This window comes from Aegilops tauschii, chromosome 5 (genome assembly GCF_002575655.3).
Source record: "Aegilops tauschii subsp. strangulata cultivar AL8/78 chromosome 5, Aet v6.0, whole genome shotgun sequence".
Classification (NCBI taxonomy): Eukaryota; Viridiplantae; Streptophyta; class Magnoliopsida; order Poales; family Poaceae; genus Aegilops; species Aegilops tauschii.
This window is the reverse complement of record NC_053039.3, coordinates 236,324,731-236,396,819: the sequence shown is the minus strand read 5'-3', so window position 1 is coordinate 236,396,819 and position 72,089 is coordinate 236,324,731. Positions and strand designations below refer to the sequence as shown.

General features: G+C 45.7%; 2 protein-coding genes across 2 annotated transcripts; one reads left to right on the top strand and one right to left on the bottom strand.

The window, feature by feature from the left end:
• Nucleotides 1-32,383: 32,383 nt before the first annotated feature.
• LOC109737984 (scarecrow-like protein 3) lies at nt 32,384-34,796 on the top strand. Its single transcript, XM_040389446.3, has one exon. The coding sequence runs from the start codon at nt 33,074-33,076 to the stop codon at nt 34,619-34,621; it is 1,548 nt and encodes a 515-aa protein (XP_040245380.1). The 5' UTR covers nt 32,384-33,073; the 3' UTR covers nt 34,622-34,796.
• Nucleotides 34,797-39,039: 4,243 nt separating this feature from the next.
• LOC109737983 (uncharacterized) lies at nt 39,040-49,249 on the bottom strand. Its single transcript, XM_020297090.3, has 9 exons — nt 48,954-49,249; nt 48,133-48,176; nt 46,755-48,005; nt 46,575-46,663; nt 41,165-41,267; nt 40,990-41,094; nt 39,924-40,047; nt 39,407-39,565; nt 39,040-39,322 (listed from the first exon to the last, which is right to left on the bottom strand). The coding sequence occupies exons 1-9, from the start codon at nt 49,120-49,122 to the stop codon at nt 39,162-39,164; spliced, it is 2,205 nt and encodes a 734-aa protein (XP_020152679.1). The 5' UTR covers nt 49,123-49,249; the 3' UTR covers nt 39,040-39,161.
• Between the last annotated feature and the right edge of the window lie 22,840 nt (nt 49,250-72,089).

Here is a 72,089-nt window from a genome sequence, read left to right as displayed (position 1 = left end):
GGGCCTTCCCCCTGCGCCTAGGGTTGGAAACCCTAGGGTGGGGGGGCGCCCCACTTGACTTGGGGGGTAAGTTACCCCCCTTGGCCGTCGCCCCCCCCCCCCCCCCGTCTAGATGGGTCTTGGCCCCCCCCCCCTCCCAAGGGCCTATATGAAGGGGGGAGGGTAGTAGTATTACAGCCTTGGGCGCCTCCCTCCTCCCCTGCTACACCTCTCCCTCTCGCAGAAGCTCGGCGAAGCCCTGCCGAGATCCCGCTACATCCACCACCACGCCGTCGTGCTGTTGGATCTCCATCAACCTCTCCTTCCCCCTTGCTGGATCAAGAAGGAGGAGACGTCGCTGCACCGTACGTGTGTTGAACGCGGAGGTGCCGTCCGTTCGGCACTCGGTCATCGGTGATTTGGATCACGGCGAGTACGACTCCATCAACCACGTTCATTGGAACGCTTCCGCTCGCGATCTACAAGGGTATGTAGATGCACTCCTTTCCCCTCGTTGCTAGTATACTCCATAGATGGATCTTGGTGAGCGTAGGAAAATTTTAAAATTCTGCTACGATCCCCAACAGTGGCATCATGAGCCAGGCCTATGCGTAGTTACTATGCACGAGTAGAATACAAAGCAGTTGTGGGCGTTGATGTTGCCAATTCTTCTTGCCACTACTAGTCTTATCTTGTTTCGGCGGTATTGTGGGATGAAGCGGCCCGGACCGACCTTACACGTACGCTTACGTGAGACAGGTTCCACCGACTGACATGCACTAGTTGCATAAGGTGGCTAGCGGGTGTCTGTCTCTCCTACTTTAGTCGGAACGGATTCGATGAAAAGGGTCCTTATGAAGGGTAAATAGAAATTGGCAAATCACGTTGTGGTTTTACGTAGGTAAGAAACGTTCTTTCTAGAAACCTATACAAGCCACGTAAAAACTTGCAACAACAATTAGAGGACGTCTAACTTGTTTTTGCAGCAAGTGCTTTGTGATGTGATATGGCCAGAAGATGTGATGAATGATATATGTGATGTATGAGATTGATCATATTCTTGTAATAGGAATCACGACTTGCATGTCGATGAGTATGACAACCAGCAGGAGCCATAGGAGTTGTCTTTATTATTTTGTATGACCTGCGTGTCATTGAATAACGCCATGTAAATTACTTTACTTTGTTGCTAAACGCGTTAGCCATAGAAGTAGAAGTAATCATTGGCGTGACGACTTCATGAAGACACAGTGATGGAGATCATGATGATGGAGATCATGGTGCTCCGAAGATGGAGATCAAAGGAGCATAATGATATTGGCCATATCATGTCACTATTTGATTGCATGTGATGTTTATCATGTTTTGCATCTTATTTGCTTAGAACGATGGTAGTAAGTAAGATGATCCCTTATAATAATTTCAAGAAAGTGTTCCCCCTAACTGTGCACCGTTGCGAAGCTTCGTTGTTTCGAAGCACCACGTGATGATCGGGTGTGATAGATTCTAACGTTCGCATACAACGGGTGTTGACGAGCCTAGCATGTACAGACATGGCCTCGGAACACACGCAATACACTTAGGTCGACTTGACGAGCCTAGCATGTACAGACATGGCCTTGGAACACGGAGGACCGAAAGGTCGAGCATGAGTCGTATAGAAGATACGATCAACATGGAGATGTTCACCGATCTTGACTAGTCCGTCTCACGTGATGATCGGACACGGCCTAGTTAACTCGGATCATGTTTCACTTAGATGACTAGAGGGATGTCTATCTGAGTGGGAGTTCATTAAATAATTTGATTATATGAACTTAATGATCATGAACTTAGTCTAAAATCTTTACACTATGTCTTGTAGATCAAATGGCCCACGTTGTCCTCAACTTCAACGCATTCCTAGAGAAAACCAAGCTGAAAGATGATGGCAGTAACTATACGGACTGGGTCCGGAACCTGAGGATCATCCTCATAGCTGCCAAGAAAGATTATGTCCTAGAAGCACCGCTAGGTGAAGCACCAATCCCAGAGAACCAAGACGTTATGAACGCATGGCAGCAGTGTGCTGATGATTACTCCCTCGTTCAGTGCGGCATGCTTTACAGCTTAGAACCGGGTCTCCAAAAGCGTTTTGAGAAACATGGAGCATATGAGATGTTCGAGGAGCTGAAAATGGTTTTCCAAGCTCATGCCCGGGTCGAGAGATATGAAGTCTCCGACAAGTTCTTCAGCTGTAAAATGGAGGAGAATAGTTCTGTTAGTGAGCACATACTCAGAATGTCTGGGTTGCACAACCGCTTGTCTCAGCTGGGAGTTAATCTCCCGGATGACGCGGTCATTGACAGAATCCTTCAGTCGCTTCCACCAAGCTACAAGAGCTTTGTGATGAACTTCAATATGCAAGGGATGGAAAAGACCATTCCCGAGGTATATTCAATGCTGAAATCAGCAGAGGTGGAGATTAGAAAAGAACATCAAGTGTTGATGGTGAATAAAACCACTAAGTTCAAGAAGGGCAAGGGTAAGAAGAACTTCAAGAAGGACGGCAAGGGAGTTGCCGCGCCCGGTAAGCCAGTTGCCGGGAAGAAGCCAAGGAATGGACCCAAGCCTGAGACTGAGTGCTTTTATTGCAAGGGAAGTGGTCACTGGAAGCGGAACTGCCCCAAATACTTAGCGGACAAGAAGGCCGGCAACACCAAAGGTATATGTGATATACATGTAATTGATGTGTACCTTACCAGTACTCGTAGTAGCTCCTGGGTATTTGATACCGATGCCGTTGCTCATATTTGTAACTCAAAACAGGAACTGCGGAATAAACGGAGACTGGCAAAGGACGAGGTGACGATGCGCGTCGGGAATGGTTCCAAGGTCGATGTGATCGCCGTCGGCACGCTACCTCTGCATCTACCTACGGGATTAGTTTTAAACCTCAATAATTGTTATTTAGTGCCAGCTTTGAGCATGAACATTGTATCTGGATCTCGTTTAATTCGAGATGGCTACTCATTTAAATCCGAGAATAATGGTTGTTCTATTTATATGAGAGATATGTTTTATGGTCATGCCCCGCTGGTCAATGGTTTATTCTTGATGAATCTCGAACGTGATGTTACACATATTCATAGTGTGAATACCAAAAGATGTAAAGTTGATAACGATAGTCCCACATATTTGTGGCACTGCCGCCTTGGTCACATTGGTGTCAAGCGCATGAAGAAGCTCCATGCAGATGGACTTTTGGAGTCTCTTGATTACGAATCATTTGACACGTGCGAACCATGCCTCATGGGTAAGATGACCAAGACTCCGTTCTCCGGAACAATGGAGCGAGCAACCAACTTATTGGAAATCATACATACCGATGTGTGCGGTCCAATGAGTGTTGAGGCTCGCGGAGGATATCGTTATGTTCTCACTCTCACTGATGACTTAAGTAGATATGGGTATGTCTACTTAATGAAACACAAGTCTGAAACCTTTGAAAAGTTCAAGGAATTTCAGAGTGAGGTTGAGAATCAACGTGACAGAAAATAAAATTCTTACGATCAGATCGTGGTGGAGAATATTTAAGTCACGAATTTGGTACGCACTTAAGGAAATGTGGAATCGTTTCACAAATCACGCCGCCTGGAACACCTCAGCGAAACGGTGTGTCCGAACGTCGTAATCGCACTCTATTGGATATGGTGCGATCTATGATGTCTCTTACCGATTTACCGCTCTCATTTTGGGGCTATGCTTTAGAGACTGCCGCATTCACTTTAAATAGGGCTCCGTCGAGATCCGTTGAGACGACACCGTATGAATTATGGTTTGGGAAGAAACCTAAGCTGTCGTTTCTAAAAGTTTGGGGATGCGATGCTTATGTCAAGAAACTTCAACCTAAAAAGCTCGAACCCAAGTCGGAGAAATGCGTCTTCATAGGATACCCTAAGGAAACCATTGGGTATACCTTCTACCTAAGATCCGAAGGCAAGATCTTTGTTGCCAAGAACGGGTCCTTTCTGGAGAAAGAGTTTCTCTCGAAAGAATTGAGTGGGAGGAAAGTGGAACTTGATGAGGTGATAGTCACCCCTTCCGAACCGGAAAGTAGCGCAGCGCGGGAAGATGTTCCTGCGGTGCCTACACCGACTGGGGAGGAAGTTAATGATGATGATCATGAAGCTTCGGATCAAGTTACTACTGAACTTCGTAGGTCCACAAGGACATGTTCCACACCAGAGTGGTACGGCAACCCTGTCCTGGAAATCATGTTGTTAGACAACGGTGAACCTTCGAACTATGAAGAAGCGACGGCGGGCCCGGATTCTGACAAATGGCTAGAAGCCATGAAATCCGAGATAGGATCCATGTATGAAAACGAAGTATGGACTTTGGCTGACTTGCCCGATGATCGGCGAGCCATAGAAAATAAATGGATCTTTAAGAAGAAGACAGACGCGGATGGTAATGTGACCATCTACAAAGCTCGACTTGTCGCTAAGGGTTATCGACAAGTTCAAGGGGTTGACTACGATGAGACTTTCTCACCCGTAGCAAAGCTGAAGTCCGTCCGAATCATGTTAGCAATTGCCGCATACTATGATTATGAGATATGGCAGATGGACGTCAAAACGGCATTCCTTAACGGCTTCCTTAAGGAAGAGTTGTATATGATGCAGCCGGAAGGTTTTGTCGATCCTAAGAATGCTAACAAAGTATGCAAGCTCCAGCGCTCAATCTATGGGCTGGTGCAAGCATCTCGGAGTTGGAACATTCGCTTTGATGAGATGATCAAAGCGTTTGGGTTTACACAGACTTATGGAGAAGCCTGTGTTTACAAGAAAGTGAGTGGGAGCTCTGTAGCATTTCTCTTATTATATGTGGATGACATATTATTGATGGGAAATGATATAGAATTCTTGGAAAGTATAAAGGCCTATTTGAATAAGTGTTTTTCAATGAAGGACCTTGGAGAAGCTGCTTATATATTAGGCATCAAGATCTATAGAGATAGATCAAGACGCCTCATTGGTCTTTCACAGAGTACATACCTTGACAAGATATTGAAGAAGTTCAATATGGATCAGTCCAAGAAGGGGTTCTTGCCTGTATTGCAAGGTGTGCAATTGAGCACGACTCAATGCCCGACCACGGCAGAAGATAGAGAAAAGATGAGTGTCATCCCCTATGCCTCGGCCATAGGGTCTATTATGTATGCCATGTTGTGTACCAGACCTGATGTAAACCTTGTCGTAAGTTTGGTAGGAAGGTACCAAAGTAATCCCGGCATGGAACACTGGACAGCGGTCAAGAATATCCTGAAGTACCTGAAGAGGACTAAGGATATGTTTCCCGTTTATGGAGGTGACGAAGAGCTCGTCGTAAAGGGTTACGTCGACGCTAGCTTCGACACAGATCTGGATGAGTCGAAGTCACAAACCGGATACGTGTATATTTTGAATGGAGGAGCAGTAAGCTGGTGCAGTTGCAAGCAAAGCGTCGTGGCGGGATCTACATGTGAAGCGGAGTACATGGCGGCCTCGGAGGCAGCACAGGAAGCAGTCTGGATGAAGGAGTTCATTACCGACCTAGGGGTGTTTCCCAATGCGTCGGGCCCAATGACTCTCTTCTGTGACAACACTGGAGCTATTGCCCTTGCGAAGGAGCCCAGGTTTCACAGGAAGACCAGGCATATCAAGCGTCGCTTCAACTCCATTCGTGAAAGTGTTCAAAATGGAGACATAGATATTTGTAAAGTACATACGGACCGGAATGTAGCAGATCCGTTGACTAAACCTCTCCCTAGAGCAAAACATGATCAACACCAGGACGCAATGGGTGTTCGATTCATCACAATGTAACTAGATTATTGACTCTAGTGCAAGTGGGAGACTGTTGGAAATATGCCCTAGAGGCAATAATAAATGGTTATTATTATATTTCTTTGTTCATGGTAATTGTCTATTGTTCATGCTGTAATTGTGTTATCCGGAAATCGTAATACATGTGTGAATACATAGACCACAACGTGTCCCTAGTAAGCCTCTAGTTGACTAGCTCGTTGATCAATAGATAGTCATGGTTTCCTGACTATGGACATTGGATGTCATTGATAACGGGATCACATCATTAGGAGAATGATGTGATGGACAAGACCCAATCCTAAGCATAGCATAAAAGATCGTGTAGTTTCGTTTGCTAGAGCTTTTTCAATGTCAAGTATATTTTCCTTAGACCATGAGATCGTGCAACTCCCGGATACCGTAGGAGTGCTTTGGGTGCACCAAACGTCACAACGTAACTGGGTGACTATAAAGGTACACTAAGGGTATCTCTGAAAGTGTCTGTTGGGTTGGCACGGATCGAGACTGGGATTTGTCACTCCGTGTGACGGAGAGGTATCTCTGGGCCCACTCGGTAGTGCATCATCATAATGAGCTCAATGTGACTAAGGAGTTAGTCACGGGATCATGCATTACGGTACGAGTAAAGAGACTTGCCAGTAACGAGATTGAACAAGGTATTGGGATACCGACGATCGAATCTCGGGCAAGTAACATACCGATTTACAAAGGGAATTGTATACGGGATTGATTGAATCCTCGACATCGTGGTTCATCCGATGAGATCATCGTGGAACATGTGGGAGCCAACATGGGTATCCATATCCCGCTGTTGGTTATTGACCGGAGAGGCGTCTCGGTCATGTCTGCATGTCTCCCGAACCCGTAGGGTCTACACACTTAAGGTTCGGTGACGCTAGGGTTGTAGAGATATGAGTATGCGGAAACCCGAAAGTTGTTCGGAGTCCCGGATGAGATCCCGGACGTCACGAGGAGTTCCGGAATGGTCCGGAGGTGAAGAATTATATATAGGAAGTCAAGTTTCGGCCACCGGGAAAGTTTCGGGGGTTATCGGTATTGTACCGGGACCACCGAAAGGGTCCCGGGGGTCCACCGGGTGGGGCCACCTATCCCGGAGGGCCCCATGGGCTGAAGTGGGAAGGGAACCAGCCCTTAGTGGGCTGGGTCGCCCCCCATGGGCCTTCCCCCTGCGCCTAGGGTTGGAAACCCTAGGGTGGGGGGCGCCCCACTTGACTTGGGGGGTAAGTTACCCCCCTTGGCCGCCCCCCCCCCATCTAGATGGGTCTTGGCTGCCCCCCCCCCTCCCAGGGGCCTATATAAAGGGGGGAGGGCAGTAGTATTACAGCCTTGGGCACCTCCCTCCTCCCCTGCTACACCTCTCCCTCTCGCAGAAGCTCGGCGAAGCCCTGCCGAGATCCCGCTACATCCACCACCACACCGTCGTGCTGTTGGATCTCCATCAACCTCTCCTTCCCCCTTGCTGGATCAAGAAGGAGGAGACGTCGCTGCACCGTACGTGTGTTGAACGCGGAGGTGCCGTCCGTTCGGCACTCGGTCATCGGTGATTTGGATCACGGCGAGTACGACTCCATCAACCACGTTCATTGGAACGCTTCCGCTCGCGATCTACAAGGGTATGTAGATGCACTCCTTTCCCCTCGTTGCTAGTATACTCCATAGATGGATCTTGGTGAGCGTAGGAAAATTTTAAAATTCTGCTACGATCCCCAACACACACCTCTACAAGAGAGGGCGGTGGCCGAGGCCACCTATGTTTGAGTCAATTGGTATGGCACCGCGAAGAATTATCCTTGGACCCATGACCAAAACTCGTCTTTGAAGCACAAGTACCATCAAAAATGGCTAATGTGAAAGAGTTGATCAATTTATGCATAATAAGGGGAGGGAGAGTTCATTAAGAGAACAACACTTCCCCTATGTCTATGCCTACACCTAAACAAGATAACAAGTCGAGTATGGTGGGGAGTGCAAGTGCTCAAGCAACATTGCTCGAATCAATGATATTTAGCTCATGCCTTAACTCGCGAAATCTTGCTTCATCCAATGGCTTCGTGAAAATATCTGCAAGGTTATCATGAGTGTTGACATAGTTGAGCTCGATCTCCCCTCGCCTAATATGATCCCGGATGAAGTGATACCGAATCTCAATATGCTTCGTCTTGAAGTGTTGCACCGGGTTGAGAGAAATCTTGATGGCACTTTCATTGTCACACCAAAGAGGCACTTTGTCACAAATGACACCGTAGTCCTTTAAAGTTTGCCTCATCCATAAGAGTTGTGCACAACAACTCCCGGCCGCCACATACTCCGCTTCGGTGGACGAGAGAGACACACAACTTTGCTTTTTAGAAGACCAACTTACCAAAGAGCAACCAAGGAATTGGCACCCTCCGGAAGTGGACTTCCTATCCACTTTGTCTCCCACCCAATCGGAGTCCGAATACCCTACAAGCTTGAAGTTTGCTCCTCTTGGGTACCATAAGCCAAAGTTTGGGGTATGAGCCAAATATCGAAAGATTCGTTTGACCGCCACAAAGTGGCTTTCCTTAGGTGCGGCTTGAAAACGTGCACAAATTCCCACACTCAACATGATATCCGGTCTAGATGCACAGAGGTAAAGTAATGAACCAATCATGGAGCAATATACCTTTTGATCCACCGCTTTACCATTGGGATCGATGTCAAGTTGGCACTTGGTGGGCATTGGAGTGGACGCCGGCTTGACATCACTTAGCTTAAATCTCTTGAGCATGTCTTGAGTGTATTTGGCTTGGTTGATGAAGGTTCCTTCTCTTCTTTGCTTTACTTCGAAACCGAGAAAAAACTTCAACTCTCCCATGGAAGACATCTTGAACTTTGAGGTCATGAGTGCGGCAAATTCCTCATTGAAAGCTTTGTTAGGGGAACCAAAGATAATGTCATCAACATATAGTTGGCACACAAACAACTCCCCTTTGACCTTCTTAGTAAAAAGAGTGGGGTCGATTAGCCCAACTTCAAACCCACGATCTTGTAACAACTCGGTAAGGTGGTCATACCACGCACGTGGGGCTTGTTTAAGGCCATAGAGTGCCTTATCGAGTTGATACACATGATCGGGAAAGTTGGGATCCTCGAACCCGGGGGGTTGTTTGACATACACCAACTCATTAATAGGTCCATTAAGAAAAGCACTCTTCACATCCATTTGTTGCAACTTAAAGTTGTGATGAGAAGCATAAGCAATCAACAAACGAATAGATTCAAAGCGAGCAACGGGAGCAAAGGTTTCACCGTAGTCGATACCCTCGACTTGGGAGTAGCCTTGTGCCACCAATCGTGCCTTGTTGCGGATGATGTTCCCATGAGCATCTTGCTTGTTCTTGAATATCCACTTCGTTCCAACGACATTATGGTTCCCCGTTGGCCTTGGAACTAATCTCCACACCTTGTTGTACTCGAAGTTGTTGAGTTCTTCATGCATGGCATTGAGACAATCCGGATCTTCGAGAGCTTCATATACCTTTTGGGGTTCCACACAAGAGACAAACGCATGATGTTCACAATAGTTTGCCAATTGTCTACGAGTGCTTACCCCCTTTTGAATGCTTCCAAGTACATTCTTCATGAGATGACCCTTGTTGGAGAGCTTGGAAGCAATCTTGGCGGCATGACGCTCCAATTCCTCCTCGGAGGTGAGTTGAGGAGCGGTCACTTGATCATCTTGAGCGCCGTCTTGAGCTTGTTCTTGATCTTGAACTTGCTCGGAGGAGAGAACTTGACCTTGATCATCACTTGGTGTGTCTCCACCGTCTTGATCATGATTTCGCCCTTGGTCTTGTTCATGAGGTTGAGGGCCTTCACTTTGTTCTTCGGAAGCGTGTGGGCCTTGGGTTGGTGATGGCTCCACTTGAGTGGAGCATTGTCCTTCTCCTTCGGCCACAAGGGGTTCCTCAATGGGTAGGATAAAACCAATACCCATTCTTCTCATGGCTTGAGGAGGAATTTCATCACCTACATCACAAGTGCCACTTTGCTCCACTTGGGAGCCGTTATTCTCATCAAACTCCACGTTACACGTCTCCTCAATAAGTCCCGTGGATTTATTGAGGACACGGTAAGCATGAGAGTTTGTAGCATAACCAACAAATATGCCCTCATATGCTCTAGCCTCAAATTTAGACAATCGAACACCTTTCTTGAGAATGAAACACTTACACCCGAACACCCGAAAGTACTTGAGGTTGGGCTTGTTACCGGTGAGTATCTCATATGGAGTCTTGTTCAAGCCCTTGCGGAGGTAGAGCCGATTGGATGCATGACACGTGGTGTTGATGGCTTCGGCCCAAAAGTTGTATGGAGACTTGAACTCCGCCATCATGGTCCTTGCAGCATCCATCAATGTCCGATTCTTCCTCTCCGCAACACCGTTTTGTTGAGTGGTGTAAGGTGCGGAATATTGATGCTTGATCCCCTCATCACTAAGAAACTCATCCAAGGTGTAGTTCTTGAACTCGGTGCCGTTGTCACTTCTTATTGTCAAGATCTTTGCATTGTGTTGACGTTGGGCTTCATTTGCAAAGTCAATGACGGTTTGTTGGGTCTCACTCTTCCTCTTGAAGAAATACACCCAAGTGTATCTTGAATAGTCATCCACAAATACCAAGCAATACTTTCTACCCCCAAGACTATCAAAGGATGGAGGCCCAAAGAGATCCAAATGAAGGAGCTCCAAAGGCCTCTTCGAGTAAATGAGAGTCGTGGGAGGGTGAGCCTTCTCATGAAGCTTTCCTTCGATACAAGCATTGCAAGCACGATCTTTAGCAAAACTAACGTTCGTTAGTCCACGGACATGGTCCCCCTTGAGAAGACTTTGCAAAGATCTCATATTGACATGGGCTAAACGGCGATGCCAACGCCATCCCACATCAACTTTAGCCATTAGGCATGTCGCGTTCTTAGTGGGCCGCTCCGAAAAGTTAATCACATAGAGACCGTTCTCGACATGCCCAACAAAGACTACTTTAAGAGTCTTGCTCCACAAGAGGGCCACAGTATCAATATCAAAGAAAGTGGCAAAGCCCATGATAGAAAGTTGACGAACGGAAAGTAAATTATATGCAAGGGACTCAACTAGCATGACCTTCTCGATCGTGAGATCATGAGAAATGACAACTTTGCCGAGTCCCAATACCTTAGAAGACGAGGCATCACCCCACTCGACATTGGTGGGCATAGATGGAATCTTGTGCACGTCCACCACCAAGTTCTTGCTTCCGGTCATATGATTTGTAGCTCCACTATCGAGCAACCATGATCCCCCACCGGAAGCAAACACCTACAAGAGATCAATGCTTGGTTTTAGGTACCCATTTTGTAATGGGTCCTTTGATGTTAGTAACAAGGGTCTTAGGAACCCAAATGGACCATTCAATATACTCATGAGGAGAACCAACAAATTTGGCATAAACATGCCCATCACTAGCACGGCATAACACATAAGAAGGATTAAAGTCGTCGGCTTTGTTGGATGGGGTGGTATTGCCCTTCTTGACACCGTCACCCTTCGCATTGTTCTTCTTCTCCTTGGAAGCACCCTCTCCCTCCTTCACAAAAGTTTGCTTGAGAGGAGGAGGTCGTTTGGTCTTGTCATTCTTCTTCTTGTTCTTGGGCTTGGGTGCGAACCCAATCCCCTCCTTGGCCACAACTTCCTTTTGGTTTCTCAAAAGGTCATTGAGGTTCTTCTCACCTTGTATGCATGACACAAGGCCTTTCTCAAGCTGCTCCTTCAACTTAGCATTCTCCTCAACAAGGTGCACATGCTCACAACAAGGGTTAGTAGCATTTGCATTATCAATTAACACCATATGAGGAAAGGTGGCTTTCTCCTTAGTTAGCTTTACTTGGAGTTGATCATGAGACTCCTTGAGGCTAGCATGAACACCCTTCAAGACTTTGTGAGCCTTGTCGAGAATGTCAAACTCCTCTTTAAGTCTAGCAAGATCAACCCCAAGTTTTGCCTTCTTGGAGTTTAGCACACGAGACACAACAAGAGCATGATCAAGATCTTTCTTTAACTTAGCATGATCATCGTTGTATGACTCCTCAAGAGCCAAACGAAGACCACGCTCTTCATCGAGAGCATTGGAAAGATCCGAAATCTCATCGGCATAGTCACGACTATGCCCCTCCATCTTAGAGATGGTATCTTCGTGAGCCTCGATCATGTCATTGGCTTCACCAAGTTGTTCCAAGAGAGCAACGAAGTGCTTCTTGGATTTACCCTTGAGTTTACCCATAAAGGTCTCAAACTCATTTTCCTCCACATTTGTCCCCTCATGTTCATCAATGCTATCCGTCGAAGAAGGATGATTAATGATGGTAGTTTTGATGTTGGGGGTTACCTTGTTGGTGGCTTTAGCCATGAGACACTTGGCGGTGATGTTCTCATTGGGTGAGTCAAAGAGAGACATCCGTGGAGTCTTCGCAATGGCAACGGAGGCCATGGCAACCGACTCACCATCTTCATCATCGTCATCATCCTCATTGTACTCTTCTTGTACCACCAATGCCTTGGGAGGAGTCTTCTTGGTGAAGTTGCTCTTGTTGGGGAACGACTTGGCCTTGTCCTTTCTAATGAGCTTGCCACCATTGTCTTCCCTCTTCTCGTAAGGGCACTCCGCAACAAAGTGGCTCACATTGCCACAATTGAAGCAAGTCCTCACTCGTTGCTTGCCCTTTGCGCCACTTGAATTGCTCTTGTTGAAGTTTGGCCTTGTGTTCTTCTTGCTCCAAAATTGCCTTGAAGCAAGAGCCATGTGTTCATGATAGGCATACTTCGTATCTTCGAGGTTGCCCTCCTCTTCTTCCTCTTCATCCTCTTCCTCCATACTAACCTTGGCCTTTAGAGCAAGGTTGGGCTTCTTTACTCTTTGAGAGCGAAGAACCGCATTGTCGGCGGTCTTGTCCAAGATGCTCATAGCAACAAACTCATCCAACACTTCACTTGAGGACAAGGTGTGAAAGTCCGGCCTTTGACGAATTACGGAGGACATGGCTTTGTGGTAGGGCATCATTGCCTTGAGGAATTTGCGCTTGATCCAATTGTCATCCGTGTCCTTACTTCCATGATCTCGGAGAGAGACCGCGAGTTTGGTTACTCTCTGAAAAAGCTCACGAGGTTCTTCATCTTCTTTCATTGCAAACTCGTCGGCTTCATCTTGCACTACTTCATAGTTGGAGCGTTGAATGCTTGTGCTTCCCCGATAGAGGGAAACAACTTGGAGCCAAGCATCTTTGGCCACGGTGTAAGGCCGGAGATGAGGAAGATCTTCGGGTGGGATTGCTTCTTGGATGATGAAGAGAGCATTCTCATTGAATTGATGATCCACAACTTCTCTAGGAGTGAAGTTACTTCGGTCATGCGGATAAAAACCTTCTTCAATGATTCTCCAAAGGTTAGTGTTCACATGATTTAAATGACGCTTAAAACGATAGACCCAAGAATCAAAATCTACATTCTTCTCAATCTTAGGAGCCGGGCCGGCATGATTTAAATGAGTGGAAGGGAGCGGTCCACCATAAACAAGTGGAGGTTCCACATGGGCAAAGATGCCGGTGCCCTTTTTACCACTAGAAGAAGGAGCTTTCTCGCTAGTAGCTTCCCCTTTGTTGGAGGTAGCATCCGTCACCTTGTTGGCAGGATCACCCACTTTCAACGGTGCGGTGGAAAGCTTAAGCCCTTCTAAGTATTTATTAAACATTCTTTCGACCTCGGTAGTCATGGAGGTTTTCAATGTGTCCAACGCCACATTTAATTCCTCACGAGAGACCGCGGTTCCCCCATCTCCCGTAGACGAGACCGGATTCACACTGGAGTGCTCCTCCACACCGTCTACGACATCAACCATACTCTTCGGACGGTAAAGTCCTTAAAAAGAGATGAGGCTCTGATACCAATTGAAAGGATCGATATAGTTGACTAGAGGGGGGTGAATAGGCAACTAACAATTTTTAGCTTTTCTTTACCAAATTAAACTTTGCATCAAAATAGGTTGTCTAGATATGCAACTAAGTGAGCAACCTATATGATGCAATGACAACAAGCACGCAAGCAAATAAGAGATATAACACGAGTAAACTTGCGAAAGTAAAGGGACGAGATAACCAAGAGTGGAGCCGGTGAAGACGAGGATGTGTTACCGAAGTTCCTTCCTTTTGAGGGGAAGTACGTCTCCGTTGGAGCGGTGTGGAGGCACAATGCTCCCCAAGAAGCCACTAGGGCCACCATATTCTCCTCACGCCCTCACACAATGCGAGATGCCGTGATTCCACTATTGGTGCCCTTGAAGGCAGCGACCAGACCTTTACAAACAAGGTTGGGGCAATCTCCACAACTTAATTGGAGGCTCTCAACGACACCACAAAGCTTCACCACAATGGACTATGGCTCCGCGGTGACCTCAACCGTCTAGGGTGCTCAAACACCCAAGAGTAACAAGATCCGCTAGGGATAAGTGGGGGGGATCAAATTTCTCTTGGTGGAAGTGTAGATCGGGGCCTTCTCAACCAATCCCGAGCAAATCAACAAGTTTGATTGGCTAGGGAGAGAGATCGGGCGAAAATGGAGCTTGGAGCAACAATGGAGCTTTTGGGGGAAGAGGTGAGTCAACTTTGGGGAAGAAGACCCCCTTTTATAGTGGGGGAAGCAATCCAACCGTTACCCCCCACTTCAGCCCCGCAGAGAGCGGTACTACCGCTTGGCCAGTGGTACTGCCGCTGGGCCCAGAGCGGTACTACCGCGGTGGTCAGGGCGGTACTACCGCACTCGAGCGGCACTACCCCCCCCCCCCACTGCCGCAGCAAGTACCGTAAAACCCGACACGGAAAAAGACCCCTCGAATCGAGGCGGTACTAGCACGAAGCCGTAGCGGTAGTACGGCTGGGGGCTACAGCGGTACTACCGCTGTGCAGCGGTACTGCCGCTTGTAGCACCCAAGCGGTACTACCGCTCCGGCCCGCGGTACTACCGCTGGGACCAGAGAGGGCACACTGAGAGAGGGGAACGAGCTCATCAACGAAGCGGAAAGGCTCGGAGGGTGTGCAAAGGAAGTGTACGTGATGATTCCACCCTAGCCTTTCCAAAGCGGACCTCCTCTTGATAGTACGGTGATCCCTACGAAACTAGTCCACCAAACTAATTCGAAAGTACTACACCGTCTTCGCTTCAAACTCCGAGGGGAGGGAATCGTCTCGTGCCAAAGGATGAATCTCTGAAAAACTCAATGCACACGATTAGTCCGCAAAAGCATTGTCATCAATCACCAAAATATCTTAGGGATAAATATGCCCTTACACCTGTCGAGTTCTTCGAAACTAGATCCCATGTTAACAGGTTTCGACGAATTTTTTTCACAAAAAATCAAGAAAAAACAAAAATAGAAAAAATGAGCTAGAAGCTCGTTTTTCAACATTTTTCTCTTTCCGAGAAGCACAAACCAGAAGCAAATTTGTGCTTCTTGCGGAAGAAAGAAAAATGTCTTTTCCCTTTTCGAGAGGCACAATTGTGCCTCCCGTGAAAGCAACGAAAAAGAGAAAAGAATTTTTTTTTACTTTTCCTAGAGGCATAGCTCTCACGGAAGCAAATTTATGCCGCCACGAGAAGGAAATCGGTGCTTCCCTTCGAAGTAAAAAAAAACATGTTTTTTAGAGACACTCGTGGAAGCAAATTTCTGACTCCCGTGGTAGCAAAAAACGTGTTTTTTTTTATTTTTCGAGAGACACAACTGTGAAAGCAAATCTGTTCCTTCACGAGAAGAAAATGTGTGCCTCCCATGAAAGAAAAAAAATGTGTTTTTTTGGGCCAAAAAAATTTCTTCAAAAAAGTTTCACCAAAACCTAGGGAAAACCAAAAAAAAACTCGAAAAAACATCTAAAAGCCCAAAACGCATACCGAAAAATAAAAAACAATATCCAACGCACAACAGGTGAGACATGGCAGTGGCTAAGAGTGTACAAGTGGCGTGCTCTCAGGCCACCAAGGTGACCCTTGCAGGGCTCCCGCAAGGGGTTACCCCTTGATTGGTTATATTTTGTGCCTTAAGCACCGGCTATAGGATATTTCGCCAACCGGTGCACACCCCCTCCACCCTGGACCAGTTCATTTATACGTTTTATTTCTTTCCTACAAACATTTAAAAATTGTGCGCCCGACGAACTTCAAACTCCACAAACCTTGACTTAGTATAAACTGCGATAACCAACTAGGATACTATCCTGCTGTGACTAGTTTTCGTACTTCTTTTCTTCTTCAAATATAACGCTAAAAACGCAACATTTTTCTCTTTGGTTTTCTTTTTTCGGTTTTGTTTCTCCGGTTTTCTTCTTTTTCGTTTTTACCTTTCTTTTTATCTTTTTTTCATTTTATAAAATTCATGTAATTTTCTTAAATTCATGAATACTTTCTTAAATTCGTGAACTTTTTCTGAGTCCTTGATTCTTTTCAAATGCATGAATGTTTTTCAAATCCACCAACTCTTTTCAACTTTTACAAAATTTATTTCAAAACACATGAACTTTTTCATATTCATGATTTTTTAAAAATAAAACAACTTCTTTCAAATCCATTAACTTTTACCCAAAACCCATGATTTTTTTCCAAATCGTAAAGTTTCTATTGAAAATCGATGAACTTTTTTCAAATCATGAACTTTCTATTGAAAATTGATGAAATTTTTTCAAAATCATGAACTTTCTATTGAATCGCCATAATCTTTTTCGAATTTTTGAACTTTTTATAAATCATGAACTTTTATGAAATTCATGAACTATTTTTTTATTTTCCATTTTTTCAAATCCATGATCTTCTTTGAATTCACAAACTTTTTCCATTTATTGATATTTTTAATTGGTTTTTCCTTTATTTTTCAGAAGTCAATAGTTGAAGGATAAACCGTCGACCGGTCAAAAGTGATCAAGCGAACAAAGACCACCCTTTGAAGAGCGATAACCTAGCGATGTTACTGGGCCAGCCCAGAATGCAGGTGCGCGAGCGCCAATTATCCTAGCCCGCGCTTAATGCACCAATTAGGAGGTCTCCTAGCCACCAGTAGTAGCAAGTTGTATAACCTATTGTACGTTGTATGTCCTTAAGAAATTCCCCTATAAAAGACATTCTAAAAAAACAGCAGCTTCTACTAGAAAACTGAAGCAAGAAGATCGCTTTGTACCATTCAACGATTAAGTTCATTGTACAAATTCCAAAACTACAAAAATACTTATGAATTTGAAATAATATTCATGTATTTATAAAATTGCTCGCGAAATCAATAATCTTCGTGAATTTGAAAACTAATACACCAGATAATTTCAAAAATATTTGCAAATTTCAAAAATATATTGGAATTTTATAAAATGTTCATGAATTTGAAAAAATATACTTGAATTGAAAGAATGTTCACCACTCAAAACAATCACGAATTTGGAGAATGTTGGTGATTTTAGAAAATATTCAAGAATTTGAAAAATATTCACAAAATTGAAAAATGTACAGACATTTAGGGAAAATATTTTCTAATTTTAAAAATATGTAAAATTGAGAAATTCTTTGCGAAAACAAAATTGAAGAAGGGACCCGGCGACTGCCTCCGGCAACGGCGAGGAAGGGAGATTCGAGGGGGGTGGCGGCAGACGGAGGAAGGGAGCCCTCGAGTCGCCCTCGGGAGGGCGACGCGAGGGGAGGGGGACTGGGGGTCAACTCAGGCCTACTACCTGGTGAACGATTTTCCTGCCTATTATTTTACCAGAAGGTGATAATTCAGATGATAAATGAGAAAGGAAGGAGTTCGGCAAGACGACTTCGGTTCACACGTGAAAGTTAGGGGCGCAAATCAAAGTAAAGATGAACTTATTTTTGCTCAAGTGTAGAGTGTGAAGAAGAAAATAAGGGATTACGGTTGATGGTGGAGTCACTTGGAGCCTCAGAGTAGCTGTGGCACTCACGGTATAATCTCGAAGTCCAATGTACATGGAAGTTCGACTCATGGACAAATTTAAGGTGGCGGAAAATATTCGCCAAGATGGAGTTTGTTGAAGTTGTATCAAATGTTGTATACAAGGTATGTTACAGTTGAGATTGGAGTCATACTTTGGCAGGCAGGGTATGATGTCGTGTCCTAATAGGACACTTGTATTTTAGGTTTCATATATAGTGTGAGGCTAGACAAACGATGTAACATATGCTAACATAATAGCACATGCACACAACGCCCAAGTGATTGGTGTGGTATTGCAGTGTCATGGGAGGAGCGTCAGTACCCATGCCCCTGGGATTAGCATATGATCGCCGAACCTTCTTGGAGGATTGCTTGTTTCTCAGTAGATTGATCGTGTACCTTGAATTATTTTAACAAGATGGGAACCAGCTCCGATCCATATGAATACGCAAGGCGGACGATGATTGTTGATTCTCGAACTGATGACATCTTTTTAGCCCGGCAGTTTGATGCTTTCAGCAAGGCAATGCCAAGCAAAATTGATAAATTTGACCTTAGAGCGAAAGTATTTCACAAACTAAACTGTTTATGAAAAAAAATCACACCGCTGACCCTTTTGTGCAGAGCCTGACAGGTAGGCGCTGCACTCTACTGTGCAGCTCCTTACAGCTAGGCGTTACACAGTGTAGTGCAGCGCCTAGCTGTCGGGCGCTGCACAGGTGTGGCGCCTGAGTGTTAGGCGTTGCACGGTAGAGTGCAGCGCCCTGCTGTCAGGCGCTGCATATTAGGGGTCAACTGGGTGAAATACTTTCAAATACAGTTTAGTATGTGAAATAGTTTCGTTCTAAAGTCAAATTTATGCCTTTTGCCACCGGAGAACGTGTTCCATGGACAGTCGTAGTCAACTGCTGAAGTTTGCTTAGGCATTTAAGCCGGATGTTGCTGGTGTGAGAAATGTTCAGATTCTGGAGAACAAAGCAACAAGATCATTTAAGGTCGTGTATCATCTCCAGGCCATGCATTTTGGCTTTCAACCTGGTGCATGCTGATGGGAGCGACTGGTCTATATCCCATACAAGCAAGGTATTGCTATCCTGGTGCTCTACTGGTAACACTAATAGATGAAACTACTCTTTGGTGCTAATTTCAATAACAACCCATTTTAGAGTTGTGTGTGTCTCCGATTTGGACGCCTGATGTTTGATAAACTAACATGGATGCCCCAAAATACTATGTTGTTAATACCTTATTATCTAATATTTTTACTTGAAGAGTATGTAACATAGAGCTCATTTAAAAAAACATAGAGCTCATATTCCTATTTGTAAAGCTTAATCAGACTTTTATTCTGCTGATGCACTAAATATATGTAGTGTGCACCAAATATGTTCCAAAATACTTGAGTCAAACTTCTTTTAAGTTTGACAATGTATATAAAAAATATGTTATATACAATATAACCATATACTTTGTGGTTAATCTAATGAAACTAATTTGGTGTTGTAGATGTTGGTAATTTTTCAATATATTTGGTCAAACTTAAAGATTTTTTACTTATAAAAAATCTAAAACTTCAAGTACTTTGAAACTGAGGGAGTATAGTTTCTCTTCTTCTTATATATACATAACAGCCCCAACGAGCTATTTATTTCTGAAGATACTTACATCGTTAGCTTGTGCTTGAAAACTATCAATAATGCATGATTAGGATTATTACGAAATGCAACCGATGATCATAGATGATGTACTGAATACGTCTCTCTTTGCCTGTCGCCGAGTTGCACCCAACAGATTGCATGTCTTGTTAAAATACGCTTATAGTCAATTTTCGGTAACAACAAAAGGACCTTGTAATCTTCTCCCATGTCCGTTCCTGTCTGGAGAAACAAAAGTCAGCATTGTTGGGTACAAAAGAACAAATGGCAAAAGGTAAAAGCCAAATTGCAATATCCTATCTTTTGCAAATTCAGAGAAATCTCAAGTATCTGAAAGTGACGTTGTTTGTGCTGTGAAGTGTGAAGTGGTTGAAAAATGGAATAAGAGGGCACTCAAAGCATATACAGAGTTTCCACATGCCATAAAATTACTGGTTTGTTCGAAAGAAAACTAATTTACTGATTACACATGACATTTTCAATGATTGTGCTTATCTATTTATGGATATAACCTTTTTTAAATGCATTTACAATGTGAGAACTTATGTCTATCTTTATTCAAGTATTTATTGCCCCTTTTTTACTGTACTTGTTGCCCTCTTTGTCCAATAGGCTACTGGAAACCTGGTAAACATTTTCATGCTATGTGGTGATGGTTGGTATCACACCTCTCCCCAAACCCCCACTAATTTTTCATCAATGAACTCTTAACTGGCTGATCGAGCTCATCTTCAACTCGATTGCAACAAATGTTATTTAAATAAGTGTCTATAAAAACCCATCCATTTCTTTAGCAACCCACCCCCCCCCCCCCCATAAAGGACCAAAGAGGTCTCGGATAGAGGGGGTGAATAGGAGACTACGGGTTTTAAAGATTCTCTTAACAAACTTTGGATGGCAGATAAATAAATTTTTTAGATATGCAATCTACAGTGAGACAAGCAAGCTAACAATAAGGTAAGAAAGAGCAACAAGCTAAGAGGCAAGGACGGCATAAAGTAAACAGTGTGGAAAGAATGAACCACAAGTTGGACAAGAGGATGTATCCCGAAGTTCACACTCTTTGAGAGTGTTAATCTTCACTGAAGGGGTGCAAGTGCCAAGGCCTCCCGAACACAACATATACCACACCATATTCTCCTTTTGAGCCACCCCTGGCGGATGAGGCTCAAATTGTTGGGAAATGTAGTATAAAACATAAACAAAAACGGGATACGGATCAAGATCCCAGGGACTTATGAAGATGCATAAAAGGTTAGATCCGATCGTTACCAACTTCAAGTTGCAACGGAAGAAGAGTTGGTGTAGCTCGTTCTTCAAGTCCCTCAAACCGTCCCACGAACGCTCCCTCGAATGAAGATCGAAAACACAATCTCTCTACGGATTGCACACGTACGAGATCGGCGATACAGTAGCGCTTCGCCGTCTAGAGCTAGGCGTCACCGGAGAACTAGGGGAGGGAGGAGCAGCCTCACGGCGTCCCACAATTTTCCTGGAGAACTAGAGAGAGAAGGGGCGCCCAAGATTGCGGGAGAATTTCTGTCTCGATAGGGGTGCCCCTTGGGTATATATAGGTGGAGGGAAGGGAGGCAACTTGGAGTAGGGGCCTCCCTCCCCTTTGGCGGAGGCCAAGGGGTGGGCCCCACACCTCCAACCCTAGCCGCACCAAGTTGGATTGGTGCCCAAGGATAAAGGAGGGTGCCACCTATATGGGCCTTAAAGCCCATCTGGTTGCCCCCTACTAGGCCTAGCCTATTTCGGGATGCCCAGATACCTATAGTAATTCCAGGGGGCTCCTGTAAATCCCGGAGCCCCTCTACATAATTATTTACCCTCTCGAAACTTTTTCCACCTATACGGTTTTATCTGAAACACTTCCGGTTCTCTGAAGAAACAATTCATGTTATATCCAAAACTTTTCCGGTGATATTCTCTCAAACTCCTAACTCCAATAGCACTCAACAGTGTTGGGGAACGTAGTAATTTCAAAATTTTCCTACGCACACGCAAGATCATGGTGATGCATAGCAACAAGAGGGGAGAGTGTTGTCCACGTACCCTCGTAGACCGAAAGCGGAAGCGTTAGCACAACGCGGTTGATGTAGTCGTACGTCTTCACGATCCGACCGATCAAGTACCGAACGCACGGCACCTCCGAGTTCAGCACACGTTCAGCCCGATGACGTCCCTCGAACTCCGATCCAGCCGAGTGTTGAGGGAGAGTTTCGTCAGCACGACGGCGTGGTGACGATGATGATGTTCTACCGACGCAGGGCTTCGCCTAAGCACCGCTACAGTATTATCGAGGTGGACTATGGTGGAGGGGGCACCGCACACGGCTAAAAGATCAAAAGATCAATTGTTGTGTCTCTAGGGTGCCCTCCTGCCCCCGTATATAAAGGAGCAAGGGGGGAGGTGCAGCCGGCCAGGAGGGGGCGCGCCAGGAGGATTCCTACTCCCACCGGGAGTAGGACTCCCTCCCTTTTCCTTGTTGGATTAGGAGTGGAGGGGGAAAGAGGTGGAGGAGAAGAAGGAAAGGGGGGGCGCCGCCCCCCTCTCCTTGTCCTATTCAGACTAGAGGGGAGGGGCGCGCGGCCCTTGCCCTGGCCGCCTCTCCTCTTCTCCACTAAGGCCCACTATGGCCCATTAACCCCCGGGGGGTTCCGGTAACCCCTCCGGTACTCCGGTAAAATCCCGATTTCACCCGGAACACTTCCGATATCCAAATATAGGCTTCCAATATATCAATCTTCATGTCTCGACCATTTCGAGACTCCTCGTCATGTCCGTGATCACATCCGGGACTCCGAACAACCTTCGGTACATCAAAACATATAAACTCATAATATAACTGTCATCGAAACGTTAAGCGTGCGGACCCTACGGGTTCGAGAACTATGTAGACATGACCGAGACACGTCTTCGGTCAATAACCAATAGCGGAACCTGGATGCTCATATTGGCTCCCACATATTCTACGAAGATCTTTATCGGTCAGACCGCATAACAACATACGTTGTTCCCTTTGTCATCGGTATGTTACTTGCCTGAGATTCGATCGTCGGTATCTCAATACCTAGTTCAATCTCGTTACCGGCAAGTCTCTTTACTCGTTCCGTAATACATCATCCCGCAACTAACTCATTAGTTGCAATGCTTGCAAGGCTTAAGTGATGTGCATTACCGAGTGGGCCCAGAGATACCTCTCCGACAATCGAAGTGACAAATCCTAATCTCGAAATACGCCAACCCAACAAGTACCTTCGCAGACACCTGTAGAGCACCTTTATAATCACCCAGTTACGTTGTGACGTTTGGTAGCACACTAAGTGTTCCTCCGGTAAACGGGAGTTGCATAATCTCATAGTCATAGGAACATGTATAAGTCATGAAGAAAGCAATAGCAACATACTATACGATCGAGTGCTAAGCTGACGGAATGGGTCAAGTCAATCACATCATTCTCCTAATGATGTGATCCCATTAATCAAATCACAACCCATGTTAATGGCTAGGAAACATAACCATCTTTGATCAACGAGCTAGTCAAGTAGAGGCATACTAGTGACACTCTGTTTGTCTATGTATTCACACTAGTATTACGTTTCCGGTTAATACAATTCTAGCATGAATAATAAACATTTATCATGATATAAGGAAATAAATAATAACTTTATTATTGCCTCTAGGGCATATTTCCTTCAGTCTCCCACTTGCACTAGAGTCAATAATCTAGATTACACAGTAATGATTCTAACACCCATGGAGCCTTGGTGTTGATCATGTTTTGCTCGTGGAAGAGGCTTAGTCAATGGGTCTGCAACATTCAGATCCGTATGTATCTTGCAAATTTCTATGTCTCCCACCTGGACTAAATCCCGGATGGAATTGAAGCGTCTCTTGATGTGCTTGGTTCTCTTGTGAAATCTGGATTCCTTCGCCAAGGCAATTGCACCAGTATTGTCACAAAAGATTTTCATTGTACCCGATGCACTAGGTATGACACCTAGGTCGGATATGAACTCCTTCATCCAGACTCCTTCATTTGCTACTTCCGAAGCAGCTATGTACTCCGCTTCACACGTAGATCCCGCCACGACGCTTTGTTTAGAACTGCACCAACTGACAGCTCCACCGTTCAATGTAAACACGTATCCGGTTTGCGATTTAGAATCGTCTGGATCAGTGTCAAAGCTTGCATCAACGTAACCATTTACGATGAGCTCTTTGTCACCTCCATAAACGAGAAACATATCCTTAGTCCTTTTCAGGTATTTCAGGATGTTCTTGACCGTTGTCCAGTGATCCACTCCTGGATTACTTTGGTACCTCCCTGCTAGACTTATAGCAAGGCACACATCAGGTCTGGTACACAGCATTGCATACATGATAGAGCCTATGGCTGAAGCATAGGGAACATCTTTCATTTTCTCTCTATCTTCTGAAGTGGTCGGGCATTGAGTCTTACTCAACTTCACACCTTGTAACACAGTCAAGAACCCTTTCTTTGCTTGATCCATTTTGAACTTCTTCAAAACTTTGTCAAGGTATGTGCTTTGTGAAAGTCCAATTAAGCGTCTTGATCTATCTCTATAGATCTTGATGCCCAATATATAAGCAGCTTCACCGAGGTCTTTCATTGAAAAACTCTTATTCAAGTATCCCTTTATGCTATCCAGAAATTCTATATCATTTCCAATCAGCAATATGTCATCCACATATAATATCAGAAATGCTACAGAGCTCCCACTCACTTTCTTGTAAATACAGGCTTCTCCAAAAGTCTGTACAAAACCAAATGCTTTGATCACACTATCAAAGCGTTTATTCCAACTCCGAGAGGCTTGCACCAGTCCATAAATGGATCGCTGGAGCTTGCACACTTTGTTAGCTCCCTTTGGATCGACAAAACCTTCCGGTTGCATCATATACAACTCTTCTTCCAGAAATCCATTCAGGAATGCAGTTTTGACATCCATTTGCCAAATTTCATAATCATAAAATGCGGCAATTGCTAACATGATTCGGACAGACTTAAGCATCGCTACGGGTGAGAAGGTCTCATCGTAGTCAATCCCTTGAACTTGTCGAAAACCTTTCGCAACAAGTCGAGCTTTATAGACAGTAACGTTAACGTCAGCGTCAGTCTTCTTCTTGAAGATCCATTTATTTTCAATGGCTTGCCGATCATCGGGCAAGTCAACCAAAGTCCACACTTTGTTCTCATACATGGATCCCATCTCAGATTTCATGGCCTCAAGCCATTTTGCGGAATCTGGGCTCACCATCGCTTCTTCATAGTTCGTAGGTTCGTCATGGTCTAGTAACATAACCTCCAGAACAGGATTACCGTACCACTCTGGTGCGGATCTTACTCTGGTTGACCTACGAGGTTCAGTAGCAACTTGATCTGAAGTTCCATGATCATCATCATTAACTTCCTCACTAATTGGTGTAGGCGTCACAGGAACCGGTTTCTGTGATGAACTACTTTCCAATAAGGGAGCAGGTACAGTTACCTCATCAAGTTCTACTTTCCTCCCACTCACTTCTTTCGAGAGAAACTCCTTCTCTAGAAAGGATCCATTCTTAGCAACGAATGCCTTGCCTTCGGATCTGTGATAGAAGGTGTACCCAACAGTCTCCTTTGGGTATCCTATGAAGACACATTTCTCCGATTTGGGTTCGAGCTTATCAGGTTGAAGCTTTTTCACATAAGCATCGCAGCCCCAAACTTTAAGAAACGACAACTTTGGTTTCTTGCCAAACCACAGTTCATAAGGCGTCGTCTCAACGGATTTCGATGGTGCCCTATTTAATGTGAATGCAGCCGTCTCTAAAGCATAACCCCAAAACGATAGCGGTAAATCAGTAAGAGACATCATATATTGCACCATATCTAGTAAAGTACGATTACGATGTTCGGACACACCATTTCGCTGTGGTGTTCCGGGTGGCGTGAGTTGCGAAACTATTCCGCATTGTTTCAAATGTAGACCAAACTCGTAACTCAAATATTCTCCTCCACGATCAGATCGTAGAAACTTTATTTTCTTGTTACGATGATTTTCAACTTCACTTTGAAATTCTTTGAACTTTTCAAATGTTTCAGACTTATGTTTCATTAAGTAGATATACCCATATCTGCTCAAATCATCTGTGAAGGTGAGAAAATAACGATATCCGCCAGGAGCCTCAACATTCATCAGACCACATACATCTGTATGTATGATTTTCAACAAATCTGTTGCTCTCTCCATAGTACCGGAGAACGGCGTTTTAGTCATCTTGCCCATGAGGCACGGTTCGCAAGTACCAAGTGATTCATAATCAAGTGGTTCCAAAAGTCCATCAGTATGGAGTTTCTTCATGCGCTTTACACCGATATGACCTAAACGGCAGTGCCACAAATAAGTTGCACCATCATTATCAACTCTGCATCTTTTGGCTTCAACATTATGAATATGTGTATTACTACTATCGAGATTCGTCAAAAATAGACCACTCTTTAAGGGTGCATGACCATAAAAGATATTACTCATATAAATAGAACAACCATTATTCTCTGATTTAAATGAATAACCGTCTCGCATCAAACAAGATCCAGATATAATGTTCATGCTTAACGCTGGCACCAAATAACAATTATTTAGGTCTAGTACTAATCCCGAAGGTAGATGTAGAGGTAGCGTGCCGACGGCGATCACATCAACTTTGGAACCATTTCCCACGCGCATCGTCACCTCATCCTTAGCCAGTGTCCGCTTAATCTGTAGTCCCTGTTTCGAGTTGCAAATATTAGCAACAGAACCAGTATCAAATACCCAGGTGCTACTGCGAGCTCTGGTAAGGTACACATCAATAACATGTATATCACATATACCTTTGTTCACCTTGCCATCCTTCTTATCCGCCAAATACTTGCGGCAGTTCCGCTTCCAGTGACCAGTCTGCTTGCAGTAGAAGCACTCAGCCTCAGGCTTAGGTCCAGACTTGGGTTTCTTCTCTTGAACAGCAACTTGCTTGCTGTTCTTCTTGAAGTTCCCCTTCTTCTTCTCTTTGCCCTTTTTCTTGAAACTGGTGGTCTTATTGACCATCAACACTTGATGCTCCTTCTTGATTTCTACCTCCGCAGCCTTTAGCATTGCGAAGAGCTCGGGAATCGTCTTATCCATCCCTTGCATGTTATAGTTCATCACGAAGCTCTTGTAGCTTGGTGGCAGTGATTGAAGAATTCTGTCAATGACGCTATCATCCGGAAGATTAACTCCCAGTTGAATCAAGTGATTGTTATACCCAGACATTTTGAGTATATGCTCACTGACAGAACTATTCTCTTCCATCTTGCAGCTGTAGAACTTATTGGAGACTTCATATCTCTCAATCCGGGCATTTGCTTGAAATATTAACTTCAACTCCTGGAACATCTCATATGCTCCATGACGTTCAAAACGTCGTTGAAGTCCCGGTTCTAAGTCGTAAAGCATGGCACATTGAACTATCGAGTAGTCATCAGCTTTGCTCTGCCAAATGTTCTTAACGTCGTCAGTTGCATCAGCAGCAGGCCTGGCACCCAACGGTGCTTCCAGGACGTAATTCTTCTGTGCAGCAATGAGGATAATCCTCAAGTTACGGACCCAGTCCGTGTAATTGCTACCATCATCTTTCAACTTTGCTTTCACAAGGAACGCATTAAAATTCAACGGAACAACATCACGGGCCATCTATCTACAATCAACATAGACAAGCAAGATACTATCAGGTACTAAGTTCATGATAAATTTAAGTTCAATTAATCATATTACTTAAGAACTCCCACTTAGATAGACATCTCTCTAATCCTCTAAGTGATCACGTGATCCAAATCAACTAAACCATAACCGATCATCACGTGAAATGGAGTGGTTTTCAATGGTGAATATCACTATGTTGATCATATCTACTATATGATTCACGTTCGGCCTTTCGGTCTCAGTGTTCCGAGGCCATATCTGCATATGCTAGGCTCGTCAAGTTTAACCTGAGTATTCTGCGTGTGCAAAAACTGGCTTGCACCCGTTGTAGATGGACGTAGAGCTTATCACACCCGATCATCACGTGGTGTCTGGGCACGACGAACTTTGGCAACGGTGCATACTCAGGGAGAACACTTTTATCTTGAAATTTAGTGAGAGATCATCTTATAATGCTACCGTCAATCAAAGCAAGATAAGATGCATAAAAGATAAACATCACATGTAATCAATATAAGTGATATGATATGGCCATCATCATCTTGTGCTTGTGATCTCCATCTCCGAAGCACCGTCATGATCACCATCGTCACCAGCGCGACACCTTGATCTCCATCGTAGCATCGTTGTCGTCTCGCCAATCTTATGCTTCTACGACTATCGCTGCCGCTTAGTGATAAAGTAAAGCATTACAGGGCGATTGCATTGCATACAATAAAGCGACAACCATATGGCTCCTGCCAGTTGCCGATAACTCGGTTACAAAACATGATCATCTCATACAATAAAATTTAGCATCATGTCTTGACAATATCACATCACAACATGCCCTGCAAAAACAAGTTAGACGTCCTCTACTTTGTTGTTGCAAGTTTTACGTGGCTGCTACGGGCTTAGCAAGAACCGTTCTTACCTCGCATCAAAACCACAACGATAGTTTGTCAAGTTGGTGTTGTTTTAACCTTCGCAAGGACCGGCGTAGCCACACTCGGTTCAACTAAAGTTGGAGAAACTGACACCCGCCAGCCACCTGTGTGCAAAGCACGTCGGTAGAACCAGTCTCGCGTAATGTCGGTCCGGGCCGCTTCATCCAACAATACCGCCAAACCAAAGTGTGACATGCTGGTAAGCAGTATGACTTGTATCGCCCACAACTCACTTGTGTTCTACTCGTGCATATAACATCAACGCATAAAACTAGGCTCTGATACCACTGTTGGCGAACGTAGTAATTTCAAAATTTTCCTACGCACACGCAAGATCATGGTGATGCATAGCAACGAGAGGGGAGAGTGTTGTCCACGTACCCTCGTAGACCGAAAGCGGAAGTGTTAGCACAACGCGGTTGATGTAGTCGTACGTCTTCACGATCCGACCGATCAAGTACCGAACGCACGACACCTCCGAGTTCAGCACACGTTCAGCCCGATGACGTCCCTCGAACTCCGATCCAGTCGAGTGTTGAGGGAGAGTTTCGTCAGCACGACGGCGTGGTGACGATGATGATGTTCTACCGACGCAGGGCTTCGCCTAAGCACCGCTACAGTATTATCGAGGTGGACTATGGTGGAGGGGGAACCGCACACGGCTAAAAGATCAAACGATCAATTGTTGTGTCTCTAGGTTGCTCCCCTGCCCCCGTGTATAAAGGAGCAAGGGGGGAGGTGTGGCCGGCCAGGAGGGGGCGCGCCAGGAGGAGTCCTACTCCCACTGGGAGTAGGACTCCCTCCCTTTTCCTTGTTGGATTAGGAGTGGAGGGGGAAAGAGGTGGAGGAGAAGAAGGAAAGGGGGGGGCGCCGCCCCCCTCTCCTTGTCCTATTCGGACTAGGGGGGAGGGGCGCGCGGCCCTTGCCCTGGCCGCCTCTCCTCTTCTCCACTAAGGCCCACTATGGCCCATTAACCCTCGGGGGTTCCGGTAACCCCTCCAGTACTCCGGTAAAATCCCGATTTCACCCGGAACACTTCCGATATCCAAATATAGGCTTCCAATATATCAATCTTCATGTCTCGACCATTTCGAGACTCCTCGTCATGTTCGTGATCACATCCGGGACTCCGAACAACCTTCGGTACATCAAAACATATAAACTCATAATATAACTGTCATCGAAACGTTAAGCTTGCGGACCCTACGGGTTCGAGAACTATGTAGACATGACCGAGACACGTCTCCGGTCAATAACCAATAGCGGAACCTGGATGCTGATATTGGCTCCCACATATTCTACAAAGATCTTTATCGGTCAGACCGCATAACAACATACGTTGTTCCCTTTGTCATCGGTATGTTACTTGCCCGAGATTCGATCGTCGGTATCTCAATACCTAGTTCAATCTCGTTACCGGCAAGTCTCTTTACTCGTTCCGTAATACATCATCCCGCAACTAACTCATTAGTTGCAATGTTTGCAAGGCTTAAGTGATGTGCATTACCGAGTGGCCCCAGAGATACCTCTCCGACAATCGGAGAGACAAATCCTAATCTCGAAATACGCCAACCCAACAAGTACCTTCGCAGACACCTGTAGAGCACCTTTATAATCACCCAGTTACGTTGTGACGTTTGGTAGCACACTAAGTGTTCCTTCGGTAAACGGGAGTTGCATAATCTCATAGTCATAGGAACATGTATAAGTCATGAATAAAGCAATAGCAACATACTATACGATCGAGTGCTAAGCTAACGGAATGGGTCAAGTCAATCACATCATTCTCCTAATGATGTGATCTCGTTAATCAAATGACAACCCATGTCAATGGCTAGGAAACATAACCATCTTTGATCAACGAGCTAGTCAAGTAGAGGCATACTAGTGACACTCTGTTTGTCTATGTATTCACACAAGTATTACTTTTCTGGTTAATACAATTCTAGAATGAATAATAAACATTTATCATGATATAAGGAAATAAATAATAACTTTATTATTGCCTCTTGGGCATATTTCCTTCAAACAAATCATAAACCCTTAAGCACGTGACCTTGCAAGTTCAGTGAAATAGAGACGTGACCGAAACACATTTCGTTGAATGATAAATAGTGGAATTGTGGACATCCATATTGACTCCTATACTCACATGAATGATTATTGAGGAACCTGTAGCTACCATATGTTATTCCTTTTGCTTCACGATACTTTACAAAAGCTGAGGTGAGATATATCAGCATCCCGTGAATCAAACACATGATCACTGTGTCGGTCTCCTTGTTATCGGTTTTGTTCTCTTTTCTTGTTCTCGTGTTTCGGCATCCCCGTGAGCAAGTCACGCTTTATCTGGCCAGGGGATGATTGATGACTTGATGCCGTCTCACGGAGAGGACCCTAAGAATATCTCACCATCGCTGGAGGAGGAAATCCCAATCTCGAGCTATCTAGTCCCACATACGTTTCCGATGAACCTATAAGTTGTCGTTATGATCACCATGTTACGATTGATGTTATAACAACCCCAAAGTGCATTGTCCAGTATTAAGTGACTCGAGATTCTCAATGGTCTAAGGACATATGATAACTTCTCGTGTTATAGACTATTAGACTTGTGACGAAATCATCTCCTAGTATAAAATACAATTTTGGTCAATTCAACACGAGTGTTCGCCTTTAAATAGTGGATAAGCGTCCGAGTGCGGGCGCCGGAGTTGCTTTCTAGGCCGTCGAGCCTGTTTAATGGTGGCACACGAAGGGATGGGCATTGAACTCCAGTAAACGTCTCTTCAGCATTGAACATGCATAGACACTGGGGACGCGACACGGGCGGTGCCCTCGACCGGCGAGCCACTTCAATGTCGGTGCTGGCAAGAGGTCACATCCACTCTCGGCCGACGTCAATGTGGAGTGGCCGCTCTAGAGTGGTATGAATGCGGGCAACTAGCTTCTGGTGGGAAAGCGCATGGGCGAGGGAGGGTTTTAGGTGTGGGCCAGGGCAGTTAGAATAGAAGCGGGCGTGATAGTGGTCCGGACGCTCACAAAGCCCCCCCCCCCTCAGTTTGTTCCTGGTTTGCAGGAAAAAGTGCGTCTGGACCGGTCTGTGGACCGATACAGACCCACTCTCGATGACAAAACACGTCCCAACCGAACCATTGTGGGTGGTTTGAGGGTCAGTGTTGTAGATGCCCTAAAGAGTAAAAGTCCTACCGCTCAAGTGTGTCTGAAATCTCCCTCAGAATTGTGCACCAGGAGCGGTGGTAAACCCCTGCGACATTGTAGGGCATCAAGTCCGCCCTCGCAGCTTATAGTGAGCGTCGAACATAGCAAATACGATGTGCCATCGGGAGATCTATGTGTGATCACCGGTGCTCACCATGCCATCCTAGATATTGCTATTGCCACAAGTTTGATCAGGTACGTGTATGAGCTGAGATAGTACCTAGTTTTATGGCAACGCACACGTACCTAGTTGTACTAAATAGGGGAATGGCTACAAGCCCTCCCCTGAACCATCGGTCTTCCGTCGCCCCCGGCCATCCCTCTAGCCCCCGCCCCCTCAGTTTGTTCCTGGTTTGTGGAAAAAGGTGTGTCTAGACCGGTTTGTGGACCGATACAGACCCACGCTCGATGACAAAACATGTCCCAACCGAACCATTGCGGGTGGCTTGAGGGTCAATGTTGTAGATGCCCTAAGGAGTAAAAGTCCTACCGCTCAAGTGTGTCTGAAATCTCCCTCAGAATCGTGCACCAGGAGCGGTGGTAAACCCCTGCGACATTGTAGGGCATCAAGTCCGCCCTCGCAGCTTATAGTGAGCGTCGACCATAGCAAATCCGATGTGCCATCGGGAGATCTATATGTGATCACCGCTGCTCACTGTGCCATCCTAGATATTGCTATTGTCACAAGTTTGATCATGTACGTGTATGAGCTGAGATAGTACCTAGTTTATGGCAAGGCACAACAAGTACCTAGTTGTACTAAATAGGGGAATGGCTACAAGCCCTCCCCTGAACCACCGGTCTTCCGTCGGCCCCCTCCATCCCTCTAGCCCCCCCCCCCCCCCCCCCCCCGCCGCCGAGTTTTTCCTCCGGCGAGGCCCCACTACCGCCCCCACCCGTAACCCTAAGATAGATAATGGGGTAGCCCTCCAGCGAGCCCCTTCCTTCTTCATTTCCTCCGGCAAACTCTCAAAAATCAACTGACCCCAATTTGAAATGCAGTCAACTGTCATTTAGCTAATGTGACTAAATAGACTAACCTCGTGTTGAATTTCTTCAAAAGAAAAATGGATTGGACAGTTCTGTAGGAATTTAATAGGAATCATATCAACGTTTTCATTTGTTCCAAATGGTTTACACTTGTATGCCCAACTTTGTTGCTGAGAAGAAAAGACCCTCACAATATGAACCATGACACACCTTTCATCTGCCCCGCAAAAAAAAAAAAAGGCACACCTTTCATCTTATTTATCATGTAGTATAAAAAACGGGAGCGGCAGATTTATGACAAAATTTTAAGCCAACAGACGCTATCGAAAACAGTCACGCAGTTTGTTTGGTTGCGTAGGGCGCAGTTGCAGGGACGTAACCTGAAACAGAATGGTTTGATCACAAGCTTGTCTTGTACCTTGCGACCCAAACCTCGGGGATGAATTCCAAGAGAATAATCACAATCTTCTCAGTTCCTCCACCGAGATGCGGACAAAGATGGCATTGCGCGTGCCGCAGATGCGTCCAGCCTTGGAGAGACCCGAGGTGCCACAAGAGACAAGCTCACCACATCGGAAGGTATGAACTCGAGGCCTCGCCATTTTTGTTGCTTCGAACAGGACAACGGGGTCGAACAATGCCCATGGCTTTGACTCACCCGATAACCTTAATTACTCTCTGCAGGGAGTGGAACCGCGTTCTTGGGGTGGGATAGCATCCATCATGTTCCAGCAGCAGCAGCCGCCGCCGCAGCCGCAGCCGCAGCCGCAGCGCCAGCAGCAGCAGGAGGACGTGATGTCGTCGGCGACGTCGTCGCCGGCGTCCACGCTGTACTCTCCCACGCCGTACGCTTTCGCGGGGACGTCGGTGCAGGAGCTGAGCTCGGACCAGTGCAGCGTGCGCCTCATCAGCCTGCTGTACCAGTGCGCCTCCGAGGTGGCCGCCGGCGAGTTCGACCGCGCTAACCTCTGCCTGGAGCACATCATGCAGCTCGCGTCGCTGGACGCGCCTCACACGCTTCAGCGCCTCGCCGCCGTCTTCGCGGACGCGCTGGCCTGCAAGCTGCTCAAGCTCCTGCCGGGGCTCTCGCGGGCGCTCCTGTCGTCGTCGAGCTCCGACGACGCCCACCTCGTCCCGGCCGCGCGCCGCCACATGTTCGACATGCTCCCGTTCCTCAAGCTCGCGTACCTGACCACCAACCACGCCATCCTCGAGGCCATGGAGGGCGAGCGGTTCGTCCACGTCGTCGACCTCTCCGGCCCTGCCGCCAACCCCGCGCAGTGGATCGCGCTGTTCCACGCGTTCCGCGGCCGGCGCGACGGCACGCCAAATCTCCGCATCACCGCCGTCCATGAGAGCAAGGAGTTCCTGGCTGGCATGTCCGCCGTGCTCGTCAGGGAGGCCGAGGCGTTCGACATCCCGTTCCAGTTCAACGCCGTGGAAGCGAGGCTCGAGGACATGGACTTCGACGCGCTCCGACACAACCTCCGCGTCAGGTCCGGCGAGGCGCTCGCGGTGAGCGTGGCGCTGCAGCTGCACCGCCTCCTCGCGGCCGACGACACCGGAGGCAAGCGGCAGGGCGGCCTCACCCCGCTCCAGATCATCGCGCGGTCCAGCCCGAGCAGCTTCGGGGAGCTCCTGGAGCGGGAACTGAACACGCGGCTACAGCTGAGCCCCGACGCGTCCGCGTTCTCCTCCATGTCGCCGCAGTCCCCGATAGGCGGCCACTTCCCCGCGGGAGGGCAGCAGAGGCCCAAGATCGGGTCCTTCCTGTCGGCGGTGAAGGCGCTGTCTCCCAAGATCATGGTGGTGACGGAGCAGGAGGCGAACCACAACGGGGCGGCGTTCCACGAGAGGTTCGACGAGGCGCTCAACTACTACGCGTCGCTGTTCGACTGCCTGGAGCGCGCGGCGGCGGCGCAGCGGGGCAGCGCGGCGGCGGAGCGGGCGCGGGTGGAGCGGTCGGTGCTGGGGGAGGAGATCAGGAGCATCGTGGCGTGCGAGGGCGGGGAGCGGAAGGAGCGGCACGAGCGGGCGCGGCAGTGGGCGGGGAGGATGGAGGCGGCGGGGATGGAGCGGGTGGGGCTGAGCTACAGCGGCGCCATGGAGGCGAGGAAGCTGCTGCAGAGGAGCGGGTGGGGCGGGTACGAGGTGAGGCACGACGCCGAGGGGCACTGCTTCTTCCTCTGCTGGCACAAGAAGCCGCTGTACGCCGTCACCGCGTGGAGGCCGGCGGGGTACCACCACTCCGGCGGCGCCAGGTCCAGGTGATGGATGAGTGGAGCGTGTCTCCTTCTCGTGTGCCGCATGTACCCTGCTGTCTCTCTCTAATTCAGGCGTGTTAATTTGACTGTGGATTGGACTGGATGAACAGTTTTTCTTTTCTTTTTTTTGAAAAAAGCGACTGGGATGAACAGCTTGTTCTACCGAGTTTGCCACAGGAGTACAGGTACAGCGCTAAAAAAAAAAGCTTTAAAATCCAGGTGAATATTTTGGGCCTCCGATTCGGTTCGACAACTTTAGTGTTTCTTGTTCCCATCAACGGTCAACATACCTCCCAAACGTTTTCATGTTCATCTTTTATCCCTAATCGAGCCACCAACTGCCACCGGCCTAACTGCCTGTCGTCGCCGCCACACCCCCCCCCCCCCCCACCCCCAACCGCAACCCACTGCCGTGCTACCGCCACCCCTGGTCATCCCTCTAGCCCCGACGATGATTGGTTTTTTTCGGGCGAACTTGCACCATCCCCACGCCCCTAAGATAGATAATGGATTAGCCTTCTCCGGCGAGCTCATCATCCCCCACACCCCTAAGATAGATGATGGGGTAACCTTCTCCAGCGAGCTCCTTCCTTTCCTTCTTGTTCCTTCCTTCACGTGAAATTCGACTGATGCATATTCCAAATTCAAGCGACTTACATATACATATTGTGTTTTTATTAACTCAAATGTAGCATCGAGAGGATACGAATCACACCGGCATCTGCATAGATAGGATGGACACAACCAACAACAAGCAGTCCAACAAAAAGGTAAATGAAACGACATAATGTCAACAATAAAGTCGTATAAAACCAACATGGTGCCAATGTCGAAGGAAGGGGTGGACCGACCCAGAGATTACGCTGCCATCCATGTTGAGTGGAAACCTCTGTGGTCACTCGCTTCAAGCACATACACATCTCCTTGAACACCGGTTGGTACTCCATTTGATCCAGCATAGACCTCATATGGAGCCAAAGAGTACAACGCAAAATAACTTGCAATGGAGAAGAAACTTTGCCACTGGGGACAACATCATTTCTACATAGTCAAAAAGCGACCATAATAAGGGTGCATATCTGGTATTAGCATGTTGAACCTATCTGGTATTCCGTCAAGTCAGTGACCATAAATATTGACTACACTTGTGGTTGTTAAAAATTGAACGTTATTTGGATGACCGACCAAGTAGAACGCGCAAACTTGCATTGGAAGAAGAGGTGTCTGATCGTCTTGCCATGAGTACAAAAACAACACTTCTTACTCCCATGCCAGTTGCGCCGAGCGAGGTTATCTTTTGTCAACACAACTCACATTCCAAGATACCACATGAAAATTTTAGTTTTTAGCGGTACCTTACATTGCTAGGTTTATTTATCTCAAGAGTGCATAAGAGCACGATACATAGACTCAATTGTGAATGACCCAGATGTGGTGAGACTCCAACGAAACAAATCCCGCCCTTGTGTCAGGTTAACTGATTCCAAATGGGTTAGCAGTTGTTGCCATAACATAAGTCGGGGGCCAACCAAGTCCCGCCGAAAAGATACATCGAGGGGTAGGGTGTGGAGCTAAGCACTTTCGCAAGAGTATCATTCTTATCGCGGAAAATGTTGTACATGGCCGGACATTGTTCCTGGGGAGTGGTGTTTCCTAACCACTTACCCTCCCAGAAACATACCTTTGAGTCATCCTTTATCGCGAAAGACCCAAAGCGGAAATGATGCTTCTTTGCCGCCATCAGGCCAGCCCAAAAATGTGAGTCCATTGGGCTCCAATATGCCTGGGACACCGCATTTTGACCTAGATATTTATTGTGCAGTAGGGTTTGCCAAACGCCCTCCTCGCTAAGTAGCTTGAACAACCATTTACTAAGTAAGGTGTCATTCTTGACCTTGAGGTCTTGAATGCCGAAACCTCTTTGGCCTTTCGATTGACAAACCACACTCCAGGTGAGCCGATACTTTTTCTTTTCACTATCTCCTTACCAAAGATTCATATTGAACTTCAATTGGAACTTCTCTTGACCCAATGACGCGTTGATCTAGGTTCCATCGTAGCCACAAGAGACTATCTAAACTGATTAGTTTTTGTCTATAAGCTCCCAGTGCATCATAAGAACTAGAAAAATGGGGTTCTTTATCTTTCCTATATTTAGAATTATTATTATTATTATTGTAATTTACTTTTAGATTTGGATAGTTTCTGCAACTATTATATCTATTTGAACAAATACCTCGACGCTTTCCAATCGTTAATACATAAAGCCCGATAAGCATGTCTTGGGTTGGTACGCAAATAGGATCCCCAATACCGAGTTGACAAGAACTAGTCGTCCTCCAACAGAGAGCAACTTACTTTTCCAACTGCTCAACCGTTTCTTTAAGCGCTCTTCGACGCATGTACATGTTTCCTTAAAAAGCTAAATGAAATGTCTGTCATGCAACCTCACTTTAAATAAACGAAATAGCAATTCAACCATACATTTAAAACCAAATAGGAGTGTCGGATGTTCAACAAATTTTTTGAATTCATCGATCCCAAATTCAACCATACTACTTGAAAGCGGCCTTCATCTTGTGCTTTCTCTCCTCGAGCTTGAATTTCTTCATTGATGCATGTTGTTCACCCAGACGGGTTGCTCCTTGAGCTTCATCGAGCAATGCATCTATGTGAAGGGCTTGCCTTCCGTCCTTCGCTTCATGCCTACAAACCCTACACTTGTGGCCAACCACGCGTCCCACAACAATGCATCCTCCCTCACTGAGTACCCCACCATCATGCTTGCTTCATGTTAAACAAGGAGAAAGTTAGAAAAAATCCCAATGGCATTTGCTCAAACACTTGCCCGGCGTGGTGTCTGCCATGGACGACGTTCGCTAGGGCGAACGATACATGTGTTGGGGATGGATCCACACCTCGGTGGTGAAGAACAAGGCACCTGGGTGGAGCAGTGGTGGTTCGACAAGAACTGGGCGGTGGACAGAGTGGTGTAGAGGCGGCGGTCTTACTGGGTGCGGATACAAAGCAAGGTGGAGGGACGAAGTGGGAAAACAAGCCTCCAAGAGGGTTGGTGGGTGGGCCGGGTTTGTCGGAGTACGACGTGGCGGGCGTCCGGGATCCCCCAAACCTCCCACAAGTTTGTTTCCGGTTTGGCTGAATTCGGACGTCCGGACCTGTCTATGGACATTTGATGCACGACGTTGGATGGGCCAAAGGACCGCATTGTCCAGACGTTTATGTGTGTTTTGATGAACAACGTTGGAGTTGCCCCTATGCAAGGGTGTCTCGCCATCTCTCTAGGTTTCGGCGATTATGTCATATTCCTTCGGTCCAAAAATATGGTGCGTATTGGATTTTTTTCCGAAGTCAACATTGACCAAGTTTCTAACGAAATTTATCGACATATAGAATGTCAAACAAAGCCATTAGATTTGTCATGAAATATATTTTCATTATATGGTATATATTTGGTACTGTAGATATATATAATTTTCTCAATAGACCCTAATCGAAGTCTATAAATCTTAATTTCCGATGAAACTAACATGCACTGTATTGTGGGACAGAGTAAGCACAAAATAGTGGAAAAAAACTCCATGTAAAAAGGTGTGATGTTGGCTTCTCATGTCGCGCTCACTCAAAAAAAGCAGTCGTGCATGCAGCCGTATGTGCGCCTTTACACAGTTAGGCTGAGCCAGGTCGATAGAGAAATTAGGCCCAGTCATAAACTCGTAGAATATATCTATATATAAAAAGATAAAGAGGCAATCGTGTCATAAGCAGGTTTTTCTTTGGTCAAAAGATTTTGAACGAGCGCGAAGAATTTAACGAGTCTTTTTCTCTTTTTATTTTTTCAGGCAGACTAGTCGCGTAAAATCTTTGGTCTTCCCCTGAAGCAATCTTTACAGTTAGCAAAATATTGCAATAATAATAATTCATGTGATTGATAAGAGAATTTCTCAACGTAGTCTTTTGAACTGTGAGGTACATTACAAGCTTAATATAAGAGAGTTATTGTATTATTACATGATTCATATTTCAAATCATTCTTGCTTAGTACTCACTCTATTTCTTCGAACTATTGAGGAGCGGGAGAAATTGTTGGAATTCTATTAAGGAAAAAATTGTTGGAATTCTAGGAAGAATCCCAGGATCTAACACTTGGCTTATGTGAGATATATTGATCCCTCCACACAATAATTTGCTTCTCATATCGACAAATTAGAAGATGTGTCAACCATATAAACAACACTTAGTGAATAAAAATCTCTTAAACAACCATATAAACAACGATTACCACGATGTGTCAGAGTAGGTTTTACCATACTTTGTGATTTTCCTAGTTTCGGACTGCATGCGTGGGCGTAATTATTTTCCGTGCGGAGAAGGGGGGAGGGGAGGACTCGCATCACAAAAATAAAATTAGGTATGTACAAACACCAACACTCCTTTAACAGTATAATAAGGAATCCAACTTCTGCACTATACAGATTGTTCTTGAGCTACAACGGAAATGATCAAATGTTTTCCAGCATAGCGTTCCTCTAGTATCGGCGGCCACCACCGGTCGATAAGAGCACCTTGGTGCGCTTCTTGCCCGCCTTTCCGACTCCATTTGGTTTAGGCATCTCGGCGCTGCTGTCCGCAGAAGCTCTAGTAGAAGATAGGATGCTGGCAAAGGACACGGAAGACGCTGCTACCGGCCCTGCACAACAAGCAACACAGTTATGCGAGGATTTTAATAGTACAGATTACATATGTAAAAAGACCTGGTTATGGTGGGGCGTACCTTGATCCCTTGTGATTTCATTATTGGTGTCTCCAGTTTCAGCTCTCAGAGGAGGCGAGTCCAGCGCAGACGCGAAACCAAGCCGTGTAACATCGGAGAAAAGTTTACGTTCACCGGCCGGTGGACTCGTTGATGGTCCAGCAGCATTATTTCCCAGAGCTTCAGTGAGAATGTGTAAGGCACTCGTGCAGAATTGCAAACATGAAGAGAACACAAAATGTTGGAATATCATAGTACGCAGTACTACATACTACCTCCGTTCACAATTAAGATGTTCTAACTTTTTTCTGAATCAGATGTATATAGACACGTTTTAGTGTGTTTGTTCATTCACTTCAGTCCGTATGTAGTCCATATTGAAATATCCAAAACTTCCTATATTTGTGAACGGAGAGAGTATATAGAGAAGGGATTTCCAAGCTGGCTGAGGTTGGGCCAAATTTCTAGATGTCGCCCATGGTGAAGATATATCAGTTATGAACATAACAAAGGGCATATAATGAGCTACAAAATTTACCTTCAAAGTCATCGAGAGAGAACATAACATCGCTCTGAGTGCGAGAGAAATTTGTATATTCAAAACGCATAGCAGATTCCTGGGCAGCAGCGGCTACTTCGGCCTTCACCCTGTCCTTTTCTTCCTAGAAAACAGTAAGAATGTATTGTCATGCATGAGACAACAAAATTTTAGATCGATCTTATTCCTGATAAATTTAAACTCGTCAGCTTCCATCTAAGCAGTAGCAGGCGCAGGATTACCGGGATGGGTGTTTGAAGTTTTAAAATATATTGAGCAATAAATAAGGGGCCTTTTTGTACATGCCATTGCAAAGATGACTGATAGTTATGTGCCTTTACAACAAGTTATTCATAGTATATGTAGCAGCAATGGTAAAAATAACATTTTTTAGCTTCCCTCAACTATGAGAAAAGAGACGCACACACAAAACCATTGGCTGTACCAAGTTTACTCTTGAATATACTTTGGTTGCTTCAGAAACCAATTTCACAGAAATGGCTACCTGCCAACTACTCCCTCCAGTTTTTCACTTCACATATTAGGTTTATCTTAAGTTACACTTTATAAAGTTTGACCAAATTTAAATTAAAAATGGAATACATCAGTATTGTTTGTAGGGCACCTTTTACCAAGCTAAACTTAGGTGGTACATATCCCCATTAATTGATGTTGTATACTCCCTCCGTCCCGAATTACCTGTCGCAGGTATGGATGTATCTAGATGTTTTTTAGTTCTAGATACATCCATTTCTGCGACGAGTAATTTGGGACAGAGGGAGTACTTGTTAAGTGTAGATATCTCCTTTTCTTTCATTCTTTTTTCTCGACAAGATAGAGACTGAAAATCAGATGAGATAGTCCAGGCAGCGGCTGTATGCAACAGGAGCCGAGATACAAAAACATGTAACACTGTTAGGACTCGTCGTTGCAGTTCCGAACCCAATTGCTACATAGGAACTCATTTTTCCGAAGTTAGACCGTCAGAAATAACCACAGATGCACAGGATGATGATGATTTTTAACAAAACAATAAAAGCATCAAACACCAAGCAATAGATCAGACCTTCTTGGCAGTTTGTATTCTTTGTTTCTCACGCCTTTTGATTTCATCCATGAATGGAGCCAATGAGGCAGGAGGTAGCATATCACTCAGGTCAATTTCGCAGAACTGTAACGTTTGCGTTATAAAAGGTCAGAATAGGGTCAAAAGCAAGACTAGATTTGCGCACAAGATTTACCTGGAACGTTGTAGTTAATGAGAAGTGGCTTAAGAAGCGGTAGCGTTTTCTTGAAGCCTCGGACTGTGTTATAGTTTCCAACTCCAAGATTTTTCCAGTCACTCTGTACAAGGTGGGACAGTATCATTAGAGAACACAAGCAGCACTCAGAACTCACACAAAAACACTCTCCAACCTGAATCTGTTATCATACTAGACATGCAAAATAAATCAGTTCACATATAGAGACAACACTAATACTAAATAACCACTCCAACTTTATAAACTAAAAAAGCACAAACACCTTTTGATTTGACCAAAAGACCACATACAATTTCTACACAAATCAAGATCTTCAAGCTACTAGACCAGTAGGGGGAGAAGCCCCTACTGATTTTTAATAGAGAAGGAGATGTGAGACCCGTGTAAGAACCGAGGTTCAAACCCGCGCCGGCTAGGAGGCAGCACTGCACTCTGACCACTGAGCTGACAGCTCATCCACTTCGAACCGGGCAATTCTCTTCTTAATTAATCGATGAGGCAAATCGTTTGCCTCCGTTTCGAGAAAAAAAGATCTTCAAGCTACTGGCATTGCCTCACTGGTGAAGAGCTAAGAAGCACAGACACGGCTAGAAGTGCCATATGGCCGTCCTAGTATGGTGGGACACAAGGACACGGCTGGATACACCGCAATACACGTATCCTGCAGTATCCCACTCTTTTTGAACTTTATAAAAAGAAAAAAAAATACAGGATACCGCCCAGATATGGTTTGGACACGACTGGGACTCAGGAGCCCAATAACGGCCCGATAGAAAACCAAACATCGGGCAGGTTCCAGTGTTCCTCCACCTCCAGCGATACAGAAGACGGCCTTGCTCCAGCCTCCTCCGCAGTCGCCGGGACTAGACGCTGCCACTGCCGAGACTCGACGCCGCCGGGACTTGCCACTGCCACTGCCTGGACTCGACGCCGCCGCCAGCGTTTCCCCCAAGCGGCTCTCCCGATGGCAAGGTGGTCTGCTGTGACCTCTCTTTTGTGACTGATTTCCTGCTGTTGAGCTGCTGCTGCAGTGCTGCTTGCTTCCCCATGCGGCCATGTTGCTGCTGCTGCTTGCTTCCCCCTGCTGCCATGCAGTTGCTGCTTGATTTTTTTGCTGTTGAACACTTGAGCTGCTGCTGAATACCGATTAGTTGTTGACTGTTGTTGTTGCTGCTTGCTGTTAGGGACTCTGGAGGAGCAGTTGAAAAGAACAAAGGACAAAGGGAGACAACAAATGGGGCAGTGTTCTCTATTCAGATATTGTTCTCATTAATTTTTTGTCTTAACTCTATGAAAAAATCGAGAAACTGGCAGGGGTGCAGCCTATCAACTAGAAGAAGAGAGGGTGTTACAAACAATTTACACAAGGCTATTTTCCTATATGAGGGAGGCAGGGGAGCCTCCCAACAGCAGCGGCATGCGGACTACTCGCGAATGAGAAAGCAACAAGATCTGTGCAAGCGAATATCCGTCAAAGCTAGGTGGGCAACTTCTCGGCAGGTCATCCTCTTGCCGGTGAAAACCCGGCGGTTCCTCTCCTTCCAAATGTTCCAGAGAGAGCCACAAAGTAAATAAAATACTGTATCCCGTGTCCCCGTATGCATATCACTGTGTCTCAGTCCCCGTATCCGTGCTTCTTAGGTGATGAAGAGAAGTCACAAAGTAAATAAAATACAGCTCAGACATCACATGTGCCCGTCAACTGTTTTATAACTCATTCATATAAATCTTAGTGCCACACTTAGATGCACAAATACATTTATATAAATCCTAGTGCCACACTTAGATGCACAAATACATTCAGATTGGGGTGGTGACCTTTGTGCAAAGGGCAGGTTCCGGTAAGGGAGCGGCGACAGCAGCACATCGGCGGCTCGCTCGGACAGCAGTAGTGGTCGTTCGGTGGTCTTGGAATCTCGATGTAATTTTTATTATGTTTGAGATGCTTTGTAATTCCGATAAAATTTTATAAGAGATCTGATCTTTCCGCAAAAATATCAAATGACCATCATCTCACTCCCAGAGAAACAGCGAGTAGTACTAACCAAATTGTCGGATCTAGCACTTACTGCTATTGGCCAAAACATAAATTAACAAACACAATAGCATAGGTTAGCTGCAGAACCTCATAAAAGGAGATTTTCTTTATAAGCTGTTAATATCCAACAAAAACTCCAAATCATAATACCTAATATTTTAAAAAAAGATTAAATAAAAAATATCCAAAACAACAAGAATACCGTAGTTAAAAAAGGCGCGCCTAGGCGAGCGCTTAAGCACGCCTAAGCTCTAGGCGATAGCAAATCGCCTAGCGCATAATTGCGCTTTGGTCAGAAAAGCGCAAGGTGGTGGCAAAACGCATAATTAAGGCCTAGCGCTTTTTAAAACTTTGAAAAATACTTGCGGGTTTTTTCTTAATCACATCGAAGTTTAAATGAACACTTATCGAAGAATACTCCCAGTGTCTCCAAATTTAGCCGGCACCAGATGAACAATCAATGCTACAAAATTTTGACCAATGAACACTAATATATATGGTAGTATATGGCTTGAGCATAAACAACAATACTGTTTGCCTTGCAAAATACTTTTATGCCGTATGTCCTTTTTACTAATTTGATGGCATGTTATAAATAAAAATCATAGTCAAAATTGTGCATTGAAGACTGTAAAAAGTGTCTTACATTTTGAAACGGAGGGAGTAACACAGTAGCCATATGTAGCGCCGTACTGCTCCTATGTGTTGTGTGTGCCTTTTTGTATGTAGCATATGCATAAATAAATGATGCAGCGGTTTGAGGAAGAAACACACAATGCAGGGTAACCACAGCAATCATATTTGACGTTCCTATATCTTTATTACTAGTATTAAAGTGGAGTTGGTACGTTCGCTTTCTCGCCTCCAGCTCCCTCCAACGATTGCCTCAACCCCCACGATTTGTTTTCTAATCAATACCCCACCTCCTCCCTAATTTCTGGTTTTTTACTACTGCACCGATTTTTTGGCCATCATCACCTTTCCTTTTACTTTTCTTTCCTTGTTAGCACTTGCTCACCCCCAGTCGCAACAAACATGTATATCTCCTAGATCCCCGCCTTCTCTTCCCGAAGGACGTCCTCTGAGCCGACTGCACTCGCTTCTCCATCTACCCCGCCTACCAGTCTCTCCCTCTCCCAAACGTAATACATGTCGCCGTCACTGGTGTGTCCGCATCATCAAAGCACCATCGGCACACCTTGCTAGAAATTAATTACCAGAGTACATAACATTTTACCTTTGATTACCCAAAGAAGCATAAAGTTAATTCATCAGCACTTGCGCAATTAATAAAGGATTCATTTGCTTATACATGTGTGTTGCATGTCACCGTCCCTCTTCTATGGCAGGAGTAAAACTAATATGCACCAAGGTGTGGCTCGTATTTGGGCAGGGTTCATGAACATTGGGTCGGTAGCACTAAGGCTGGATTCTGCACCACCCTCATGTTCAGGTAATATAAAGTAATCATGTGAGTGTTTGCTCCAGTAATTGATACATGTTTCTGATCTTGTCTGGGTTTTTAACGATGGGTCACCTGCAGCTGATCTTTGTATGTGATTGTAGAATTAGGATCCATGTGGCCTCTCGTCGCCTTGATCGACAACGTCTCCAACCGCGTTGGTAAATTCATTGTGGCTTGTGTTTTCCAGTAACTTTTTCCTCTAATCCAAAGGTCGGAAGACAATTTTAGATTGGTTATGCACTTCTTCGCAAGCAACCTTTCACCACAAGCGAATTTCTTAGGTTTGCTTGTGACGAAAGGCATGATACTCACCACATGGAGGGCCATAGAGAGCTCTCGTGTATAGAACAATGACCCATGAAGAGCCCATGATGCTGGATGTGCCGCCACTGCCCACTGCTGCCTTCCACACAGGCAGCAACAAGGTTAACCGCCAACACTCGCTGCTGCCGTCCCCGCCCATGCAGGCAGCAATAAGGTAACCACCAAGGTCTGGGGGTTTGGCTGGGAATTAGTTAGTTAAACTATGGAACAATTAATTTTGTGGAAGGAAGATAATCCTATGACCGAATACCATGATAATAACTATTTTTGCATGGACTCCAGTCTCCAACCTTTGATTTAGCTATGTTGGCCTGATATTTTTACACCTTTTGTAGGTATTGTTCGACAACAGAGCATATCCTCCCAGCTCAAGTTTATTGAGGTGCATAATGTGTGGCCATTCTTCGGCAGGGGTGATAAGCCATGTCATAGATTTGACAGATGCAGAAAATATGACAATGAAGCTGACATGGAATAGGAAGGAAGGGGCCTAGAGGGGTGTGTGAGATGATAGATGCTGGAAATTGGGTGTGTTCCGCAAAGCCATCGTGCATCGGTCATTCAGTCAACATGTGGAGAGATATAATATGATAAGAGAAAATTGTTTGATTAATTGATTAGTTGTTTACTATATGTTCTATTGTCCCGTGACACGGGTATTTAGCTAGTTTTATATGTTTGTCTTAGAAACTTTGTTTAGCATCTGTCAACTGCAAGAGTTGGGGCTTCTCTGGAAAAACGGATTCTATAGGAATTTCATACAATTAGAATCATGTGTATAATTATATGATCATATATATGAGTTCTTCATTCCAAACATTCGCAGTGTGCACTAAACATCATGTTTTCCTTACCTTCGACTTCGGGCAAATCCAATACAACATATGTCGCTTTATATCTCTTTTTTCTCTGATCAAGAAACATTAGCATGTAACTCTTCTGGAGCATTCAAACAGCTACGACTCATGGACTCCTCTAGGTCTGGCATGTTGTAGGCCCAAGCACCAGAGCATGTCCGAAACCACAACAGCATTCACGCCACATGATTAAGTGGTGTCTCGGGTTTCTAAGGTTGATAAAACTAGTACAAAGCCACTAGGCTCATGGACGGTCACTAACCCCTCCATTAAGAACCTACTTCCTGCCGCTACATCCATCCTCCTTTCATGAGCCAGCAAGCTCCCATACTACCAATGAGCAATGTTCTGATTAACTAACCAATTCGCCTATTTAACCCTACTCAGCACCTGACTGGTATGGTACCAGTTACCGATATCATGAATGTTGCCAATGAGAAGGGAGCCAAAACTTGGTTTGTAGACTGGTTACCAGATCAAGCAAAATGAATTATATTTAGTGCAAAATCTAATACCTCAAAGTTCTAGTAAGACTGGTTATCAGATCAAGCAAAATGAACTCTTTCTGGTACAGAATCTAATATCCCAAAGTTCATCATTAGGATGCAATTTAACATTACAATAGTTGTACAATAGCAATAAAATAATGACAACAGATTGTCTGGGTTTCCAGACGTTAGGGAATAAAAAAAAATCCTATATTACCTTGGTGGAAGCATATCAGAATTTCCAAAATGGTTAAGAAGGCATTTCATGTTCAATGGATGAAGAATTAGGTGCTGACCATCAATCACCTGCAACAAGATTTTAAAATTCAAAGTTTTGTAAACACCAAACCTTGAGCACTTGGAGAATCATCATCACAGTCTCAGGCATGACAAAAACCTGGTAAAATGTGTATGAGTCTTGTTCATTTGAATCAACTGCAACAGCACGTCGCTCTTCCATTTTTTGTGGCACTCCCTTTTTGGAGTTAATATATAGGGGTGAAACAGAAAGCCCTGAAACACCGGTAATAATATCTCCATCTGAAAGAGGGGAGAGTTTATGCCCACTGTTCGTATGTGAAGTTTTCGGATTATCAGAGTTCTTCAATTTGTTACTAGAGATAGGAGAGGAGCTATTTTTTAGAGGGGGGCTGCTACTGTAATATCTGAACTCAGACCAGTATTTCATCCTTTCTTCCAGTTGCTCCAAAGCAGCGGAAACATATGGAAGTTTCTCCAAGTCATCAACAAGGCCTAAGTCAGCCATCTGCAACCAATTACTGAGATCTGATTTTGCCCCTCTAACGGAGAGCTCAACATCAGATGTCAAAATGAACTTGGAGAAAACATTGCAAGGATCTTCATCTAAAGAAGAATATTCACTAGGCGAATTCCTAAGAAAAGGAGTGAGTGAATTTTTTGACCGCCCCAGAAGTGTGAAGGTCACGTTGTCGCCAATATGGAAATGCTGAAGTTGAGTGACAAAGATGGTGGTCAACTCTTTTGCAGATATCATCATGAAACACAGTGGGCACTTCTTCCAGCACTCACCTCTGTAATCCTCTTTACCCATTAGTAAATAATGCAAAATGCATGGAAAGCAATATATATGACCGCATGATGTAATCTGCGGGCACAGTGGGCTTTCCAAGCAAATTGGACATCGCACCTCAGAAGGGCTACAATATCTTACACAGATGATATCTTCCCACTGGAGCATCTTATCAGGATCCATTGAATCAATCTGATAATTTCCAGTATCCAACACAACGAACTTAAAATTTGCTTGGAGGAACAAGTCCTTGTTGTAAGGCTTAATCTTCCTTTGCCTTCTCGGTGGATATGTTCTAGGGCCACGAGGCTGCGGTCGAGAAATAGGATCATACTGGAAATTCAGAAGATAATTTGCATTCACAGCCTGATTCTTTCTAGAAGCCATCAGAGCTCCATTACCCTGAAGTCCATCAGAACTATGGTCAATCTCCAGGGACCCCACCAACTCAAGTCTCTGAACATCTGCCTGAACTGAGCCGCCACTGTGCACTGTGAGACCCAAACTCCCCTGTCCAGAAGACTGGCATTCAGAAACATCACTAACCTCTTGGGCGTACGGATCATCCTCTTCACCAGATATTCTAAATCCGACTACCTGGGATTGAATTCATTCGCATGGATAAGCCAAGAGCAGAAAACAAAGTTGTTTGTACATAAGCTGAAAACAGTTAACTTCAGTTAAATTAAACTAAAATTATTCAGATGTTCTTAAATAACTTTACCGCTTGGGGTGTATCAACAGATTGCCCGATAAAACCCACTGAATCTGCAAAATATATCCCATTGTTAGCATTAAACTGGAAATGGAAGGTTTTGAGATAGCGAGGGCGGGGCTAATACCATGAAAGAAAGACAACTGTGGGGCATATGCCATGTAGACAACTTATGAGACTGAAGCAGATACTTATCAATCAGCATGCTGGTACGAGACATTATCAAGAGTTGATGTGATCGAATGTAAGACAATCAAGAACACAACATCACTGCACAAGGAGCAAACCAGCTAACATACTTTTGACTGAAAGTATGAACTATTAATTTACACCGTTTCCATATGAAACTATTTTTCGGTATTATAGTAATTAAGGTTTCCAAACGGCAGTCTTATGCTCGTGGAGAAGCATTTGGTGTGTGTATATTGGAGTACGTGTGAAGCAGATGGACATGCTAATAGCCTTAGATAACAGAGACTCATAGCCTACAGCTAGTCGTATAAACAGAGTACCTATGCTTCACAGAAAATAGCATCATCCAGAGCAATAATATGTACCTGAATTCCTTAGAGGCTACCGTCGAGCTAAATGGAGAGTCAAAAGCTCTAACCCTAGAGCTAGAGACTTAACTCTTAATCTATTAAATAATACTACCAAAGCTTTCACCCGAAGCACGGAGCCAGTCCTGCGGAAGTAGTAATACCTAACCGCAGCCTGGTAGCATCTAATCGACCAGTTAACCAATCCAATACAGATCTACCCACAACACCCGCCAATCGATGTACGCATGGAAAGGAAGGAGAGTGCGAAAAGACCGAGAGAAACTTCACCGGGGCTTGCGCCGTCCCTGCCGACGCCAGGCGCGGCGGCAGAGGCCCGAGGGGAAGAGCGACTGCCGCGGCGAGAGGCGGTGCCATGGCGAGGGCTGGGGCTAGGGTTCGAGGCGCGCGGAGCGGGCGGGTGGGATCCTCTGGTGGATTCTGTAGGGGAGATGGACATGAACCCGCGCGGGAGCTCGTGGGTGAGTTTGGTCGGCGGCGAGGGGGGGACACCGGTAACTCCGGCACGGGGAAGGAGGTGCGAGCCTTTATACGCTTTTTTTCCTTCAAAGCCATTGTGGCGACTTTATTCCATTGGCATATACCGTTTGCTTTGCGTCAATATTACATGTACTTTGTACGTAATGGACATATTGTCGATCAATGTTGCACCAAGATGTATATTCCGAATTCCTCAAAAAAAAGATGTATATTCCGAAAATCCTAGAATATTAAGATTAAGCGAGTTTCAAGGTAAAACAAAAAGCAACTCTGAATTAGAATTTGTAATGGACGGCCCACAGAAGCAGTTGACCAGCCTTGCTGGGGCATCTAGGGCTGCCGGCGCAGTGGGCCTACAGGAGCAGCGGCAGGCCTTGTCGTTGTGTGGATCTCCAAGCAGGGTGGAGCCGTTGGACCGGGCGGATGGTGCGGCGAACATCCCGTCGACCCCACCGTCAGTCACTCTAGCCCGGTGGAGGAATCATGTGCCCGTCCGTGAGGCACAAGTGGAGCCGGTCAGCCCGCCGACACCTTTGCAGCACTCTGGCGGTGAGGCCCAGGACAAGCAAGATGTGGCCAAGGATGTACAGGAGCAGCTGGTGGCCAATGAGGTGCAAGCGCAGACTCTTCTGGTCGGGTCTCTGCCGCTGCGCTTGGGCGGCTCGCCTCGGCTGTGTCAAGAGGGCAGCGAGATTCGCAGTAGCCATAGGTTGTCCCCTGGACAAGACCTACTGCCTTTTTGCCGCTCGCAGGGCGCTGACTCCCTGGGCTCGGTGCCTGCCATGGAGACCAGTTGCCTACGCAACTCTGAAGTAGGGCCCGCACACCTAGCCCAGTGCATGTGGGAGAAACTTTCCCGGTGTCCCTCTCGGAGGGCGTGGAGGTGGCCACTTGTCCCAGCCCGATTGCCCCCCCCATGCAGCCCATGCACGTTGGCGCAGGAAACCAGTCCCGTGGATGAACTCTGTGCTGAGCTGAGGCGGGCCCTTATGCCCATACTTGCGGAGCTCCCCTCGAAGGCCGCTGCTACCACAGGACGTAGGCCACGGCAGAGGCGGGCCCCGGTATCCAATCCTCGGAGGAGTGTGCGGATTGCCAAGGGGGTAGGCCGTGGCTCTAGTGCCACAAAGCAGCAGGCGGCGTTAATACGCAAGCTATGCATTGCTAATGAAGGGGAGCGCATCTCTGATGAGACCTTGGAAGCGTATGCCAAGCTTTTCGACCAGCCGCTCTCACAGGGGACTTCAATCTGCTCGTCAACCCGGAAGATAAGAGCTACGATCTGGTTAACAGAAGAATGTTGGGGCGATTCCGCTCAAAGCTCAACCGCCTAGAGCTAAAAGAGTTGTATCTTAACGGGAGAAGGTACACTTGGTCAAACGAGAGGGAAGTTGCAACTCTCGAGAAGATAGATCATGTCTTTTGCACGAACTCTTGGGAGGATATGCACCCGGCGTGTCAACTTACTGCCATGGGCTCGTCGGTTTCGGACCACTGCCCGTTGCTACTGGACTTGAATTTCGAGATATGTATGGGCCGGAGATTTAGGTTTGAGTCCTTCTGGACTAGGCTGGAGAGCTTTACGGACACGGGGCGGGACGCCTGGGCTTCGGTCCCACGGGAAGGCAACCCCTTCTTCGTGCTAGATCTAAAGTTGCGAGCCACAAGGAAATGCTTGAAGAGATGGAGTGACCAGCGTATTGGTAATGTGAAGCTTCAGATTGGGGTAGCGATGGAAGTCATCTACCTCCTAGATAAAGCCATGGACTCCAGATCTCTCTCTGTTGGGGAGGCTGCGATGCGGAAGCTTCTCAAGGGGAAGCTGCTGGGGCTATGCTCTCTGGAGTGGACGATCGCGCGCCAAAGGTCGCGCATTCTGTTCCTTCACGAGGGTGATGCCAGCACATGCTTCTTCCACCAGCATGCGCGGCACAGGCAGCGGCGGAATGTGATCACCACTATGCGGAACGGGGATGCCCTATTCACAAACCACGAAGAGATAGCCGATGAGGTGGACTCTTACTACTCCGGCACATTTGGGAGCGCGCCATGCAGGGGCCATGCCATAGATCTTGACCGGCTGCAACTCCCATCTGTGCAGCTCTCACACCTTGAGGAGGCCTTTACCGAGGAGGAAGTAGAGAAGGTGGTCAAGGCCATGCTGCTAGATAAGGCGCCGGGGCCGGACGGATTCACAGGCCGGTTCTACGCCACATGTTGGCACATTATCAAGGAGGATATCATGCGTGCTATGGAGGCATTTGGTCGTGGAGACATGCGAGGCCTCCCGGCTATCAACAAGGCAATTGTGGCCTTGCTCCCCAAGTTTGAGGGAGCAGTGGATATTAAGGACTTCCGTCTGGTGAGCCTCGTGCATGGAGTGATCAAAATCATGGACAAAAGTGCTTGCGAACCGCTTAGCTCCGGAGCTCCCTAGGCTGGTTGGCTTGCACCAAAGCGCTTTTGTCAAAGGGAGATCCATTCATGATAATTTCATGCTGGTATAGTGCACCGCTAGGAGGCTCCACGCACTCAAGGAATCAGCAATTATGCTCAAACTCGACATCTCCAAAGCCTTCGATTCGGTTCACTGGCCTTTCCTCCTTGAAGTCATGGCTGCCATGGGTTTCGGCCCTACGTGGACTGGATGGATCTGCGGACTGTTAGCCAACTCCTCCACACGGATCATGGTGAACGGGAAGGCCGGGAAACCTATATACAGTTGCAAGGGTTTCAGGCAAGGGGATCCCCTCTCCCGGATGCTATTCATACTGACCATGGAACCGCTACAAAAGATGTTTGAGCTGGCCATCGCTCGTGGAGTTATGGCCCCGCTAGCCAAGCGTGGGATGCGTCACCGGCTATCCATGTTTGCTGACGATGTCATGATTTTCATCAAACCTAATGCTGAGGACATACATGCTTGCGCCTCACTATTGCACCTGTTCGGTGAGGCAAGCGGCCTTCGCGTGAACCTGGCAATGAGCGCAGCATACCCGATCCACTGCCCTGAGGATACAATGGCGAGAGTGGTGGAATCTCTTGGATGTCCGGCTGGTTCCTTTCCCTGCAAGTACCTCGGCTTGCCGCTCACCTTACGAAAGCAAACTGCTAGTCAGCTACTAGGCCTTGTGGGCAAGCTGGCAGGGGCCTTGCCGAAGTGGAAGGTGGCTACAATGCCGAAGAGCGGGCGGCTCCTGCTTGTGCAGTCCGTCCTCATGGCCATGCCGCTGCATGCGATGCTTGCGCTGGACATCCTGCAGAAAACGATCGCGAAAATGAACAAGATATGTCGTGGATTCTTATGGTGTGCCAAGGAGCAAGCTCAGGGAGGCCACTGCGTCGTGGCTTGGAGTGTGGTATGTGCGCCTAAATGGGCGGGCGGCTTAGCTGTGCCGAACTTACGATGGCTCAACAAAGCGATGCAGGCCCACTGGCCCTGGCTACAGAGGTCTGATCCGTCTCGGCCGTGGACTGAATTCAAGATGAGCGTACCAGAGGAGGCTATGCAGATTTTCAGAGCGGCGACGTGCGTCAGGTTAGGCAATGGGAGGAGCGCTCGGTTCTGGGAGGATCGTTGGCTTGGTGGCTGGCGAGTTCAAGAGCTTGCACCGAATATCTCAGCAAGGGTGAAATCGAAGGCTCGCCGGGAGCGCTTTGTGCGACAGGCCATACTCTCTGGGGAATAGGCACGTGATATTGGGCCGGAGATGAACGAGGAGCGGCTACAGGAGTTCCTGGCTCTTTGGAACGCAACGGAGAAGATTGCCCTATGTGATGACCAGCAGGACTCCGTCGTCTGGGCTTGGGAAACGACTGGCTCATACTCCACGCGCTCGGCTTATGAGGCACAATTCAGGGGCAGGGAGGTTGTTTCGACTACGGAGTTCACATGGAGTTCCAGAGCCCCCCTTCGATGCCGCTTCTTCACCTGGCTGGCACTCAAGGGCAGGTGCTGGACATACGACCGGCTAGCTCGCCATGGTCTTGATCATCAGTCTGCTTGCCCCTGCTGTGGCGTTGGAGTGGAAACGATGCAACATCTCCTGTTGGAATGTGCGATCGCGGGAGCAGTATGGTCGACCGTCTGCCGGGCGCAGGCAAGACGGAGTGGATCCCAGCCGAGAATCGGTCTCTCTCGGACTGGTGCCAGGACAAGGTAGGGACGGGGCGACACAAGGAGGATGTGCGTGCAATCATTGTCTTGGTCTTCTGGGAGCTTTGGCGGCACCAGAACGCTATTGTCTTCGATGGCGCGACGCCTTTTGCGGATCGCGTGCTTGCAAGGATCCAGGAGGAGGGTGCTTCATGGAAGCTAGCTGGCTTGCTTAAAGGAGACGTCAGCACCTTCCTGGGCGCGTTGACAAGGGGGGCTACAAGGGAAGATACGACGTGAGCTCATAGCGCTTTGGGTGGAGTGGAGTTGAGTCATTGTAGCATGTAGCACGACAACATGTAACATGTAACTCTAACGATGGAGGGGCTCTCCCCATCTTCTTCTTTAATATAAAGTGCGCACACTCGTGCGTATTCGAAAAAAATATAATGTTCGGCAAGTATCATGCTATTTTAAGAAGAATCTAGAAAACTAAATAGGATGTAGAGCTCGTACATTTAGTAGATGACTCATTGCACTGCGCAAAAATCAAATACGACCAAAAAGTGAGAGTAATTGTATGAAACTGTAACTCATAGTTGTTATAGTGCTCTACATACCAAACATGACGCTTGGTTCATGCAACTTTGGTTCTCAAACCAAACATATGCATGAAGAACGTCTAAGTATGTAAGATGGTTTTGATGTAACCTAATCTGTGTGAAATTCTTAGTTTTGTATGGCGTGAAGTGAGTGGTGTACTCTTGGGGTACCGCCTTGCGGTCCAGTGGGTCGGCGTAGTTTATGTCGGTCTTTGGAGCAACGCCTTTAGACTCAGAGACATCACATTTAGCTACAGTCATGAGTGGGGAACTCGATACTCGACTCGTGATATGTTGGAGGTGCATTTTGGATGTCGTGTTGTTGCTTCCTTCTTGACACCTTTCTTTTCTAGTGCTCTGACATCTGGTATAAGATCTTACAGACGATCAGCTCCCCGCCTTCTAGGCCTCGACACCATCGAGGTGGTACAGATGCATCACCAATTTGATCTTGTCCAAGATGACGTCGGACTTGGTGTAGAGCTCATCTACCCTCGTTGGCCTTCAATGCCAGGCTAGTCTTAAAAAGCAAAAGAATAAATGATTGCCCATGTCCTCCATTGTCACGCATACTCGAGCAATGATCATACACAATAATCAATGATTGATTGGTTCGAATACTGTTGCATGTGTCCGTGAGATGTCAGCGTTCAGCATTCTCTCTTGGTTGATGCAACAAATTGGAATGTATGACATATTCCGCATCTAAACCAAACTGACAACTCAACAAATACTAAAAATATTTATGCTTGGGGAAATCCTGAGTAAAACGCCGGTACGAATCCATTGATCGATACCCGGCAAGTATGCTCCGGCAAGGCCGTCCGCACTGGCGTGATCCATGCGACAACCGTTGTCGGGTTGCTCGAAAGAAGTGAGGGGAGAGGGACCGGGAAAGCTCGGCACCATATCCCACTGCCCGCAAGACACGCATAACGTGTATTGGTCCCTGCCGGGAACTAGAGAGTTATTCGCCTGGCCTCCGTCTTTCCGGATATCGCGAGCACACCAAGCGCGTGCAACCGGAAGGGATGGAAAGGAACAAGGACAAAAGCTAAGTCTACGCAATCATTTCCTCTTGATGAATCCTAGATTTTTGCATTCGTTTATCCCTTGGCTTTAGTTAGTGTTCGTACTATGAAATCTTTCGTGTGATGGTACCTTGGCTAGTTCTTTGTCTGCACCCTCGTTCTGCCCAGAGCCTCGCTCACAGAATGAGCGGCTGCACCGAGAGCTACCAAGGAAAAACTTGTCGGGACGCATCCGTGCCAAGATGAGTGTTAAGAGCCGTACCCTTACGACAATTGTGGCAATATGATACCCGCAAGCAACCAGAACATACATAAGGACCAATCGTACGAACACAAGCATATAAGCTCAGAGGGATAAACGCGCATTTAAGATTAAGCAAAGGACGTCAATTCCACGCAAGCATTAAACAGTACAGTACCTAAACACAAGGCATACATCATGTTTTGTTGCAGGATAGCACGAGAACGACAATGGCTCATTACTTAGCCTGACGACTGTGTGAAGCCGTTGGGACGCGGAGGGCCTTGTGAAGGAAATATGCCCTAGAGGCAATAATAAAGTTATTATTTATATTTCCTTATATCATGATAAATGTTTATTATTCATGCTAGAATTGTATTAACCGGAAACTTAGTGCATGTGTGAATACATAGACAAACAGAGTGTCACTAGTATGCCTCTACTTGACTAGCTCGTTGAATCAAAGATGGTTAAGTTTCCTAGCCATAGACATGAGTTGTCATTTGATTAACGGGATCACATCATTAGAGAATGATGTGATTGACTTGACCCATTCCGTTAGCTTAGCACTTGAGCGTTTAGCATATTGCTATTGCTTTCTTCATGACTTATACATGTTCCTATGACATGAGATTATGCAACTCCCGAATACCGGAGGAACACTTTGCGTGCTACCAAACGTCACAACGTAACTGGGTGATTATAAAGGTGCTCTACAGGTGTCTCCGATGGTACTTGTTGAGTTGGCATAGATCGAGATTAGGATTTCTCACTCCGATTGTCGGAGAGGTATCTATGGGCCCTCTCGGTAATGCACATCACTATAAGCCTTGCAAGCAATGTGACTAATGAGTTAGTTGCGGGATGATGCATTACAGAATGAGTAAAGAGACATGCCGGTAACGAGATTGAACTAGGTATTGAGATACCGACGATCGAATCTCGGACAAGTAACATACCGATGACAAAGGGAACAACGTATGTTGTTATGCGGTTTGACCGATAAAGATCTTCGTAGAATATGTAGGAACCAATATGAGCATCCAGGTCCCGCTATTGGTTATTGACCGGAGGCGTGTCTCGGTCATGTATACATAGTTCTCGAACCCGTAGGGTCCGCACGCTTAACGTTCGGTGACGATCGATATTATGAGTTTATGTGTATTGATGTACCGAAGGTAGTTCGGAGTCCCGGATATGATCACGGACATGACGAGGAGTCTTGAAATGGTCGATACGTAAATATCGATATATTGGAAGCCTATGTTTGGACATCGGAATGGTTCCGGATGAGTTCGGGCATTTGCCGGAGTACCGGGAGGTTACCGGAACCCCCCGGGGAGTGTATGGGCCTTATTGGGCCTTAGTGGGAGAGAGGAGGAGGCGGCCTAGGAGGGGGCTGAAAGTGCGTTATATCGACTAGAGGGGGGGTGAATAGGCGATTTTTATGAATTCTTCACTGAGGAATTTGCGGGTGAGGAAATCCCTTAGCGAAGAACTACTTGCAGCGGAATAAGTACTCAAAAGTAAGCATAACAGAATACAAGCATGGTCATCATGATGAAATGAAGACAAGCACAGAGTACAGAAAGCGTAATCACAGGATAACACAGGATGAAGACAAACAGACTGAATAAATTGAACTGAGGAAATTGAGAAAGTCTTCAGTCAAAGTCTTCAAACACAGATATGACAAGCACACAACACAGTAATGAGGAAATGGAAGAGTTGAGGAAATAGAACCAGTAGGCTTGGTGAAGACTATGATTTGGTAGACCAGTTCCAACTGCTGTCTCAGTTGTACATCTGGTTGGAGCGGCTAGGTATTTAAACCTGAGGACACACAGTCCTCACCGTATTCTCCTTGAGCTAAGGTCACACAGACCTCGCCCAATCACTCATGGTAAGTCTTCAGGTGACTTCCGAACCTTCACAAACTCGGTCACTCGGCGATCCACAATTCCTCTTGGATGCTCTAGACCATGACGCCTAACCATCTGGAAGAAGCACAGTCTTCAAAGGTAACAAGCGTCATATCCACGCAGGATCAATCTCTTCAGTGATGCTCAACACTTTGGGTTTGTAGGTGTTTGGGTTTGGGTTTTCCTCACTCGATGATTTTCGCTCAAAGTCCTCGGAGGATGGGATGCTCTCAAATGACAAGTGTCAGTTTCTCTCGGAGCAGCCAACCAGCTAGTGGTTGTAGGAGGTGGCTATTTATAGCCTAGGGAGCAGCCCGACATGATAAGACATAAATGCCCTTCAATAATATGACCGTTAGGTGGGTAGATATTTTGGGATAGCTGGCGCATAGCACATCAATGGTCGGAAATTTGAGTATCAAATTCCTCAGGGCTATCATGTTCCTCACTGTGTAGGCAATCCGCACTGGCGAATTCCTAACTCCTTAGTCGGAACAAATTCCTCAGCGACCAGAAGAACTTCGTCTCTGTCACTGAAGAAATTGACTGAACTGTATGAGATTTCCAATGGCTTCACTCGAAGGGATTGGTAGGTGTAGGATTTTGAGTTGAGCATCACTTGGAAAATTTTCCTTAGTATTTCCTCCACCCCCTTTAACGGTATGGTGTTTCTTATGACTCAAGAGAGAGAAAATGAAACTACGAAAATAAAAGTCTTCACGCTTCATGTTCCTCGAATGAATACCAAGTCTTCAAGGTCACACCAATTTCTTCACTTTCAAAGTCTTCAGAAAGTCTTCAGAAATCCAAAGTCTTCAGTCGAAGAACTTCATTTTTAGGGGTCGACTTTCTCTGTAAATATCAAACTCCTCATAGACTTATAGACCTGTGTACACTCATAAACACATTAGTCTCTTAACCTATAAGTCTTCAATACACCAAAATCACTAAGGGGCACTAGATGCACTTACAATCTCCCCCTTTTTGGTGATTAATGACAATATAGGTTAAGTTTTCAATGGGGATAAACATATGAAGTGTAAATACTGATATTGAGGAATTTGATTGCAAGATATAGAAGAACTCCCCCTGGAGATGTGCATAGTGAGGAATTTACTTTTGAAGCAATGCACACTTGAAGAGTTGAATCATGGAGATCTCCCCCTATATCTCGTAATTCATACACGCATTTGACATATAATATGAAGATTTTGAAATGCATGATGAAATATGGTGACTGATGTAATTCAGCATGCGTGCATTAACATGCGAGGAATAAGCATGCAGAAAATCACAACAAAAGTATCAGGCCACCATAGAGTTTAAGTTTACAACTCGATCCAGCAAAGTTTCAGAAGAACGAGAGTTGTAACTTAGCAAAAAAATGCCCATATATGATAGACCCGCTTGAAGAGTAACTCAAATTTCTCCCCCTTTGTCATCGAATGACCAAAAGGATCGAAAATGAGGACTAATGCCCCTGAAGAATATCAAGTTGATGAAGGAGCGCCAGCGTTGTTGGGGTCGCTTGTTGATGTAGGGCCTGCTGCAGTGTCGTCCAAGTCTTCATGCTCATCGGTGTCGCGCGATGAAGAATATGAGCTAGCCACCAAGGAAGGAACCTTGACCTTCTTGTATTTCTTCGATGGAGGTGCAGACCAGTCAAAGTCTTCCTTGAGACCCATGTTCTTCAGATCTTCTTCACCATATACATGTGACAGAATAGCCCAGGTGCGATCAAAGACTTCATGGAGGTAGTAATGATTTTTCTTCACTGCATTATGTGTAGCAGTCATGTTGTGAAGAATTGAACCAAACTTATGCTTAACCCATTTATGGTTTCGATCCACCTTCTGGTGAAGACTTAGCAGAAGCTCACGGTCAGTCATCACACGAGGAGCAGTAGCTTGAGGATTTGGCTTGGATGCATGAGCAGTACAATCATGAGTGGCAGAGTCATCATTGGTGGAATAAGATGCAGCTTTGCGAAATTGACCATCCAATGGACGAATGCCTTCATCAATAACAGCTGGTGCCTTGCGCTTTTCGTCAGCTGAGGAATAGGCCCGCTTGAGGACTTCAATCGGGGGCAAGTAGCTGAGGTGATTCTGAAAATCAGCCTTGTGGTTGAGTGAAGACCTTGTTGTGAGGAATCTCATAATCCATGGTGCATAAGGCTTCAGCTCAAAGGGTGAAACAGCAACATCTACCAGAGTCCTCATGAAGAAATCGTGATAGTTGACAGGAATGCCATGAATGATGTTGAATACCAGATTCTTCATGATGCCAACAGTTTCCTCATCAGATGAGTCGTGGCCTTTGATTGGACTCATAGTCTTCGTCAGAATGCGATAGACTGTCCTTGGTACATACTGCAATTCCTTCACGAGGAATTTTGTCCTTGAGGCTTGACCAGGTTTCAATGGCTTCATCAACACTTGCATATAGTGATCAGTAAGCTCAGGCTCTTGGTACATGCAACGAGCTCCTTCAGGTGGAGGACTGATGGGCAGGGCGTGAAGTAATTCAGAGGCCGGTGCTTTGTAGTGAGTGTTTTCGGTCATCCAGTCCAAAACCCAGGAGTTCACATCGTCAGCATCTCCTGTGATGTGCAGTGTTGCGTAGAATTGAAGAATGAGTTCTTCATTCCAATCAATTATGTCTGTGCAAAAGTTGAGGAGGCCTGTGTCATGAAGCACACTGAGGACATGTGTGAAGCATGGCAGTGATTCCATGTCCACATGAGGAATATGCTCGTGGTCGAAGACTTTGTCCTTGTTGAAGAGCAGTGAAGAATAGAAGTTTGCCTGGCTGGCGGTCCAGAAGCGCTTCCTTCTAAGACGAGCATAATTATAGGGATTGTAGTCTGTGAAGAACACGTGCTAGCCGAAGAAATCATCAGCCTTGAATTTCTGCTTCTTTGAGAATGGATCCTTTGGCTTGGGCTGAGGAGTATCAGTCAATTGCATTATCACCCCAGGAATCGCAATCTCAGGTTCTTCAGGCTGAGGAATTTCAGCTTCTACTCTAGTGACAACCTGGGTCTTCAATTCTTCATTTAAATTTTCTTCAGCACTAGTGGCTGGAATTTCTTCATGGACAGACGGTGTGGCATGTGGTTCATCAGATCCCATTTGAACTGTAGTTGCTGGGGACTGAGGAATTTGTTGCAATGGTGTGAAGAGTGGAGAGTTGGGGTGCTGACTTTCCCAAAAGTCACCATTTAGCACGGGTGTGGTACAGCCAATGTCCACATCTTCATCTTCCGTTTCTTCAACGCCGGCCTCTTCAGCAGTAAACTGAGGCATAGGCGAGGAGACAACTGGTGTTGAAGGGATTTCATCCACTTCAATTTCTTCATCCATCTGCTCTGACGAAGCAGCAGAAGGATTTTCTTCATCAGATCCGCTAGGGATCACATATTCTTCATCAAAAGGAACTAGTGCCTTTGATGGTAAGGTAGTGAGAGGAACGACATCAATTGGGTTCTCGACTGAGCTTGTCAGTGTCCTCATCTTCTTCGGAGCTGAAGAATCTGATGAAGTAGATGCCTTCCTTTTCTTCACTGCTGCACGCTCTACAGCCTTGGTCTTCTTTGCATCTGATGCAGATGGAAGAATTGGAGTTGGTGTAGGTGCAGGAGGAGCAGAGGAATGTGGTTGATTTTCTTCAGGCACAACTGATGCAGTTGCCCTGACCTCTTCATTTTCTTCAGGCGCACCACTAGTGGATGCCCTGGCAATTTCATCAGCGGTTGAAATGCAGTCATCAGCCCTGGAACTCACATTTTCTTCAGCAGCCTGAATGTCATCAGCGGTGCTGGCATGTTCTTCAGACGGCTGAGCAGATGCTTCAGCCTGAGGAATTTCTGGTTGCGATGGAGCTGCAACCTTTGAAGTGAATTTCTCAGTCAGTTTTACAAACCTGACCTTGGCTCCTTGCCAATCAGCATAGTAAGCATTGAAGTCATCGCTGAGGACTTTGATTTCAGATTGGATCTTCACAAGTTCGTCAGTTGTCATAGAGACAACGTTTTTCTTCAAGAAGTTCTCCTTCCTGTATTGTGCTTTCTTGATCTGCCTGGCCTTCTCATATTTCCATTTTTCTTCTTGGATGAAGGCAGTCAGCATATGACTTTGGCCAGGAGTCAACTTGAAATCAGGCATAGGAGTGTTTGGGTCCTTGTGCCAGAGATCAATGTAGTCGAGGATCAACTTTGGATCCAAAAGCAGAGGCACATTTGTGCCCTTGGCTCTAGCGGCCCTGACTTGCCTATCATTGATGATTTCAGCAAGTACCTCATCATCAGCTTCGTCTCCATCAGACGACACTTGGAAGGCGACCTGCTTCTTGTGAGGACTTGGGCGAGAACCTCGTCCAACAGTGGCCTTTGTCTTCAGCAGAGAGGGGCCAGTTGAAGAATTTGGTGCGGCTGAGGAACTAGCAGAAGCTCTTGAGGCAATAGAGATGCATGTAGTCCTTTGGCACGTGGCAAGATGCACAGGTGCTGAGGACTTGGTCGGAGCAGCTGAGGACTTTGGAGGAGCAGGAGCAGCGTGAGGAATTGGCCGTGAGGGCTTTGAGGATTCTGGCCATGAGGGCATAGCTGAGGAACTTGGCCTTGATGTCACTGACGGCGAAGCACTTGGCTTGTGCGCATGCTTCTTTGACATGACCTTCTTAGGCTTGACAGAGGCCTCAGCGGCAGCAGCAGCAGCAGAGTCTTCGTTGAATTTCCTCACTGCTTCTCTGGCCTGTCTAGCCAACTTGGCCTGGCGCTTGGCCCATTCATCAGGATAATCCTCACCACGCTTGAGGCTGGTGGGATCAGCTATTTGGCCAGGTGCCAATGGAGGTCTTGGGCATGGAGGATTGAGTGTGAATTTCTTCATGTATTTGGGAGTAACATATCTGTACTCCCTCCACTCCCTTGCCCATCTCCTTTCTATCCTCTGTATGCGCACCTTGCGCTGATTTTTGTCCTCCTTACCAAACTTGGCCTCATCAGGAGTGCAATAGTCTTTGTATATGTCATTAGGGATCTCAAAGGCAGTACTGATTTCAGGCCTCTTTCCTCCTTTCTGTGGCTTCTTTCCATCAACCATTTTCTTCAGTTGAGGAATTTGAACAATTGAATTCTCTGAAGAAGTATGCAACTTTTCCTCGAGGAACGCTGCAAATGAGTTAAGTTGATGAGAACCTAGTGATTCAGCAGCGAACATGAGTACCTGTGAACAGAGTATAGTTGCGGGGAATTTGGAGAGGTCATATGTGTTCTCAGAAGGTTTTGTAAAAAGAACAAGTTTGAGGAATTTGACCAGATGAGTCTTGAAGAATTTCACTAAGCGTTCTTTGTCTTAGGTTCCAGAGTTGTATAGATCGAAGATCCACACAACTGAGGAATCTTGAAGAAAAATTATTGCTTAGAGAAACGAATCAAGAACATATGACATGTGAGGTGTTTAGTGTGTGAGGATTTGAAGAAAAACACCTTTGAAGATTTTGTAGTAATCATTTGAATCAAAGAGGGCAGTAAAAGTAACTTTTAATTACCCTGGATGAACGACACGACGAACTGGGATGTGGAGATGTGAAGTTCGTCAGTGCAGATCTTCCACGCCCTGACTTGGCGGAGGAAGACGGCTACGGCGGCGGCGGAGTGAAGATTTCCGCGATCGGCGCGAGTACGACGGCGACGAGGTCGAGGCAGTGAAGCTCTTCCTCACCGGCGACGATGAAGTAGCGGCAGCGCTAGGGTTTGAGAAGCTCGAGCTGGAGAGAGGTTGAGCGGAGTAAAGGAGGTGAGGAAGGGGAGGGGGTATTTATAGCCACGGTGAAAAACTGTTTGCCCGAAGATTTTGGACGAACGTGCCCCTGACCCTTCTCATTCGCTTGACATGTGTCACCCACGTACTGAGAAGTGGAGATCGTGTGAGATCGTGGGTGAATATATAAGTATTTCGTGGGATGCGGAACGGTTTGAGCGGCAAAGCCAATTTTTTTGGATAAGATAAGTTAAAAGTTCCGTTCGCAAATTCTTCAGCTGACAAGGACACAGTGAAGATTTTGAACGAGTTTCAAATAGACACATGAAGAATTTGTGAATAGAATGGGTTGAGTTTAGCATAGAGGGGGAAGGGTCCGATCACATTCACTTAGCAGAAAAAGCAACTTGAAGAATTAGCCATGAGTGAATGCTGTAGAGGACATAAACTCATATATATATATAGCTAATGAAGAAAAATGACGGAAATAGTGAAGACAATGCAAAGTTGAAGAACATGAACAACTGAGGAATTTCAAACTGAAAAAACACTCAAATTGAAGATTTTCAACTTTGGTGGTGGCGTGACCCACCGTATAAGAATGATGATTTCAGACACCGCGTACAATTGTCGTAGGGTTCTGAGAATCAAATTCTTCGTTAATTTCTTCACACTAAGAGTGTTATTCTTCATTGATTGAAGAAAAACTTTTCTTCATGTGTTGCACATCCAAGTCATCAATTTTGCATAAGTGTTAGGATGAGTGTCCTTTTCAAAGAACATTCGAAGATTCTAAGATATTTAGCTCACACCGCAACTTGCTAAATCTCTTCTCATCCAAGGGCTTGGTGAAGATATCGGCTAGCTGTTCTTCAGTCTTCACATGCTCAATAGAAATGTCGCCCTTCAACACATGATCATGAAGAAAATGACGACGAATCTGAATGTGCTTTGTCTTCGAGTGCTGAACCGGGTTGTGAGCAATCTTGATGGCACTCTCATTGTCACAGAAGAGAGGCACATTCTTCACGTTGACGCCGTAGTCCTTGAGAGTTTGCTTCATCCACAGCAATTGAGCACAGCAAGAACCAGCAGCAATGTACTCAGCTTCAGCAGTAGACAGTGATACGCAATTCTATTTCTTCGAGGACCAACAGACCAAAGATCGTCCGAGGAAATGACATGTACCAGATGTTGACTTGCGGTCCACACGATCACCAGCATAGTCAGAGTCAGAATATCCAATGAGATCAAAAGCTGAGCCCTTGGGGTACCATAATCCAAGTGTTGGTGTGTGAGCTAGATATCGAAGAATATGCTTCACAGCCTTATGGTGTGATTTCTTCGGTGTAGCTTGAAATCGGGCACACATGCAAACACTAAGCATTATATCTGGCCTAGATGCACATAAGTACAATAAAGAACCAATCATGGAGCGGTATACCATATGATCGAAGTCAATACCATTTTCATCAGTGCACAGATGGCCATTTGTGGGCATAGGAATTTTGACGCCTTTGCAATCTTGCATGCCGAATTTCCTCAGTACATCCTTGAGGTATTTCTCCTGAGATATGAATATGCCATTGCGCTGTTGACGAATTTGAAGACCTAAGAATAATTTCAACTCTCCCATCATAGACATTTGATATTCTTCACTCATCATATAGGCAAATTCATCACTATAACGTTGGTCAGTACAGCCAAAGATAATATCATCAACATATATTTGGCACACAAACACTTCACCATCATAAGACTTGGTGAAAAGAGTAGGGTCGAGTGAACCGGGTTTGAAGCCTTTCTTCATGAGGAATTCCTTCAAAGTATCATACCACGCCCGAGGGGCCTGCTTGAGGCCATAGAGGGCCTTATTGAGTCTGAAGACTTTGTCAGGATTCTTTGGATCTTCAAAACCTGGGGGTTGAGCAACATATACTTCTTCCTCAAGCTTACCATTGAGGAATGCACTTTTCACATCCATTTGATATAGAATGATATCATGATGGTTAGCATAAGCAAGAATATGCGAATAGCCTCAAGTCTAGCAACAGGTGCAAAAGTTTCATCGAAATCAATTCCTTCAACCTGTGTGTAGCCCTGAGCTACAAGCCGTGCCTTATTCCTCACCACAAGGCCATTTTCATCTTGCTTGTTGCGGTAGATCCACTTTGTGCCAATGATATTGTGCTTGCGAGGATCTGGACGTTTGACCAGTTCCCAGATGTTGTTGAGCTCGAATTGATGTAATTCCTCTTGCATGGCCTGAATCCACTCAGGCTCCAGAAATGCTTCATCTACCTTAGTGGGCTTTGTGATAGAGACAAAAGCATAGTGCCCACAAAAGTTAGATAAATGTGAAGCTTTTGAGCGTGTGAGAGGACCTGGTGCTTCAATGTCATTGATGATCTTTTCAACTTGCACTTCTTTTGCAACGCGAGGATGAGCTGGTTGTCGTCGAGGAATTTGATCAGCATTTTCTTTAGCACCATTTTCTTCAGCATTTTCTTCAGGTGCATTAGCTTGACATTCTTCACGTTCTAGAATGAATTCTTCAGCAGATTCTTCAGTAGGAATGACATCCTCAGTAGCCTTGAACTTGATAGTTTCCTCAGGTGATGGTTCATCTATCACAGATGGTAGGTGCTCTCTTTGCGAGCCATTAGTTTCATCGAACCGCACATCTATAGTTTCAACAACCTTGTGAAGAACGTTGTTGAAGACTCTATAGGTGTGCGAGTCCTTTCCGTAACCAAGCATAAAACCTTCATGTGCTTTCGGTGCAAATTTAGAGTTGTGATGAGGATCTCTAATCCAGCATTTAGCACCAAAGACTTTGAAACAACTCACATTGGGTTTCTTGTCAGTGAGGAGTTCATAGGAAGTCTTCTTGAAGAATTTGTGAAGATATACTCTGTTGATGATGTGGCACGCAGTATCAATTGCATCAATCCAGAAACGACGAGGCGTTTTGTATTCATCAAGCATAGTGCGAGCCATCTCAGCAAGAGTCCTGTTCTTGCGCTCCACGACGCCATTCTGCTGAGGAGGATAAGGAGTAGATAACTCGTGAGAAATACCAAGTTCATCAAGATAGTCATCAAGACCAGAATTCTTGAACTCAGTTCCATTGTCACTTCTGATGTGCTTGATCTTCACACCAAAGTTGGTTGAAGCCCTCGAGGAAAGTCGTTTGAAGACTTCCTGCACTTCATGTTTGTAAGTAACAATGTGTACTCATGTGTAACGAGAGTAATCATCAACAATAACAAAGCCATATTGAGATGCATCATTTGAAATTGCAGAATAATGGTTAGGACCGAAGAGATCCATGTGAAGCAATTCAAATGGTCGAGTAGTGGTCATGATAGGCTTCGCTGGATGCTTAGCCTTTGTCATCTTCCCAGCTTCACAAGCTCCGCATAAGTGATCCTTGAGGAATTTGACATTCTCAATGCCAATGACATGCTTCTTCTTCGCAAGCGTGTGCAAATTCCTCATGCCTGCATGACCAAGTCGTCGATGCCATAGCCAGCCTTCTGAAGCTTTTGCAAGTAGGCACACAGCTGGTTGTGGTCCTGTAGAGAAATCAACAATATACAAGTCTCCTCTCCTAAAGCCTTCGAAGACTTTGGAATTGTCAGCTTCCATGATCACAACACAACGATACTTGCCAAAGATAACAACCATATCAAGATCGCAAAGCATTGAGACAGACATGAGGTTGTATCCTAAGGACTCGACAAGCATGACTTTGTCCATGTGTCGATCCTTTGTGATCGCAACCTTACCTAGACCCAATACCTGACTTTTGCCTTTGTCAGCGAAGATGATATGCTTCAGATGCGATGGTGATAAGGGAGCATTCATCAATAGATTCTTGTCACCAGTTATGTGATTTGTACATCCACTATCGAGGACCCACTCAGTGGCTTTGGGTTGATCATCCCGCAAATGAATTAGTGCAACTTACGAACTTCATATACTTCATCAGTGAAGAATATGACATCAATTCATCAGATCAATTTCATCAAGCAATGCAACAGATAAAGCAGTATGAGGATGTGAGAAATGAAAGTTCATTTCTTCATGATTAGCCTGCGTCCTTTCAGGCACTTTTCAGGTCTCCAGCAAATTCTTCAAACATTCACGCACGTCTGGAGACCTGACCCTGCAGAAGAGATTAGTTCTTTTTCTTCACCACCCACATCTGAAGGGGTGGCAAAGAGTTCATCACTCTGCGAGCTCCATACGAGAAAGGTGGCATAGAAGCCAATCCATTTCGTTCCACATAAGAGGAGTTAGGGTAAGCATATGAATAAGCAGAGAAATTCTTCGAGGACTTATGAACATAATGATTAGAAGAATAATGCTCATATTCATAGCCCTTAGCTCTTCCCTGTGAAACAGAGTTGTTAGCACGATGATATTCATATGAGGACTTTGATCCTTTTGAGGAATATGATCCACGTGAGGAATTTGGTCCGTATGAGGACTTGGATCCATATGAAGAATTTGGTCCATATGTAGAATTTGATCTGGGGTTCCTATTCTTCACAGGTGGTGTCATGAGGACATTCACCTGAAGACTTTCAAGGCACCTTTTGGGAACTCAGATTTTCTTCATAGGGGAACCGTTCCTGCAGTTAGTGCCAACATATCTAGCAAATACTTCACCATTCTGATTTTTGAACAGTTTATAGTTGGAGTCAAATGACTCATCAGAAGAATGAGGAGATTCACATGTAAAGCTAGATAAATTGGATGGATCAACTGGAGGTCCCTTTGCAGCAACCCATGAGGTTTTGGGGTACTGCTCAGGCTTCCAATATGTACCATCAGCATTGAGTTTCCTTTCAAAGGAAATACCCTCTTTCCTAGGGTTCTATTGAGGATCTGCTTTTTAAGCACATCACAAAGAGTCTGATGCCCTTTGAGGCTTTTGTACATGCCTGTCATGTACAATTCCTTCAGCCCTGCATCAACAGTGATACTAGCAATGTCCTCAGATGAGGAATTAGTGATAGCAGAGGCAGGTGAGGAATTTGTAACATTAGAAGCATTTGAACATTCAGGTGAAGAATTAGCAGATTCACGTTCAATGCATTTCAAACATGGAGGAACAAATTCTTCCTGAGCAGCGCTGATTTGTTGAGCAAGTAATGAATCGCGCTCCTTCTGAAGATCTTCATAACTCACTCTTAGCTTCTCAAGGTCTTGCTTTCTTTGAAGAAATTCATAAGAAAGCTTATCATGATCAGATAAGAGAGTGTTATGATGATCTTGAAGGGTGTCATACTTAGTATGAAGTCTCTGAAGACTTTCAGCCAAAGCTTTTGACTGATCCATTTCTTCACCCAACATATCATCGCTCCTATTTAGCATGTATTGAACTTTTTCCAAATCTCTTTGTTGTTTAGTGGCAAGGGAAGCAAGTTTGACATAGCTGGGTCCAAATTCATCACCAGATTCATCATCACTAGACTCGGATAGGTAGCATTCAGTTACCTCAGCACTTTTTGCCTTAAGGCATGATGTAGAGGATGATGATTCTGGTTCGAATGTCATCGCTTTGAGAGATTCCTTGAAGTCCTCAAACCAAGGATCATGACGGGTTCGATGACCTTCATAAACCTCAGAGAGACGGTCCCAGATAAGCTTCGCATGATCGAGATGCATGATGTTCCTGAACTGATTTTGAGACAGACAGGAGCAGATGACGTCCTTTGCCGTGAGGTTGAGAAGAGTGTACTTGCGAATGTCATCAGCTTCCGCCATCTTGCACAGATCCGTAAGACCAATCTCAGTGACGGTCCACAGTTCGCTGTTCATCGCCAAGAGACGCTTCTTCATCATGGCTTTCCACTTGGGATACTCGTGACCGTCAAAGATGGGCATGACATAGTCTTCATTCCTGTGGTCGACATAACTAAAACTCCAGGCGGTTAAACCAAAATCACACAGAACAAGGGAGTACCTTGCTCTGATACCAATTGAAAGTGCGTTATATCGACTAGGGGGGGTGAATAGGCGTTTTTTATGAATTCTTCACTGAGGAATTTGCGGGTGAGGAAATTCCTTAGCGAAGAACTACTTGCAGCGGAATAAGTACTCAAAAGTAAGCATAACAGAATACAAGCATGGTCATCATGATGAAATAAAGACAATCACAGAGTACAGAAAGCGTAATCATAGGATAACACAGGATGAAGACAAACAGACTGAAGAAATTGAACTGAGGAAATCGAGAAAGTCTTCAGTCAAAGTCTTCAAACACAGATATGACAAGCACACAACACAGTAATGAGGAAATGAAAGAGTTGAGGAAATAGAACCGGTAGGCTTGGTGAAGACTATGATTTGGTAGACCAGTTCCAACTGCTGTCTCAGTTGTACATCTGGTTGGAGCGGCTAGGTATTTAAACCTGAGGACACACAGTCCCGGACACATAGTCCTCACCGTATTCTCCTTGATCTAAGGCCACACAGACCTCGCCCAATCACTCGTGGTAAGTCTTCAGGTGACTCCCGAACCTTCACAAACTCGGTCACTCGGCGATCCACAATTCCTCTTGGATGCTCTAGACCATGACGCCTAACCATCTGGAAGAAGCACAGTCTTCAAAGGTAACAAGCGTCATATCCACGCAGGATCAATCTCTTCAGTGATGCTCAACACTTTGGGTTTGTAGGTGTTTGGGTTATGGTTTTCCTCACTCGATGATTTTCGCTCAAAGTCCTCGGAGGATGGGATGCTCTCAAATGACAAGTGTCAGTTTCTCTCGGAGCAGCCAACCAGCTAGTGGTTGTAGGAGGTGGCTATTTATAGCCTAGGGAGCAGCCCGACATGATAAGACATAAATGCCCTTCAATAATATGACCGTTAGGTGGGTAGATATTTTGGGATAGCTGGCGCATAGCACATCAATGGTCGGAAATTTGAGTATCAAATTCCTCAGGGCTATCATGTTCCTCACTGTGTAGGCAATCCGCACTGGCGAATTCCTAACTCCTTAGTCGGAACAAATTCCTCAGCGACCAGAAGAACTTCATCTCTGTCACTGAAGAAATTGACTGAACTGTATGAGATTTCCAATGGCTTCACTCGAAGGGATTGGTAGGTGTAGGATTTTGAGTTGAGCATCACTTGGAAAATTTTCCTTAGTATTTCCTCAACCCCCTTTAACGGTATGGTTTTTCTTATGACTCAAGAGAGAGAAAATGAAACTACGAAAATAAAAGTCTTCACGCTTCATGTTCCTCGAATGAATACCAAGTCTTCAAGGTCACACCAATTTCTTCACTTTCAAAGTCTTCAGAAAGTCTTCAGAAATCCAAAGTCTTCAGTCAAAGAACTTCATTTTTAGGGCTCGACTTTCTCTGTAAATATCAAACTCCTCATAGACTTATAGACATGTGTACACTCATAAACACATTAGTCTCTTAACCTATAAGTCTTCAATACACCAAAATCACTAAGGGGCACTAGATGCACTTACAGGGGCGCCCCCCAAGCCCAATCCGAATTAGGAGGGGGGCCGGCCCCCCTTTCCTTCCTCCCTCTCTCCTCCTTCCTTCATCTCCTACTCCTACTTGGAAGGGGGGAATCCTACTCCCGGTGGGAGTAGGACTCCCCTAGGGCGCGCCATAGAGAGGGCCGGCCCTCCCCCTCCTCCAGTCCTTTACATACGGGGGAGGGGGGCACCCCATAGACACACAAGTTGATCATTGATCTCTTAGCCGTGTGCGGTGCCCCCTCCACCATAATCCACCTCGGTCATATCGTTGTAGTGCTTAGGCGAAGCCCTGCGCCGGTAGCTTCATCATCGTTGTCATCACGTCATCGTGCTGACGAAGCTCTTCCCCGACACTCTGCTGGATCGTGAGTTCGTGGGATGACACTGAGCCGAACGTGTGCAGATCGCGGAGGTGCCGTACTTTCGGTACTAGGATCGGTCGATCATGAAGACGTACGACTACATCAACCGCGTTGTGATAACTCTTCCGCTTACGGTCTACAAGGGTACATAGACAACACTCTCCCCTCTCGTTGCTATGCATCACCATGATCTTGCGTGTGTGTAGTAAATTTTTTTAAATTACTACGTTCCCCAACAGTGGCATCCGAGCCAGGTTTATGCATAGATGTTATATGCATGAGTAGAACACAAGTGAGTTGTGGGCGATAATAGTCATACTGCTTACCAGCATGTCATACTTTGATTTGGCGGTATTGTTGGATGAAGCGGCCCGGACCGACATTACGCGTACGCTTACGCGAGACTGGTTCTACCGACGTGCTTCGCACACAGGTGGCTGGCGGGTGTCAGTTTCTCCAACTTTAGTTGAATTGAGTGTGGCTACGCCCGGTCCTTGTTGAAGGTTAAAACAACACATACTTGACGAAAAATTGTTGTGGTTTTGATGCGTAGGTAAGAACGGTTCTTGCTCAGCCCGTAGCAGCCACGTAAAACTTGCAACAACAAAGTAGAGGACGTCTAACTTGTTTTTGCTGGGCATGTTGTGATGTGATATGGTCAAGACATGATGCTAAATTTTATTGTATGAGATGATCATGTTTTGTAACAGAGTTATTGGCAACTGGCAGGAGCCATATGGTTGTCGCTTTATTGTATGAAATGCAATCGCCATGTAATTGCTTTACTTTATCACTAAGCGGTAGCGATAGTCGTAGAAGCAATAGTTGGCGAGACGACAACGATACTACGATGGAGATCAAGGTGTCGCACCGGTGACGATGGTGATCATGACGGTGCTTTGGAGATGGAGATCAAAGGCACAAGATGATGATGTCCATATCATATCACTTATATTGATTGCATGTGATGTTTATCCTTTATGCATCTTATTTTGCTTAGTTCGACGGTAGCATTATAAGATGATCTCTCAGTAAATTTCAAGGTATATGTGTTCTCTCTGAGTATGCACCGTTGCGAAAGTTCGTCGTGCCGAGACACCACGTGATGATCGGGTGTGATAAGCTCTACGTTCACATACAACGGGTGCAAGCCAGTTTTGCACACGCAGAATACTCGGGTTAAACTTGACGAGCCTAGCATATGCAAATATGGCCTCGGAACACTGAGACCGAAAGGTCGACCATGAATCATATAGTAGATATGATCAACATAGTGATGTTCACCATTGAAAACTACTCCATCTCACGTGATGATTGGACATGGTTTAGTTGATTTAGATCACGTGATCACTTAGATGATTATAGGGATGTCTATCTAAGTGGGAGTTCT

Coding starts and splice junctions, on each gene's coding strand:
- LOC109737984 (XM_040389446.3), top strand. CDS start 33,074: ATGTTCCAGCAGCAGCAGCCGCCGCCGCAGCCGCAGCCGCAGCCGCAG.
- LOC109737983 (XM_020297090.3), bottom strand. CDS start 49,122: ATGTCCATCTCCCCTACAGAATCCACCAGAGGATCCCACCCGCCCGCT. Junction 48,177..48,953: donor CAGGGACGGCGCAAGCCCCG/GTGAAGTTTCTC, acceptor TATATTTTGCAG/ATTCAGTGGGTTTTATCGGG. Junction 40,048..40,989: donor GAATACAAACTGCCAAGAAG/GTCTGATCTATT, acceptor ACTGTTTTCTAG/GAAGAAAAGGACAGGGTGAA.